The sequence below is a fragment of the Myodes glareolus genome, chromosome 26 (assembly GCF_982192425.1).
Source record: "Myodes glareolus chromosome 26, mMyoGla1.1, whole genome shotgun sequence".
Classification (NCBI taxonomy): Eukaryota; Metazoa; Chordata; class Mammalia; order Rodentia; family Cricetidae; genus Myodes; species Myodes glareolus.
This window is the reverse complement of record NC_142051.1, coordinates 4,611,794-4,683,882: the sequence shown is the minus strand read 5'-3', so window position 1 is coordinate 4,683,882 and position 72,089 is coordinate 4,611,794. Positions and strand designations below refer to the sequence as shown.

The following is a 72,089-nucleotide window of genomic DNA, read 5'->3' as shown; positions in this document are numbered from 1 at the left end:
CGCCTCGGACAGAGCCTACCATCCAGTAACTCTGGGTGTTTTTACACGTGAAATGGGCAAGAAAAATGTTGGAGACAAGCAATCTGAATTTTAAATGTGCATTTAAACTCCCTGCAGCAGCGGAGAAAGCCTGTGGGTATCCCAGGGAGGCTTACCAAGAAAGCAGGCACCGACCCCTCCACCCCATGGACTTATATTTTAAGAAGTTCAGCCATCCCAGTCCATGCAGAAAAATACTCTCAAAGGAATATTTACAATGTGGATCTTATATTAAACATTTGGTTTTATATACTTAAATATTTATAAAGACATATGTGGAATACATTTTAGCCTACAGACTGAAGTGAGCAAAACATATCAATTTCCTTATTTCTTTAAATCAATGTAATTTTCTGACTCCCAGCCTTCATCTTTTCTCAAAGATGGCAAAAATATTTACCTCCTGCTTGTGGACCCCCACTTTCCCAGAATGTAGAATGTTTAACTGTAATGAAGACAGACAACCGGAGAGGGGGGCGAAAATCTCCAGTCTCTGGGCCCATTGGTATCCCACTGTGAAGTTCACAGCTGTGCTCTGAATGCTGGTGGCATCATCTGAGGGCAGAGGACCTTTCCAGAGTGTGTCCTGGGCATGGCAAGCATCCTTCTTTTAGCAGAGAGCTCGCCTTTAATCCCAGCACTCCAGAGGCAGAGGCAGGTGGATCTCTGAGTTTGAAGCCAGCCCGGTCTCCAGAGAGAATCCACCTCTTCTGGGCAAGGCCAGCTGCCTGGACACATCCCTGGACACATCCCCGCGGAGTTTTGCTCCCTGCTAAGCATAACCCCAAGCTTGACCTAATGCTTTATTGTGGCTGGTTTGAAGCCAACAGAAGGCTTCATTTTGCTTCTGCCCTTGTAAACTGATTCTGTGTGGAGTCACCGCCTCTGCCTTTTCTGCTCAAGTCTTTCAGGGTTTTTAGTTTCCTGCCCCCATCCTATTAGTGAGAAGAGCCTTTATTTCCCACTGTCCACCCTTTAATACCTTCACTTGTCCTCCTTGGAATCTGGGGCATTTAACTATTTCTAGAATGGTCTTTGGGATTTTTGTAAGGAAAGAAGAACAGCAGGTGACTTGTGGGAAAGGGAGGTTGCTGTCTTCTCTCTTGAAATGCCTGTCTTTGCTGTCTTACTTTGGTAAGTCTGTGATCACTTGTTGATAGTTTTGTCACCTTAAATGAGAGGCGGGATTAGAACTCCAGGAAATACTGCTGCACCCGGAAAAAACAAGATCAGAGCCTGGCAGTTATGGTGCATGCCTTGAGTCTCAGTTCTCAGGAGGCAGAGGCAGGTGGATCTCTGAGTTCAAGCTCAGCCTGGTCTACAGAGCAAGTTCTAGGATAGCCAGAGCTACATAGAGAAACCCTGTCTGCAAAAACCAAGCAACCAAAACAAAAAAAAATAAACCAAAACAAAACACTCCTCCCCAAAATGCAAGGAAGATGATAAAGACAATCATATACACATTTGGTCATATGTATCTCAGCTCAAACGGGGACACCCTAAAGTGGAAAGAGGACCACAGAGCAGTAAGTAGGAACTGGGGTCCCCTGCTGACCGGGCTATATAATCACTTCATATGTAAATGCTGGAACAAGCATTGAGTTCTGGTCTCCGTGACTCTTGCTGTCTTCATACTAATTAGGAGAATCCATGACCAGGTCAGCCCCACAGCCATGATCACTTTCTGCTGTGGTCTTCTTCTTCTGTTGGAGAAAGAACGACAAAGTTCACAGTGAGAGAGAGAAGTGCATTCATGAGAAGCCCTGGAACCGCATTCCTCGGCTGCAATTGGCCAGCGCTCCAGGCATGAACGAGGGAAGTTTCATCTTCAATATTTACTGAAAACAGACGCTGAAGTTTGGGAAGCAAATGTAAAGTGCTCATTCCAAAGGCCTTTTATATACATGCTAAATCAGTTTGTGGGAAAGCGACCGCGGAGGCTGTTTAGACATTCGTACTAATGGCACTCCAGTCTCGAAATACGCGGTTCCTTGTAGTTCTCTGCGGAATTCATCACATGTGGAGGAAGAGTCATCTTTTGAAACCAGATTAAAAGGAAATAGTTCATAACTCCGCGATATCAACACACCCAGCACTGTGCCTGGGACCCTCTCCTTATCTTCCACTGTCTGAGGACCCGGTTTCCTCACCGGGGATGTCCTGAGTCAGCTATGGGCTCTGCGGGGAGAATCTCAGTGTGGGGCCAGGAGGGCAGAGAAACCACTTAAGTACAGCTAAGACCAGAGCAATTAGGAGTCTCTTCCTGACCCGGATTCTGAGTTCAGCTGAGTTCTCTAGTCTACTGTTAATGGAAAACAGGAAGAAGGTTCGTCTCTATCCTTGAACTTCATCGAAGAAGGCAGCAAGTCATTTGGGGCAGAAATTCCTCCCTCACCACCAGCATTCTGATAGCCATCTTTAACTAAATTACCCCAAATGCTTTGCAGGGGCTGTTGTCAACTGCAGGCGGTTAGACAGACAGCCAGGGAAATAGCCCCTTATCTATTGTACTCTTTGGGGAAATCTGCAGTGGTTACCTAGAGAGAGTCTGGGTCCTGGGCCAAGTCTCTCACCCCCCCCCCCCCAGAATATCATTATCTGTACCAAAGCTGTACAGAGTGTTGGTAGGTGACCCCACGGCTCCCACTCCCGGCAATAATCACATTCAAGACAGCTGTTTCTCTTTTAATGACCAGTCCTACTAATTCCCCCCTCACTTCTGCCTGCCTGCCTTCCTTCCTTTCTTTCTTCCTTCCTTCCTTCCTTCCTTCCTTCCTTCCTTCCTTCCTTCCTCCCTTCCTCCCTCCCTCCTTCCCTTCCTTCCTTCCCTTCTCATTCTTCTTAAGATATGAAGAGTTGAGAATATCCGCATTTGCTTTGAAGTGCCTGCCCTCCCTTAAATGTGAGATGGGCTGGGGAGGGGGGCGGTGGTTGGAGATTGAGACATGAGGCAATCCTGAAACTATGAATGAAAGAATATAAATATTTCCCCAGCCTTTGTAGTCTTCATTAAAATACACCAGAGGAAGAAGCTGGACTGCCCTTCTATATTTAATTTGGACTCTAACCTCTTCAGCAGTATGATTAATTTTAGCTTATCATATGGAATGTCTGCCTACCTATAAATAAGTCTATTCATCTCTGGGAGAGCATAAATATGCCTCCTGTTTTACAGCCATTAAAAAATCCCTTTCATATAATTGTAGTGAGATCTGTTTCTAGAACAATAGCTCAGGTCAGTTACGTTTCCATTATGCTTTGTTAATTTCATGGTTGGGAAACTTAAGCAAAAAGAAGCTTCTTTGAATGGCTCTGAACACAGGGTTAAACCGAGAGATGTGAATAATCAGAGACATGAGAATGTGAACCGACCCCAAAAGAATAAAGAGAAATAGAGAGGAAGGAGGAGGAGGAGGAGGAGGAGAGGAAGGGAAACAAGCACTCAGAAGTTCAAAATTAAGGTAGAAATATAGAAATTTCATGTCAAAATTGTTTTCTCTGTTGTGCCATATAATGCGGGAATGGGACCTTTCCACCCTTGTTCATTAGCAAAATGTCTGACTCTGAATTTCCTTCTGTCCTAGAGTCCCTAGGCTCATGTAAAGTCTGTATGTCCACATAGAAATGGATTGCGTCCACACAAGCATCCAGGAGGACTGAGTGGTCAGTCGTCTTGAGGTTGACAATATCAGAACTTATTTTCAGGGGATCTGGAAGTGTGGCTCAGTGGTAAAGGACTTGCGAGGCTTGCTCATGTCCTGGGCTCCATTCCTGGCACCACATCCAAAATATTTCTGAGTTATGCCTCACAGTCTTAGCAACATGTGCTCCAAATAGGTGATCAGGTTAGATGCGAGACGACGTATTTGCTTCCTGAAAATCATATTGTTGTAGAAAACTGTACCTAGTATTCCTGGGACTATAATTCACTTCTTCTCTGAACTCAGACCTTTAAATGAAAGTTCACACACGGGGCTCACACATAGGAAACACGTGACCAGCTTTTCCTCCCCCGGGCCTTCCCCTATTTAAAAAGAGGAGCTACTGCTGGAGACAAAGGACTTGCTTTGGTCCTTAGAAATCTCTCCCCATTAATGAATAGTGAGTAGATGCAGCGCGCTTGCGCAGTGCTTCCCCGGTCCTGTGGGGCTGTCTCAGCTCGAGCCATATGGTGCTCGTCTCTCTTACAGGCAAAGAAAACGGAATCTCAGCATGCATGCGTGTCCCCGGGAATAGTTTGCCAGGTGTACCTAGCCGGTTCCAGGTCAGCTTACAGAAGCCACGACTGCCATTCCCCCAGCATGGCTGCTTTCCGGGTTTGAGATGGTGAGCAGTCAATCCCACTGTCGTTTCTACCATTAGTCAATTATCTCAGCTATTCAGTGCAGAAGACCAGAAGACCAAGCTAGTGAGTGAAGAGTCAGCCACGGCTACTACCTTTCACGCTGTTTCTACTTGCAGGATCCAAGCATTCACAGGGAATTGGTGGCAACACATTCTGTCATTGTTTAACCGAGGGGCGAGAAGGGGGATGATGGACGCTTCTGGATAGTTAGAGCCAATGGAGCTGCATGGTAACATCAAGGTTCTCGAAACCCGGGTCTTAGAACCAAGTTACACGGGAGACCATGTTTGCACAATGTCCTTCAAAGAATCCAGTAACTAAACCTCACTGGACAGGGGCCAACACAAGCCTTTTTAATGCCAAATTCCACTACAGTGGATTATGTTATTGGATGGCTCTAGTGAATTGGGGACAGGAAAAAGGGCCCCCTTTCCTTTAATACTTTTTTTTTTCTTGGACTGAATTATCCAGACGATTGCTTCACTTTTCAACCGAGCTTGCAGGGAGCGTAGACGATCTACTGACTTGGTTTTTTGGTTTTTTGTTCTAATTAGATTATTACCTGTGGTTCCTAGAAGTAAGTGCCATAAAACATGCAACTTCTACATATTTCAAAATTCTTTTTCTGAACTTACAGGTCTGTTTTCTGTGATTCATTCAGAAAAGATTTACTGAACCAAACTAAAGATATGTGCCATGGCATTTGCTTAGAGGACTCTAATGAGCTGGAAAAAAAAATCTTGCTAGCATTAGGAAGCACTGGGAAGAGCACAGAAAAAAAGTTGGGAAAATTTTCTTGAAGTTCTCTTTCCTTAAAGACAAAAAGTCAAGCATTTTTAGGCAAACGCATCTGAAGCCCAGGGAGGGCTTTTGCTGGAAAAGATGGCAGAATTAGCACTTCATCTGTGCAACTCTGGTGCCTTTGAAGACGGGCAGTGTGGAAGCTTTCATGGTGTCTTCTTTTTCTCTCTCTGTGTGTAGACATGAACACAGGCCAGGTGTCTCTTATCTACGCCATTCATAGAAACTGTTTGGAAAGTCCTAAAGTGCCACAAAATCAGTCTCCATGGGAAAGTGGTGTTTTCATTCACCCAACCTCTCAGGTCTAATAGTCAATATCCATTTTCAAATCTCATTGTGTGTGTGTGTGTGTGTGTGTGTGTGTGTGTGTGTGTGTGTGTGTGTTTGGGACAATGGGACAGGGTTTCTCTGTGTAACCCTGACTGTCCTGGAACTTGCTCTGTAGACCAGGCTAGCCTTGAATTCACAGATTTGTCTGCCTCCGCCTCTCAAGTGCTGGGATTAAAGGTGTGTGCCGCCATTGGCCAGCTCATTTCCAAATCTTAGCAGTCCACTTGAAAAGAAAGCGATTCTTATTTGGACATGACCCATATGTCGTGGGTCTCTTTTCCTGGTATGATATTGACCTTTGCAATCTTGTGTCTTGCAAGTATGTAACACCAGATATTGGATGGATGGCCTTTGGCTAATATAAATCACATTACCCAAGGGTTAGGGAGAGAGGTTAAAGCTTGAGGGTGTTAAGTTTCAAAGATGGATCTGCTGATAAACTTTGAGTTCTTAAAAAAGATATATTAACATATAATTGCATCATTGCCCCCTTTCCCTTTCCTCCTTTCTTTTCTTCCTGTATAGTTCTCTTCCCTTTGCTCCCTCTCGTATTTGTGTCTCTAGCCTCTCTTTAATCATTGTAACACACACATACACATACACACACACACACACACACACACACACACATACTTAGAAATATAAAAACAATCTGCTCAGTACATATACTCTTACTTCTATGTATATGTATGTATAAATATAATTTCTTTCATTTTCTTTCTTCTTTTTTTTGTTGTTTTTTGAAACATGGTTTCTCTGTGTAACAGCCCTAGCTGTCCTGCAACTATCTCTATAGACCAGGCTGGCCTTGAACTCACAGAGATCCACCTGCTCCACCTCCCGAGTACTAGGATTAAAGGCGTGCACACCACTGCCCGGCTTGTGCCAAGCTGCCTGGTGTATGTATATAATTTCAAGACCGATCATTTGTCCTTGAATCGCTGACTGGGGGCCTCTTCCCTGAGGAAGGCTTTCCTTCCACTCAGCAGTCGTTAATGGCCTGCAGTTCTTTGTCTAGGGTCGGTGCCCGTGAGAGGCCTCCCTCCCGTGTTCACATGCTCCCCGGTATCACCTTTCTTCAGGTCTTATTTAGGCAGTCTTGTTGGTGAGATTTCGTGGGCCTTGCATCTCCTATATTGGGAGTCACAGAACATTGTGAGTCTCCATGTGGGTGCTGGGAGCTGGATCCCTTTACTGCTGAGCCATTTCTCCACCCCTGTAGAATTCATTTGAAACTGGCAGATTTCTATTTGTGAGCCACAGGAGAACAGGGGCCACATTAACCTCCCAGGAAGACAGCAGGTTTTCAGGACAGATGCTCTGGATGGAGGATTCTAAGGTTTACAGAGGGCTCCTCACCGGAGGAGGCGGGGGATGCTCAGCTGAGTGTTGACCAGGGCATAAATATACAGAACTATCAAGGATTAAGGACAAAGATCATAACTGAGCGATCAGAAAGGGCAAAACTTAGTGTCTGTTCCCAACAGCCAGGCTGGGGAAAAACCTTCCTCTCCCTAGGGGCACTGAGAAGCATCTTGCCTTAGAATTAGGGAAGAAATAACCAAGACCAAACGCTGCTCTGGTTCAGACTAACACATTTTAAAAGGTTTCGAAGAACTTAACTGCATCTAAGAACAAAGCTAAAGATTATTTATAGGTATACAAAAATATCCAGGACCCAACAAGGTAAAAGTCACAATGTCTGGCATCTAATAAAAAAGTGCCAGACAATCTAAGAAGCAGAAAAATATGACTCATTATGAGGAAAATAGTCAATCAATTGAAATCTGCCTAGAAATAACAGAACATTAAAATGAATAGATGTTGGGTTATTGCCATAATAATCTAAAAGCTGAAAAATAGATATAGAGAATGCATTAAGTAAATGCACAGTTAAATATTCAAACTAAAAACTGTGATGTCTGAGCTGCAAAGCGCACTAGATAGGATTGATAGAGATGGCAGTGGTTAAGCAGCTGCCGAGCAGGGGTGAAGATTGGAGTTGGATCCCCAGAACTCATGGAAAGGCTGAGCGGGAGTTGGCTGCTGTGGAGGCGGGATTCTCAGAGCAAGCTACTCATGAGACTGTCCGTAGTCGTGTGAGCTCTGTGTGTGAGGGGCCTTGCCTCACTGAATAAGGTGGAGGAGTGAGCAACATCAGGTCTCTACACGCATCCTCACACATCTATACACACACACACACACACACACACACACACACACACACTACATATACATATACGCACATAGGAAAAAAAAGAAAGAATAGTGCATTTGTAAGTAGTAATGGAACCTAATTGACACAGAGGGGGAATGTCTTTTGAAACTAGTAAAAACTTAGGTCCCTGATTCCTTCAGGCTGCTTTGGTCCCCAGGGCATCCTTGCTTCCTCTGCTTTCTGATTCTGTGGAAATGTTTCTTCCCTGGGTGCAGGTTCACCATCTCCTTTAACCAGAATCCCTCCGTGTTCATTGTGTAGGAATGTGTTTGTTAAATTATTGTCCTAATCAGTGTGAAGCGTGCCTTTCTGGAGTCCAGGTAAATGACTATAACTCTAAATGGAATGATCCTACTTTCCTCTTGGAAAACCCAAATTCTGTTAGGCTGAGGTTTCCCTGGAGATTCTCCCTCTACCCCAGGCTTTCTCCGCCTTCCTAACGCTGTGACCCTTTACTACAGTTCCTCATGTTGTGCTGAGTCCCAATCATAAAGTTACTTTCATTGCTACTTCATAACTATCATTTTGTTACTCTTATGAACTGTAATATGAATATCTGTGTTTGCTGATTGTCTTAGGTGACCCCTGTGAGAGGGTCATTTGGCCCAGAAAGGGGTCACGACCCACAGGTTGAGAAACACTGCTCTGCGCTGTTTGGATGGGAATCATCTTATAGCTTATGACACCATGAAGTTTTAAGTGTCACCAGTGTGGTCGGGTGCCCGCCACATTCTAGAAGAGTCTGTGGATGTCTCCGTCTTTCTTGTTGCATCCTGGCTGTGATGGTACTGTGTCTGGAGACCACATTCCTTTTCTAGTCACTAACAAGTCTCTTGAAGAGTTGATAACCTTCACTGTAATATAACGTTCAGACCTGTCCAACCTTTTGACACTGTGCCGCAATGTCTTCTTCCTGGCTTTTAACTGAATGCGGAGACTCTTGACTCAAGTCCGCGGGCTTGTGTGGCAAGCATCCTACCAGCTGCACCATCTCCCTGGCCCCACAGACACATCCTGTTGGGGCCATGCCCTGCACTTGCTATTGGAGATGTCCTTCAGTTGCAAGATTAAGAAGGCATAAGGTTTCTACCATGGAATATAAATAGCAAGCTTCAAACCAAGCTGTTTTTCCTCTGAAGTTTATGTCTCTGAATAATGACTATTTTTAGTTAGTATATTACTAAGAATTCCATGAGTTTATCAAATATTCTGTGTGTTTGTACGCACGCGCACACATGTGCACGCGTTTCATGCATGTGGTATGTGTGTGTATATGTACACATGTATGGAAACCAGAAGTCAGTTTTGAATGTCTTTTTGAGTTGTTCTCTGAATTACTTTTTGAGGCAAAGTCTCTCACTGAACCTGGAGATTATTGATTTAGCTAGGCTGGCTGACCAATGAGCTCCAGGGGGGTTCATCTGTAACTGCCCTGCCAGCGCGGGGGTCACAGGCACATCACTGTACCTTCTTTACCTGGGTGCTGGGAGTCGCAACTCAAGTCATCATGTGTTTCCAGCAGGCACTAAGTCATTGCACCAGCCCCTCATTAAGTGTTCTAGCTTTATAGAAACGGGTATTTCTTATGGTGGAGGATGTTTGAGTCTCAGAGGTAATCTGAACCAAGTACACATTCTCGCATGTATCTCAAAGTACTCATGACAATATACATGTTCTATGGTCTGATTATAAGCAATTGTTGAGTATACCATTCAAGTTTGAGAAGAAGTCTGCACTGTGGTCCTTTGGTTGTGTTTGGTTCATCCAGACAGCATTTTTGTGTCCTGAAAGATAGGCAGTATGGAAGCATTGTAGAGAGATGGCTTCAAACCAAGTCTGGTTCCCTCGTATGCCTGTAGCATAAATTTACTAGATCCTGTAGAGTCAGGGAACTATTCCACAAACATTCCCACCTTCCTACCAATCCGTCCTAGTAGCCATTCTGCCTGCTTGCGTGTGTTGTTGTAAGGGCTCTTTACTTGCCTCGTCTATTTTCACAAACAACGAATCGGGGCGGCCTCCAAACCTACAGCTGCAGCAATGCAGTAGGACTTCAGCGAGGCCATCTGTCGCCTCAGCTGTCTGTGGAGCTGAAGGGAGAGCTTCCCTTCGTGCTCTTGAGCACAGTAATAGGAACACATCCATCACCCAATGACACCTTGGTACAGCTGTCCCAGCGGACAGATGTCTGCAGTCCCGTATGTTCGGGAAACAGAGTGGATCACTCTGAGCATACAATGGCCTCGCAGAACCTCAGGCAATGAAGAAGAACCATTGCAAAGAGGCCAGACGTTTCCAGAACACAAAGCCATTTCCTAACTGTGTGTCTGCTGTAGTCCACATGCAAATTCAACTCTCAGGCCTTGGTGTTGCCAGTGGATGAGGCTGTCGCTCTGAGATACTAGATACATCTGGCTCTGAAATTTCAATTCGAAGAGTAGAATTATGAAAGTGGCTGTGTGCGCTCACCCCAGGCCCAGGAAGCTGGTTCTGTGAGTCCAGGGAAGCTGTGGGAGCAGTGGTCCGGCCCGCTGCAGGGTTTTTATGCAGCCGTTCTGGTATCGTTCTTCCCTCTAGACTTCGACAAATCGACTTGCCCTCAACGGCATCTCCTAACTTGCTCAGGAAATACATGTCCATCTTTGAGCTTTTTTATTCCCTTCACCATTGAACCAAGAAGTCTACTTCTTATATTTTCACTCCCTTCTAGCCTTTCTCTCTGGTTCTAAAAATTAAAAATGAATCACTGCTAGACCCTAGCTTTTGAAAAACACAAAGGGTTTTTTTTTTCTTTTTTTAAGGCAGCAGCATCTTTAGCCTCTGTGTTAGGTGACATCATGGCCCTCCGCCAGGAATCCTGAAGTGGAGACATCCCTAAATACAGGAGGAGGCTCCGATAGTGACCAGGACAGTGGAGTGCTAGCACAGACATGTGCTGGAGTCTGGTTTCATTCTCCAAGAAAGCTTTTCAGAAAGGAAGTCTCTACAGTGTATTCTTGATCTCTGAAATAGTCTTACTTTCTTCCTAGAATCCCCTGAAAGGTCAATGTGATGAGAATCTGAGAGCTCTTAAGCCAAAGGCCCAGCTATTTCCATGAAGGATTAAACACAGAAGCATAGGCAAAGAACAGAGTCCCGCCATTGTTATAAAACACACAGCCAAATAGCTCTTGCTTCTCTGTCACCGTGACCTCTCTGCAGTCTCCAAGAGGAGACGAATATGGTCATAAGGCTGATTCTATCCTTAGACTTCACGATAAGCTGAAGAACTTTCTAGATCCATTACTTTACAATAGTAGCCAGTTCATTTGGTGAATTGTAATCTTCCAGTCAAAGACATTTATTGCATCTCAGGTTGGAACCCAAAAGGCCACTGTGTCTTGAACAGCCATGTCTTAGAGCACTGTAGTAGAGACTTGCTCTTTGAAAAGGGGGTCCTGTGTGAAAGGGGCACTGTCTCTTCCTGAGTTACCTCCTCTAGAGTGGGGTGTTGCTGAGTGGGGTGAGGGGTCCCACCTAAACAAGACTCTGTACAGGCTCGAGTTGCACATGGCTGGCCAGTATGTCCGCATGCCAAGGTATTCCCAGAACAGGTCTTTTCAGAGTGTGGAAAGCTGGCTGAGAGCCAGGACACCGTCCCCCAAGAGGCACAGACACAGTCAGGTGCAAGATCAAACGCTCTTCTTTTTCTCCTTAGTCTGTTCTCACCCCTTGCAAGAAATACTTTAACATCAATTTTAATAGTCGACAATGGCAGGAACAGCCACCTGTCACTCCTTGTCACAGATCGGTAATCACCATATCCCAGAATCTCTGACAGAAGGGCCTAGTAGCCGAGGAAACAATTCTGCAAGCCTTGGGAAGGCAGCCGAGCAGCAGTGGGAGGCCTATTAAATCCACTGTTTCAGACTCTCGGGGTGGGCATGTTCTCCTGGCGTATTAAGTAACACACCTACTCGGGTTACTGTGAGGACTCAGTAGACAGTTGCCCTTTCAGTGAGAAATGTACACTTGACTATATTCTGTCCTCCACCCTCACCCCTCCCAAGTTCAATCCTGAACTCTTTGAAGAAACTAGGCTCAGAGAACAGTAGATAGGAAACACAACCAGAATGAAGACCCTGTGGCATCTCCCAGAGCTCTCCCATCCCGGAGAACTTCAAATGCTTGGGAGTTTGCCTCCAATCGTAACCAGACAGTGAATTTGTCTAAAGTAGAAAGAGAAAACGCCACCATACAGGGTCACGTCTCTCTTATGCTCACTCTTGGAGAAACACCCAGGGTGAGATGGGACAGGCGGGGCCAGAGAGCAGATCCCGGAATCCAGAAGAACAAGGACTCCAATAACTCAAGGTTAGCCTGAACTGAGGCAGGCCTTGCTTAGTCTCTCTAAGCTTCAGTCTTCTCCTTTGGGATAAAATGAATATAATGCCACATTGTCATGGTATTTCACGTGTGTGAAATACATGCGCTATTAAATATAAAGCAGGCAATACTGTGAAGCACACACTCAGGAACAAGTTACCTGGATGTTTTCCTGGATAGTGGCAGATCAGTTTGTTTTATGTATCCCTCAACCCCCCATAAAGCCAAAGAGAGGCCTTTTGAATTGAGGTGTTTAGTGGTATTTAGAGTCATGCGCTGTTCACATTTAATGTTTGGCCTCACAAGCTATTCCTATGTAACGGAAAACTTAAATAACAGCTACCTTCATGCCTCAAGCACCCCCTTGCCTCCGCAGAATCTTCCCCTGATGTGGATTTCAATAGGCTTAAACTAGGGATTCTACATAAGAGGGAAAAATAGCACCACAGAAGGGAACCCCCAACAGGAAGGTTGAGGAAAATACACAATCAAACCACACACAGGAAGACTCCTGTCTAGACTGGGTAATGCAGCATCAACAGGGGCAGGGCCTAGGAGAGGTGTTAATGCTTTGGAAGGGAGGGGACTACCTGGGGTGGAATTTACCTCTGCTTTAGTGGGCACTCCCTGCTCAGGGCTTAGCATCCGGGGCAGCTCTCAGCAGTGGGACCAGGGCATGAAATATTGATGCTCAGATGCTGGGGGACTCTAAGGCATGAGGGGTACTTAATTAGAATGACACTCGCCATGACTTACCGTGTTGCCTTCTGCCTGAGATTCTCTGCGCTGACAAGAGAAACGACAAGGCAGCGAGTCTGTTCCTGGCAGTGTAGGGGGCAAGTTTGACCATAAACCAGGAATAAGGCAAGAGCCTGTGTCAGTGATTCTTTGGCCTCCGTATTCTGATCTCTTCCAAAAGGCTGTTTGCCTTCCTGAGGAGGAAAGAGCAGAGCGAGCGCATCCTTCATTTTACCTCAGAAGGAAAATGCGCTACGGGAGTCTTTGACGACTTGTCTACGACTTGTCTTTGACGAAAGATACAGAAGTGAAGATGAAGGGAGCTGGTCAAGAAAGGAGGTTCTGCAGGTGCGGGACCCCCACACTCTTGCAGTGGACCATGACTCCACACTTCAACACATTCAGCAAGAGGGGCTGTGAATAAACAGCAGAAAGCAAAAAGCACCCCCAAAACCCTTTATGCTCCACATTTAAGAAAGATTTTGCTCTTGAAAGTTCTTGCTTTACACAGAAGAATCCCTTTCTTCACAGGGAATACCAAATAGTGAGGTTAATTTAGTACATATCACTGTTTCCATTGATATCCTATTCAGGGGCAAAATCAGATTTTTAGGGCATATCTTCAGTGACTGGAGTAGAGTTTTACAAAAGTTCTAGGCTCCTGGACACTTAAACTCAGTCAGCAACACATAGGTCACCTCGTCCGGGGTTGGCTGGCTGTGGGAACACATTACCTGTGTATGTTACTGGGAACACGTTACCTGTGTATGTTAGTCAGCATCACATAGGTCACCTCGTCCAGGGTTGGCTGGCTGTGGGAACACGTTACCTGTGTATGTTACTGGGAACAAGCTACCTGTGTATGTTACTCAGCATCTTGTCACTGTAACAAATACTCAAGGTGTCAGTTTGTAAAGGAATGGTTTACTGTGGCATGTAATTCTGCAAATTTCTTGATTCATGGGTCCTGTGGCTTGGGTCCTTTGGTAAGGACATTCATCACGGTGAGAGGGGGTGTCAGATAAAAACTACAGAAGAAAGGAATTGGGGTTCCAAAATCCCCTTTGGGGATAAACCTCCAGCTATCTAAGGGCTACCTGTTAGGTTGAGCCCACACCCCCTAATGACTCTACCCTGGGATCTATACCTGTAACACGTGAGCTTTATGGGGTCACTTAAGATTCAAACTGTAGCAGTGTAGAAGACCCTTACTGGACGTTGCCAGAGCCTCTCACGGACGTTCAGGCTCGTGGCACTGAATTACCCGGCACACACCGGTCCTCTGCCGTGAAGCCATCATGCAGAGCGGTCGTTACTGAGACAAGTCCACCCTTCCATGTTGACCCATTGGCTCCAATTCTGTTCCTTTTCGCTTCATGTTGTAACTCTTCAATTAACAACTCTCCTGAGTAATTGCCCTGAAAATATGTGAAAACAGCCTTCATTTCCCTCCCTGGCCTCTCCTTTTCCAGGACAAGAGCTGGCTTCTCTTTTGTCCCCATTCCCCAGTTGGTGTAATTTCCAGTTTCCCATGCCCAAGACTCAGTGGCAGTTTCTTTGCTTCTCTCTCTCTCTCTCTCTCTCTCTCTCTCTCTCTCTCTTCCCTGTCTTTATTTTTTTTTCCTTTCCTGTCTCTTTTAAAGAGCCGACTTTCCCTGAAGAGCAAACACACACTGTTCTTTTCCAAGATTCGGTTGAACCTAGCCATTCCATACACCCATGGTATGTGACAGTATACCATAAAATGGTTTATTGTTTTGCATTTGAATAGAAGATGGCTGTGTTTGTTAAGCAAGCTCTTTCCAAACAAGCCATAATAAAGGTTTCCAGCATCCCACTTCATCACATAACTTTTTAACGCTGCTCCATTTGTGGGGTTTGGGGGCCTTCTTTGTTGCCTCCTCCCCCAATCCCAAAGTATCAGGGCTAGTCTGGACATTCCCGTGGAGATTTTCCATTTGGAAACTTTGCCCTAAAACATCTTTCCTTGGAGATCCTCTCCTGGGTTTAGATTGTGAATCAGTCCGTGTGGAAATAATGATGCCATCTGTGTGGTAGGGCCCAGTGTGGCACACATGTGCAGTATAAAGTCCGTTTATATGTGGTTTGAAATTCTATCCCAGGGTTTGGAAAAATGAAGAAGCTTATGTGATGGATATCATGACCACACATGAGGTGTTGTGGGGATACACATATATTCTAAAATATACATATCTATAAGAATGTACATATCTGTGTACAAGTCTAATAGCAGGCTTTAAACTAGCAAAGCCTTCAGCAAATGCTTCATAGCTATCTAATTGCGAGTCTGTATAACATAACCGCTTGACTTCAGAAGTCAAGATTTGGCACTGCTGCCATGAAGTCAATACCCGTCACAATTAGTGTAGGGACTGCATGGTACTGGGAGCACATAATTAGGATGGTCTAATTTAAACATGTGTTCAAACATGTAAAGGGAATGCTAGCAAATTGCGAAAGCATCACCACTGATTCTGGTTATAAGCACCACTGATTCACTTTTGTACGCTAATGGCAAAGGTCTCGTCCTAGAAGAAGCCCTTCCCTGTGCCACATAGTCCACGGCGCAAGTGTTATCAATGGCTGTAAGTCGGCAGAGAAGGAGAAGCCATGCAGCCTTAGCTGAAGAAAACATTCTAACTGCTCGAAGGTATCAAATCGGGAACAGTTGGAAAAGCAAGCTTGATTAAAGACAGCCGACGTCATCTCAGGAAGGGGAGTAGCGCCGAAAGAATTTGTTGGAATTCTTTGAGAAAACCATGGCCCTGGTGAGCCGGCTGGGGGCAGGGAGGGGGTTGGGCATAGGGGGAAGAGATTAGAAACTGAGTTCTTCGGAAAGTGCTCTGCAGAATTCTCCACTGTGGCTTAAAATGTTTAAGGTCTGAAGTCATGGAAATACAGGACAATTGGCATATTGGGCTAAAATTTTGGCAAAGTGGGAGGAAAGAGAGGGTAACAATGGACACAAACATGTAAGCCTTGAAAACGGGACAGGTACAGCAAGGGAGGTCAGCGAAGAAGTTACATCCGGCGTGGGAGCCTGGGCTTGCAAAGGGGGAAGAAGGGTTTCTTCCTCTAAGGTCTAAGGAACAAGATGAGGCAGGGCTGGGGAGTCAGGAATAGTCAAGCACAGGTAGGCAAGGCCTTCCCACTTCCTCAGCAATGCTGCCCTGTCTGAGTACCTCACACATAAATCCACCAAGAATTGTACCTACTTCCTCCTGTGACACAGAATACATGATCGTATTCTGAAGTGAAACTAGAGTTTTTCTTTTCTGAGTCTGTAGAAAGACAAAGAGAACGCAAAACAGAACCTGTGAACTGCCCTGTGGTCATGCTTGCGGTCCCCAGCATCCAAAAGGCCGAGGCAGGACGATCCCTGGGAATTTAGGGGGAGCTGTGCCTCCAGTGTGAGATCCCGTCACAGGCAGAGGAAGCCACAACTCTCTTCCTTCCTCACTCTCAATGACATAAGGCATTGCCACCCAAGGACTGACATCCTGAGGATGATGTGACCCTGTCCACACTCACTTCCACCCTCACTCTGATCTGACTGGCACTTGCTCTGCGCTTGTCCCCAACAGGGTCCAGGGAAGGGAAAGCGAAGGTGAGAATCAGGTATTTGTTTACAGCATTGTGTACCTTCTACAAGACGAGAGGAGAGAACTGCTCACATTCGTCTGAGTGTTTTTCTCTCACAGGGAGAGCCGTTTGCTCACCTCTGCCCCTCGGAACCCCTCTAACAACTTCTGGACAAGGTGCGCGTTTTCTCTGAAAAAGACAAACTTTTGCTCAGAATTACGTGACCCAGTAATGGGTCAATGGGTGCAATGACAAGAAAACACTGTTGATGAGCAGTCCCAGGGGAGAATTTTCAAAGACTCCAATGCTAATGGGAAAAGGGTGAGCGCCCAGTGGGATTGCAAGGTCCCCTGGTGCCTCCAAGCCTGCACTTCCAAGGACAGTCACTTGGCGCTCTGGGATGGCCACTGTGCAGGCTGGACCTCACCCTAGGTCTGTCTCCAGGACTGCTGGATTACAGCAATGCTTTCTAAATTCTGAGAATGAAGACCATTTATAAATAGAAAAAATGTAAAAAGTGGAGTTTTCTATTGTAGTTATTTCCAATTGGTTAGTTAAGAACACTGCTCCCAAACAATTTTTTTGTGTGTGTTGGGACTTGAACCCCAGGCCTCATCCATTCTAGGTGAGCATTTGACAACCCAGTTACACCAGCAGCCTCCAACACAAGACATTTTCGTGCATTACTGTTATGTGAAACTGAATTTCGTGATACTCACTGAGCCTGGTATGAAAACTCTGATACCGAACATGGTACAGCCATTTCTCTAGTCTAGTGTGTGAGGTGACCAAAGGAAGACATTTCCAGCACAGAATTATGCTTCTTTACGCGTGCACGCACACACACACACACACACACACACACACACACACACACACACACACACGCTTATGGTGCTGGGAATCATCTGAGAAAGGCTTCTCACCTGATACCGCCGAGTTTTGAAATGGCATCCCCCAAACGCATCAGCTCAGCACATCTGTGTGACTACAGTGCTGGCAGGTGGAAGTCAGCCGGATGCTGGGCTTTGTAAGGAAGAGAGACCACATGTGTACACGTCCTGAGGTGAGAGAACAGGCTTCTCTCTGACACTGGAGTAGAACTGTACAGCTAGAACAGAGGGAGGAATAACTCACACAGAGAGCGAAGTGCAGTCAGCTGGCAGTCTAGGTGTTTTAGTCAAATGGTGAATTTAGGGAGCTCTCAGATGCAGTGGTATACACTCAGAATCCCAGCGAGGGGCAGAGACTGCAGGATCTCTGGACTTGCGGGCCAGCTAGTCTAGTCTCATTGGTGACCCAGGCCAATGGGAGACTCTATCTCAATAAAGGTGGATGGCATTATACAGGATGATACACAAGATTGTCCTCTGACATCTACGCGCACGCACACATACACACACACACACACACCACACAAATGCACGTGCATCTGCACACATGCGTACTTCCCCACAGACACACAGACAAATAAAAACAACAAATATTGGCTTAATTAATTGAGTACTTTTCTTTCTTGTGGTACTAGGAATTGAATCAAAGGCCTCACACACGCTGCGTCCCCCGCTCTAACACTTTTAGTTTTTGAGACTGTCTTACCAGGTTGCCCATAATGACCTTGAACTTTCTGCCTCCAGAATAGCTAGATTACGTGTGTACCTACGTGACTTGAAATGAAGGGCATGATAATGAAATAAATAAACCAAGGATTTCAAAGCTCCCTCATGTTGGGACACAAGCCCAAATGCGTAGCTCTGTGGTACTGGGATGTCCATCCACAACAAAGCATCGCTGAGGAGCGGCTTCCACGCGGAGCTGCGCTGGTTAGAGCTCAGGAGACTGGAAATCAGAAGCTGCAGGGTTGGCTTCCACTGTGATTTGTGAGAGAAAGGAAGCTCTGAGAATCATCTTCTTGGCCTGTCGATATTCGGCTCTGTTCCCTTGGTGCACTGAGCTCCCCTGTGTGTCTGCCGCCACGTTTTCCCTTACTTTAAGAGCACCAGTCATATTTGATTAGAGTCTGTCCTAATGACTTTATTTTACCAGTCACTTGGGCAGTGATGCTATCTCCAAAACACAGTGGTAGTTTGAGGGCCTGGGGTTAGGAATTCAATGTGAGCTTTTCAAGAAAACTTTGGTGTGTATTCCCCAGGCCAAGGGGATCCAAGTGCTGTAGCCTGTAGAGCGTTTGATTTACAAGAGGTTAGCATGTACCTGGAAGAACAGAGGGACAAGGAAGCCCAGCAAGAGAAGAGGAAGGGAGGGAGGAGGCTGTGAAGTCTAGACATGGCCTTTTTTTCTGCTCTGGCCTCAATTTGGCCCTACTCCATGCTTCTTGACAGACTGGCTGTACCAAAGCACAGGGAGGAACGGTTGCTCTCACAGATAAGGGAAAGGTTGAAGTCACTTCCTTTCTCTTTCTTTACACTGTCTGACAGCCATCTTCCTAACAAAGAAGATCTCCAAATAAATGCCTCCCGCTTGTCAGGGGAGAGCCCAAAACAGGCTTAATTTTGACCTTGGCTCTTTGGCGAGAGTCCCCTCATCAGGGTATTTCTCAAGAAAAATGTGCTTTCCACATCCTTGCCTCCCACAGCAAAGGGCCTTCCTCCTCAGGGCTCAGCCGCACTGATGCTGTCAGAACCGTGTAGTGTCAAAAGGACCATTTGAAACAGCCACACAGCTACTCAGCGCAGACAACAGGAAACCCACGGAGACAGCTGCAAAATGGGCAGATCCCCTGCTCTTTGCAGAGCCCCACGACGAGGGCACTTACCGCAGGTCAAACGGTCGGGGGGGGGGTAAATTTCGGTCTGAATTTCGGTCTCAAGACTTTGCATAAGCGGAACTGAGATTTCTCTCTGCCTCTGTGTGTGGTGTTTTATTAATTGTCTTAAGGGATTATCTGGAAAATGCCATCTGACTGGAGCCCTCACCATTGTTATTTAATTTCCAGATGTGTTCTGGTATTCTTTGGAAAACATCCTCCATAATCACTGTCTTCAGCAGGTCTCAATCCATCAAGATTCAGGGACTGTGTGGGATTTCTCATACTTGGGATTTCCTTGTCCCCCCTCCCCACCCCAACTTTTGATAATGGGTGAGATCTGTTTGTTTCGGCTAAGGGAGAAGGAAGTTGCTATTTTGCTTGTTTGTTTCAGGAAACAAATGATGGCTTCCTGTGAAGCAGGTGAGGTGGCTGGGTCCTCCTACCTTCTCTGCTAACTCCCATGAAAGTAAAGTGAGACAAGAAACGGTTAGGAGACAAAAACTGAGGCCGAGAGGCAGCCATCTGTTCTTCTAAAATAATGGGGGAAAGAAAAAAATGCTAAAGGAGGCTAATTTTCTCAGTGAAAAAAGAAAACATAAAGTGATTTCAGAAGTTCCTTCTCAAGGCTAAAACACTGCTTATTGCCCCTTGTTCCTTGGTAGAGGCCGAGAATTCACGTCTACGTCAACTAGTAAGGCATTTGGGCTCATGTGGCTCCATGTCTATCCACGCTGGAGACCACTGCATGGGGCCCAAGACTAGCGCTGCCCATTTGAGGAATGCGCACAGGGGTCAGCACTATAATGGCCAAGCGTCACCTCCGTCTTTTGCACTGAGAACTCTGGATGAATTGGGACATGATGTTTTAATTTGAACTCAAGGACTGGCCAGGCAGTGCCTAGGGCTCTGATTGTGAGTGGTGTTGTCAGCAGAGAGAGTTGTGCCGTTGTCTGTGTTCAGCTGAGCTGAGTGCATCTAGACATTGGGGCAATAGCTGGCACTGTGGTAGAGGGCTATATATTTTGACAGAAAATTGCTTCCTGCCTGGCTCTTGACATATAGTTCTCCATAAGTAGGATTTTCAGTGTCCCATTGCCAAACGCCGAGTTCTGCCCACAGGAAGTCATTTCCATTCTTAGAATGTCATGAGCCATTGAAACAGAGAAGACATCTACTTGAGAAAGAATGACAGTCAATAGCAGCACTGTGTCAACCAGTTTGTAATACTTAATTTTGATTGTGAACTTGACTAGATTAAAAAAGAGTAGGATGTTAACAAGTATGCCTTTGGGCGTGCCTGTCGAAGGTCTTTCTAGAGAGGCTTAAATGAAGGTGACAAACGCCATGGATGTGGGCGACGTTAACCCGTGGGCTGAGATCCTAGACTGGAAAAAAAGACAGACCAGAAAGAGGCAGAACAGCCCCAACATTCTACTTCCTCTTTGCTTCTTGATCAACCGAGGTGTAAACAAGCAACCTCTTGTTCCTGCTGCCAGGAAGGAGGTGTTCCCACCCTGTTATGCTGGGCTGTATCCTCAATGCATGAGCCCAAACAGACTTTTCCTTCCTTCAGCTGTTTCCTGACAGATTGTATTCACACTGACGAAGTCACACACACTCAGGACACCCTAAACACCGTTCTAGACTCTGTGCATATCACTTACTGCTCTTGGCAATCTTGAAGCATTGCCTTAGGAAGGCAAGAAGAATGGTGCGATCTCCCTCGTGCTGGGTAGAAGCTTTGAGGATCAATTCCCATGAGTCTAGCATTGAGCTGATTCTGTACTACATGTCATGTGGCCTGCTGCTTGTGGAATGTTTGGTTCTGGTCCCTGGAAACCATGAGCGACAGAGCCTTGGAGTGCACGTGGGGTTGAACACTAACACTCTCAGTAGTTTTGCTCTGTGGAGCCACTGCAAATGTTGAACCAATGAAGGCTGAACAGTTGCTTCTAGAGCAATGGTTCTCGACCTTTTTGGGGGTGGGGGGGTGCATTGAACAACCCTTTCACAGTGGTTGCATGTCAGATATCCTGAATATCATATATTCACATTACAATTCATAAAAGAAGCAAGATTACAGTTATGACGCAACAATAGGAATAACGTTTTGGTTGGGAGTACCCACAGTGTGAGGACCTGCATTAAAGGGTGGCAGCATGTGGGAGGTTGAGAACCTCTGCTCTAAAGGAAACAGGAGTTATTCCTAAAGCCTTTGATCACATTTTCCCATCCTCAATAGTGCAGAACCTTGCTCTAGATGAGTGTAAACTAGCTGACGTGAAGAGGCCTCACTTAATAGATACTGTTAACTCACAAATGATGAGCTCATGGCTAGCTGATGCCTAAAGGAAGCTTATCTAACACTCACTTCCTGCATACAGCATATCGCGTTCTTGCACTCGGTAACAACATACAGAACTGCTCTTGGGAACATTTTTAAGTAGCTCGGTCATGAACAAGATGCAGCAAAACACTAAATCCTATCAGCACATAAACTGCAAAAAACCGTATAATTTTCAGTATGGAACCTTGTCTCCAGGCGCAACTGGGAAGGTCTGAGTTAGGCAGCTTACATTTTCTCGATGTTCTGTGCATGTCCATGAATTTGTGCCAAGAATATTGATTTTGGCATGACAAATCTTGCCAAGCGGGAGAGGTTCTAACTGCAAATCTGTGATAACAAAGACTGACAGCTTCCCCACATAACCATTGAACTAGCCCAGTCAAAGAAATCCTAGCTTTCAGAGAGAACGTCTAAATACAAATGCCAGATAATCGCTAAATGTATCCCTTTTGTTTTTGCCCACTCAAATTCTCTGCCTCCAAAGTTACAATATTTGGTTTCACACAGACTTTTACTAAGCACATTTACCATCGCAGTCTTGAATTTTACATTTTCACCAACATTGTAGCTTTTGAGAAGAGCTCATCCAACAGTGGTACAAACAAATGCTTGATTCTGTTTTAAATTCTTTACTTCTTTTCTTCAAATTAAAATTATGTTAACATACAAAATAATGGGCTTCACTATGGCATCTTCATCCATATGTACCATCATGCCTTGTTCTCAATTGTCCTTCTTCCCTCCCCTCCCTGGCTGACTCTCTTCCCCACCCCAGCCTTCCTGTGCTTTTTAAAATCCCATCATCATGCTCTGGATGCCTCTGGATAACTGTTGTGCTTATTTCAATCAAGAACAACATCAGCCAACATTTCAGCCCTGCTGATGGTCTGGGGTAGAACAGGCTCTGTGAATATCTCATGGTCATCTGCAGGCCCCACCTTTCCTAATAACAGGGAGGCGAGAAGTACAGCTCCCCTCTCCCACCACTCACTGGGCACACACAGTTGCTTTCTATGGGACATGGATCATGGTGGAAATTTGCCTCCTCCGTATCTCTCCTTTATATTTAACGAGTGATAATTATTTGATTGCAGTCCCTGGAGCATCGGTGGAAAAGAGGATGCTTTTGGAAGACTGGCCTTTTTTTTGACATCTTATTTCTGCTCTAAGGCTAACATAAATCTTTGAACCTGACATCCAAGGTTTTTCACAATGCAAACCCAGTTTTATTCTGTGCCAGCCAAGGAGGAGTTTATTATAGATGAACAGTAAGGCATGGACCATACCTTGGAGGAGATAAGGAGCTATACAAATGTTGACACTAACATCCATGAAAGGAAAAGATGGAACAGACATGTGTAGATATGTCTCACTGATGTGGTGTAGATCAGAGGGAGTACATCTCCTTCCTTCCTTCCTGCCTTCCTTCCTCCTCTTCCTCCTTCAGCGGGAGGGAGGGAGGGAGGGAAGAAGAGAGAGAGAGAGAGAGAGAGGAAGAGAGAGAGAGAGAGAAAGAATGAACATGGGGTAGGTGGGGTGAGGGAGAAAACATAAAAAATACATAGAAGAGGGAAGCAGACGAAGAGGAGGAGGGAGAATACACCAGGGAAGGAAAACACTGTGAACTCAAATAAATAAATAGATCCACCCTTCCTTTGTTCCTCTCTCCCTCTCCCTTCCCTCTCTTCTCTTCTCCTTTCTTTCTTCCTTCCTTTCTTCTGTCTTCCTTTTCTTCTTTCCTTCTTTCTCCCTTTCTTCTTCCCCTTCCTTCCTCTTTCCTCTTTCCTCCCTTCCTTCCTTCTTTCTTTCATTCTATATTCCTCTTCTGTCTTTCCTTCATTCTCCCTTTCTTCTTCTCCTTCCTTCTGTCTTCCTCTTCCATCTTTCCTTCCTTCTCCCTTTCTTATTCCCCTTCCTTCCTCCTTCCTTTCTTCCTTCCTTTTTTTCCTCCTCCTCCTCCAGAGAGGAAGAGAGAGAAAGAGAGAGAGAGAGAGAGAGAGAGAGAGAGAGAGAGAGAGAGAGAATGAGAATGAACATGGGTAGGTAAAGGAGAAAACATGATCAAAACACATAACCTGAAAAAAATGTTTTTTAATAAAATAATAGTTCTTGGATAATGTGGGTGTGGGCCTCTCATAGCTCTGGGGAAAAGAAGAGTCAAAAAAAAAAAGTTTACGAAGGGAGGTGAGTGTCGGATTGGTGGCACCAGAAAGAAATGCATAGCAAATGGCAAGGTGGCTCATAGTGAAGAAGAGGGAAACAAACTTGGAGACACAAGAAAGAATTATATGTAGACAGGCCATTTAAAAATAGGCAGAAGCTCATTTGAAATTTGGTGGAGTAGTAAAGCTAGTGAAGGCTTCTGAGAAAGAAGGGTGCTGCAGATGAGAGAGAGATGTGTGCCGACTGAATTGTTTCCTATGTATGTGGGTGAGTGTTCCTAGTAAGCCTTCCTTGGTCATTCAAGAACTCTTTATAGGCATTCGCATTCACTCTGTGTATGGAAAAGGACATACCTATAGGAAGAGACGGGTTTGAAATCAAACGGGACTCAAGCGTCTTTTGTTTCCTGCTCTTCTGCTTTGATTCTATGTCTCAGATAGAAGACACTCTCTGGAGCCAGTCGGCGGTGGTTCTGATGCACAATGTGGCAAAAGAATGGGTGAGATTTCCTTACCTGAATGCGTCTGTTTTTCTCTTTAGGTCAAAGCCTGGGGAGAGAAAGAGTGGAACGCTTTATGTAAAGAGGGAAGAGAGGTCACATCGTTATTTTTATGTCTTTGATAACTTCTGTGAAGTGCAACTGTATCCAGATTTTCTTGTTGAGCTTATGATAGTGTGGTGATGAGGCAGCTCCCTTCGTTATGACGATGTGAAAAGGGACAGATTTGTGCCCCCGCTCCCTAGGCACTGTCTTAGCCCATATTCCATAAATCACAGCAGCTGAGTCCATCTTAATGGTATAAATATTTCCATAATTTAGGCCACTCAGTAAACTGTCAGATACTTATTAATAAGAACAAGATCTCTTCTTGAAATTCTGACTTTGAAGTTTGAATTAAAAAACAAAATAAAACACAACGTGGCCATGGAGCATGTTACTTTCAATTCGTTATCTAGAATTCTGCCTGCCAGCTTTGCAAAACAAATCTTGGAACGGGCCTAGAGAAAATTGGAATTTCCTAGAAATCCGCTTTTTAATTCATGCTTGTGTCAACATCAGTGAGTGATAGTGCTGGCCTGCGCATCTACCGCCGGTTTTCTCATCTATTAAAGCGATTAATTTACTTACTCTTGTTTTTAAACTGAATATATATGTATATACATATATGCATACTTTTTTTTTTTTTAAATTCGATCTTCAAAATCTGGTGACTACCCTAGGATTTAAAATATCCTTGTGGTCTATGCGAGAATGTGTCTGTGAAACTCTAGGTGGCGCTCCACATCCGGCTTGGGTAGCAGGGCAAGGAGCCGGTCCTCCAAGCTTGGCGTGGAATGAGACCCACAGGACACACACAGGCTGGACCTGGGAGAGAGATTTCCGTGAAGGATGGAGGGTGGGGTAGAGGAGGATGTGTGCTTGGGTTTCATTTGGGGAACAAAACAAAACAAAACACCATATTTTAATGCGATTTAGTTTTAGATTTTTGTTCCGAAGAAAATGGCATTAAAAATAGTCAACTGAACACAGCCCTTCTCGTCTTCTGGACTGAGTTGGTATCTCTTGTTTTTCTTCACTGTGATCGGTCATGATTGTAACAAAATATTTGTTCAATTTTTTTCCCTGTTTGGACTGAAGTTCTCTGGAGTAGAGACCTGGCTACACTCAGTTATTATGCTTGGTTTTCATTCACTTGCCCTCTGTTCACTTGTCCTTTGGTCGCATTCTGTCTACCAATCTTCCCATCATTTCCTCTTATCCCCACCCCTATGTCATTTCCTCTCAGTCCTCCTGCCCTCCCATCCTACACTGGCCCACCCCACCCCACCACCCCACACCCCACCCCACGGCACCCCACCGCACCGTTATTGCTCATGAGATTTTAAAGAAACACTAACGTGAGAAAATAAATGTCTAATGACTATCTATAAATAAACTTCAAATTCAGATTAAGGGTACTCAAAGGTAGGGCAGGGGCAAAAGACCCAGGATGGCCTCCTCTTCATTTCTTAGGGAGCCCTGGCTCTCCTGAGCAGGTGCTCTGCCTCCTGAAATTTGGCAACTGGAAGCTGGAGGCCAGCAGGGCCCTTGCAGCTGAACAGTCTGGAACAGGGACCGTTGGCTGGTGTCACAGTGGTGTCTTGGCTCACTTCATTAAGCTCCTGGACTCTAGAGATTCCAACACTTGAGGGCTTTCCCTGAGTTAGATCCTGCTCCATGCTGTGCATTTGCCAACCAGATCAGTTGTGTTTACCCTTTTTTTTTTTAAGTTCAAGAAGGAGGGAGGGAAGGAGGGAAGTAGGGAGAGAGGAAGGAGAGGAAAAGGGGAGGGGAAGGAAAGTGAAAGGAAGCTAAACTTTGGAACATCTCAATTGCTCTTCACAGAGGTCTAACTTACTCTTTGAACACAGTTCACGTTGATAGGAACTGAAAACAGCAGTGATCCTGGCAGTGTGGCTTCCCCTGAAGTGATAAAGTGGGAAGCCTGAGTTTTGGAAGATTGTATCCCCCAAATCCATGAGTTATTTCCAACCACAAAAATAAAACAGAGGGTCGGGAGGCGCTCACAGGCACAGATGCCAAACCTCTTTTGTTCAGATGGAGATAACAGAGCTGGGAGCCTGACGAATGACTTCCTCAGAGCCATAGGAAGTGGAGCCAAAACCCAATCTTCTAGCCAGCCCGGTGCCCTTGCCACTCACAGGCCACAGCTTTTTTGCTGGAGGTTAAAATTGCAGGCAGAAGATCATCATAAATTGTTTTTCTTGATTTTTGTCTTTGTTGTTGCTTTTTGAGATAGGGTTTCTTAGTGTAACCTTGACTATCCTGAAACTCACTCTGTAGACCAGGCTGGCCTAAAACTCACAGAGATCCTTCTGCCTCTGCCTCCTAAGTGCTGGGATTAAAGGTGTGCGCCACCACAGCTTGGCTAGCTCTCATTCATTTATTTAAAAATCTCACTGGAGACCCAGTTTATAATGACGAAGGAAAATTGGTATGTATTTTCTTAAGAACCTGCCCGAAAGGAAGGAAAGGTTGAAAGCATATAAATGTTGTATCTCCTTGTGAGCGGGAACTCATTAGTATTGTAGGGGTAATTAAATATTAAATATAATAGGGGTAATTAGTATTGTAGGGGGAATTAAAAGGGGGTTAGATGGCTTCTTGTTCCTTCCACAAGTTGTACGTGATTTTGAAATGATTCCAAAATATTTTTCAAGTGTTCTCACACACAACACATGCATCTTTCATGTAAGCTGAAATGACAGAACCTTGGGAAATTAGGTGGGCAAACCTGCCGATGGCATAAATGGTCTGTTTGTCTACTGTCTTAAAACGATTTGTCTTACCTACATTAAAGTCATTAAAATAGCTGGGTCCTACCTATCACCTACGAAATCTAAAGTCCTCTGTTAATTATGTCTCTGACACCAGGGAAACAATTCTTATGGAGGAGACTAGAATTGCTTCAATCCCTTAAGATAAAACCCAAAGAATGCCTTTTAAATACATTAATAAAAATTTAATTAATATATTTGATATTTTTAGTCAGTCTTTAACCTATTAAAATATTCCAAAGCCAGTGAATGAATGAATTATCTGGAATTTGGCGGGCATTGTCCCATCAAAATAATTTAATCCATAGTACTTTGTTCCAAGACTGTCCTTCCATTCCATTTAATTTTCAGTATAGCAAGCAACTCTGTACCTTAGAATTATTGTTTTAATTGTAAGATTAGGAATTAATTGACTCCAAATGAATTGATAGTTTTAGAGAACATTAGAAATGCTCACGTCAGATGAAATGCTCAAGGCTCAGTTAGAGATACTCAAAATGGCAGCTGGGGACCAGCATGCCTTTTCTGCAGGAGACTGTGAGGTATTTTGCAAACTAGGGAGCAATACCAAGTCTCAGGTATATTTAATTTTCTCTAAACAGTATGACTAAGGTCCCTGGTCCTGATGCTGCTTCTGCTACCGTCAGGGGGATGGGACAGGAGAGAAGATAGAAGCTGAGGTCCTCGCACATCTGTGCACACAGAAATTGCCTAAGCTGCAAGCAGAGATGAGGGGAGTAAGGTATGAGAGAGGAGGTAGGAGGGGCACTAGTTCAAGAGTTCTGTGTGCACACAGAAGAGTGCAGTTGGTTTCCAAAAGTTCAGAAGGGCAGAGGAAGCATGAGAGCAGTGGTTCTCAACCTTTATAATGCTTTGATCTTTTACCACAGTTCCTCACGCTGTGCTGACCCCCAACTATAACATTAATTTTGTTGCTACTATATAATTGTAATTTTTTACTTTTAGAAATTGCAATGTAAATATCTGATATCAGGAGAGGGTTCTTCAACCCTCAAAGGGGTCTCAACCCTCAGGTTGGGAATCTCTGCATTAGAACATAAGCTGTTTATAAATGAGCATATTTAGTATTGTCAATAAATGTGTGTTTATGCCTCCGGAATAAGGATTTAACAGGACCTCGACTTATGCTTAAATTCATACATATCTATGGCTGCCTACGGTGGGGTCTCTAGAGTGGGGACAATGGGGGTGAAAGGTCAAGCAATCATGCTTTACCTTGTGGGAATGGTAGCTCACACACGACGTGTTTTCCTCCTTTAATCTTCACAGTGATCCACAGGATGGGTATTTTTTATTATTATCATTAATTTTACAATTAAGGAAACTGATTGTAATGGAGATGATAGTCAGTTTGCCCTGGTCATGCTGTTAGTAGGCAGTCACCTGTATTCGAACCTAGGTCTTCTGAACACGGAATATAGCCCATAATTCCCATCTTACACCCTAGCTTCACATTGCTCTGGTTGACTTTCTTGCCGTTTGCTGTCCATCTTTCTTCTCTGATCCCGTCTGGGACTTGGAGTGCCTTCTGGGGAGTGGTTGTGCCTGAGAGTGGACGCAGAAGCAGGAGCCCAGGACCTGCTGTCGGCTTGCATCAGAGTCTACAGCTACTGAGAAGAAAATGCATTCCCGCAGAGAAGTTGTCAAATTGAAAGAAAATTATGACAAAAGGTCTCCTCGAAGGCCTCGGGGACTTGGATCTTATCTCATTCCACAAGCCAAAGGCCACTTTCTTAAATCAAAGACTGACACAGAGTGCATCTTTATCAAGTGCCGTGAGACATCGCTCCTCTTTGTTCAACCGGACCGTCACTCCCCTTGCCCCTTTAAATAATTTTTAAACAGTCTTGAACTTTGGCTTGTGGGTTGTCCTTTGAAATGACTTTCCCTCCCTGGATAGAGTAGCTCATAGTTTTTTGTTTTTATTTCAACCTGGCAAAAATTCCCTCATAAAACTTTACCTTCTCTCCTCTTAGCCATCACTTAAACTTTCCCTCTTCATTATAATATATTATATATATATATACATATATATATATATATATATATATATATATATATATATCCCCTTCTCAAGCCATACTGCGTACCCTGTCAACTCTCCATGGAGGTTAATCTGCTAGTGAGAATTTAAGTGCTCACCAGGGTAGAGTAGGAAGTGGAGGATCTTGGATGCTTCAGTCTGTCAGTTTGGGTTCAAATCCCATCTCTTCCATTAAGTAACTGTATCATAAACAGACAAAGGATTTAACTTTTCTCAAACATTGTTTTCTTGCCTACAACATGAAAACACTATTAATAGGACCAGCAGAATACCCACTCTGAGGACTGAATTAGATGTGGAAAGTAAAAAACTTACTTCAAAGTTAACACAAAGTTCAGTAAGTGTTGATCACCGTTCTCAGACATCTCTCGGAGTATACATTGTCAGATATATGTAGAAAATGGGCACAGAGAGGTGTTCAACACATTAATTTTTTTCATGAGAGTAGAAATCTAGAAACAGTCATGCCCAACCATTGTTGACTGTGTAGCCATTCATAATAATATTATAAAGCATTTTAGACTATATTGTGAGTTTTATAAAATGAGCTACAAAACCAACAAAGTGGGATACTTGGGGGAAATACATTCCAAAAAAAAAAAAAGTTGAGATTATCTATAAAAACAGTAGATGATAATCATCTAAACAGTGAAGAATTCTGTGTAATGTGGATGGGAATTGGGATTGGGGTGATTTTCATTTTGTTTTGCATTTCTCTGCCTTTCCTATTGTTTGTGATTTTTGCAATTAGGAAAATTATCATCTGTTGGAAAATGCTGTATATAGATTTCTCTTCTCAGTTCTCCTCCTGGTTCTAATTAATTCAGATACGCAACCCATGCTCCCTTCAGCCTTCCCACTGCCCGCAGCTCTGTGCTGCCTGTGCAGAGCAACAGCTGCCAGAGTCGACGGTGGATGCTGAGCCATATTTGTGTGGGCTCTCTCTCATCAGACTGCATTTCCACGAAAGTATCTTCCAGTTTTCTCTGAAATTGTTCACGGTGACTTTAGAAGTCTATTGTCCTAAATGTTAGCAAAGGCCATGGTCAGAGGAGGAAACAAGTCCACACCAATGGCTTCCTTGTGAGCATTAGCATCTACCGAGGACCACATCTCAGATGTTAGAAGTGGAGGGGCTCGTACACTATTTGAGCCTCTTGTCTTATCTTTAAGATGCTTATGTATTATGTGTTTATGTCCTTGTGGGACTCAGCAATACACTTTCCCAAGGCCCCTTGCCTTGAGAAGGGGTTACATAGATGCTCTAACCAATGAAATGAGATTGCTCACACTTGCAGCATTAATTTTGTAGGGTCCTCCATGAATACTTCTTTTCCCTGGTTCTACTTATCTTTATAGTACCAAGATGACTTGAAGCCACAGTATAGCAGATCCAAGCTATGAGGAAAGCCTGGATCCCTGAATTTCTGTTCAGATGGAAACTACCCAAGAAACTTACCTGAAGAGCAACATCTTAAGATGGAGCATATGCGTGAGGGAAATGAACCATTTACTACATAAAGCATTGAAATGTAAGCATGGAATGTAGTAATCTAGATCCCAACTAATAGCATGAAGTTTTATATAAATACATATTTATATATACACACACATATATCATATATATGTGATATATATCATAACAAGATTCTGGGTAAGATATCCTATGTATATACAATAGATAAAAGAATAGTATACACACTGTGCAGATATACTATGACATGTACAAAGCATAGAATATTAATATATAATTTTAAAAACTGTCAAGTGTGTTTACCTTCACCTCTTTTGCTGTTTTTCTTTACTCAATCCTGCCAGGAACTTTACAGTTTTGTGTGATGATTTAAGAAATTCAAATGCAAAGCCGTTGCCTCGCTTGACCTAAGCTGGAACCAAGAGTTTGGAGCTGTACATCCTGGTTCTCTTTCCCTGTTGGATGCCAACTCTACCTTTATACACAAGCACTGCAAGAGCCCAGAGCCATGGCTGATAATTCAATTGCTTACAGAGAAGATGGATTGCATAAATTATTTAAGCAGTATTTCTCAAAGACTGGTTCCACAAGAAGTTAATAAATATCTCATGAAGTTGAGTTCCAAAGGCAATTGACTTTGGGAAATATCAAGTCAAGCAAATCAGACCAACAGCTTTCTGTTTGTTGTTATTGCTTGGGTCTTTGTCTTGGGATTGGGATGCTCATTCATTGGATGCGGTATGTAGCCCACCTGACTACAGAACCCGTTCTTGATGGAGCCATCCTGAGAAGAGCTGCGGAAGCACACTGAGGAAAGGTATCCCTGGTAACAGCTCTGTGTCCCTGCTGCACACCGGATCTCCTTAGTTTAGTGTTAACTACATCCGCTTGGGAAATTTCCCAGTTAGTGTTGCAGCAGCAACAGTCTCAAACCATTAAGTAAGAGTCAAAGGGAACTCTCAGAGTAAGACAGAAATCCACAATTCTCGTGTGCTTCAGCTTGTTCCGAACAAGAACGGGGCACATTTTACTGCAGCTGAATGAGAGGAAATATAAACAAGGATGAGGGGGCGATGCACACTGGCCAGCGTCTTTTGAACCAACTGACACAGTCAGCTCGGAGCGTTTGGGACTTGCATCTGCAGATGGATTGGACATTTATGAGCATGACTGGCATGTAAATTTATGTGTACTAGAACAAAAAGACACCAGGAAATAAAGTCTCAAGTTCCAGGATATAAATTGATCACATGTGGAGGGAGGGGCCAGATGGAATTCCCACCTCGCTCCGGCATGGCTATTACACAATGGCCAGGTGCAGCAGGCTGGGTGTTCTCTCTTTATTTTCCTTCTCTTTTCTTTGGCATATCTGATTCTGCCTAAACACGAAGTGTGGTATTAGGCCGTACAAACAGAGATCTGATCCTGCCAGGCAACTCCTATTGAAAGCCAAGATAATGCAAATATTTTCAATTCTTTAAGTTGAACCCAGACAAAGGATTGTGCTTTGTGGATGATCTCTCTGTTCTTGTGTTAAGAGAAGATCATTTTATGGGAGTCAAGGATATTTGCATGCCTAACGTGAAAAGGATTTAAAATTCCCAACCTTCACACTGTTCATGCAAATAAGAGGAATTAGAGACTTTCTGCAAGGTGGGATAAATCCATCTTAGTTAGTGGAGACTCTTGAGCTAGAGTGATTCCAATCTGGAAGGACCAGTTATTTGAAAGAAAGAAAGAAAGAAAGAAAGAAAGAAAGAAAGAAAGAAAGAAAGAAAGAAAGAAAAAAGAAACAAAACCCCCACTCATTCCTCACATTTTAAGCAGAAAAGGAAAATGTGCTTTTGAGCTGCAGCCCTCTGAGCTGGCAAAGTTGATTGAAGGTCCTGGAGGAGCGGATGGCAGAGTTTATGGGGCTGGGGGCTGGGCGGGCTTTCTCAACCTCCATCTTTCCATGGGAAAATTTGTGAAAATATTCAACTCTAATGGTTCGGTGAAAAACATTTGGGCCCCAGGGAATGAACGAGAGCTAAGTTTTATTGAGGGAGTCCCATCTGGGACCAGAGGAATTAAGAAACAGAACCATGGGAGACAGGCGGCAAGAAGAATAGCAAAATGAGCTTCATGGTACAACGAGTTCTTCTTTCAGCTCATTGCTAATGGTGGGGATTTCTGCAGTGTGAGGACATGAAGTTAGAGAATCAATCAGGTCAGGGACTGTGGGCCTTTTTTTTTTTTTTTTTTAACTGTAGGACTTCACTTGACCCTTTCTCCAAACTGAATTACATGGCTGTGTGATGGCTCCATATTCTGAATATATATCATTTGCTTCAGGGAAGAGTTTTCCTCTGGTACCCAGAAATGTTTCTGAACTCTTGGCAACAGCAGACATTGATGTTCATACAGGCTCAGTCTCTGACTTCTCTTCCCAAGCATAGCTGCTTCCCGTGATGAAAACTTAAACGTCGAAACTCACTGTCATACTTTCCAACTTATTTTGCCCCTGGCGTTGGCTACGTGACTTCTCTCTCTTGGGTATCCTAAGACAGATTTTTTAAGGGGGGGATAGAAAGAGACAGATTCAGGATAGGAGATTTTCCTGGGACTTGTACTGCGACCCTTCCTTCTTGCCTTGATGCCGTATGATGCTTACAATGGTGATAGTCAATTTGTGGCCCTGAGATAATAAGTCTGAGGGACAAGGTCACCATGATAAGGTTTACCAGAAGGACAAACAGAAAAGCTTTGAGCTTGTATGGTATCACCGACTCTGAATTACAGTCATGAGGCCATGTGTCTGCTGATTTCCTGTGAAGCCAGTATATATAACACAGCTATTGCGATGGACCCCAATGCCTTCTAACAGTTCATTTATCCTGTGACAAGGTGATGACGTGCGTTAGTGAGTACAGAGCTCTGAAGAAATACATGGCCTGTGACTTCTGTCAGCCCGAATCACTGATAGCCACAGATACAGACTAGCATGGTCTGTGGGCAAAACAGAAAACCGAGAGTCTGGGAATTCACTGGTTAGTGTTTGCAGAGGCCAAGGTCACGAGTACTTTCATTAGTCCTGAAGGGAAAACTACCAAAACAGCGTGAAAGTGAACAGGAGGCTTTTTCTCCATAGTTCAAAACCTCTTTCCTTTCCCCCTCCCTCATCCCTTCTTTTCTTTATTCCTCCCTCCCTCCCTCCCTCCCTCCTTCCTTCCTTCTTCCCGATTTATTTATCTGGTGTGTTCATGCATGTAAATCAGACATCAGTTTGGGACATTTTCCTGGGTCACTTTCCATCTCATTCATTCATTCATTCAATCATTCATTCATTCATTTATAGACAGGGCATTTCACTAAACCTAGAACTTTCTGTTTTGACTAAACTGGCTGGCCAAAGAGTTCCTAAGCTCATGGGATTCAGTTGTCTTCCTGTCTCCCCAGTGCTGGGATTCTAGGCACATGTCATCATACCTGGATTTTCCTATGGATGCTAGCCAATAAACACAGGGCCTCATACTTATGTAGCCAGTCACCTTCTCACACCTTAGACTGTGTATTTTGTTGTTGTTTTTACTTTAGTTTCAGAAAACAACTTCTACTTTTCTACTTTGTCAATGCTGATGTGATTCAATTCTTCAAATGGTAAAGCAATAAAAAAATAAAGATGGCTGACTAAGTCAAAACAGTGCCAAAATGTATATATGGAATGCAGAACATGCTTTATTTGGTAAATAAAAATTTATGTCTTCTCCAAAGATTCCACCCCTCTTCCCAACACTGTTCAAATGTCACATTCTCTAGTAGCCAAGGGTCTCCCAGAACATCTATGTGACAAATGAAAAAACTCAAAAGAAATTCTTATTCCTGGGAACATACCCAGTTTTTATTAACAAAAAATTCACACAATGTATTTTGATCATTTTCCCCTCTCCCAGTTCCTTCCCACCTCCCTACCCACCCAACTTCATGTTCTCTCTCTCTTTCTCTCTCTCTCTATCTCAACAAAAGACAAAAATAAAACAAAGATCCAAAGAAACAATAAGACAAAAAAATACCAAACCAAAATAAAATAAAACAAAAAGCCCCCCTGCTCTGAACAAAAACCCAAAGCATGGAGTCTTTCTTGTGTTGACTCCTGGGCACGGGGCCTGTCCTGGAGTGTGGTTGGTATGTGCAGGGACACACCTAGGGGAAGAGTGTGGTTGGTGTGTGCAGGGACACACCTAGGGGAAAACTGACTTTCCCTCTCCCAGCAAGCATCAGTTACAAACAGTTCTGTGATAGGGGTGGAAGTCTGTGTCTATCTCCCTTCCCAGCGCAGGGACGTTGGTTTGTTTCCGTGTAGGTCCTGTGTATTCTGCCACAGTGTCTGTGAATTTATGTTTATGGGTCCTGTCATGCCTGGAAGACCCTAGTCCCTTCTAAATAGCAGCCTGATCCTTGAGAAGAAGGGTGGGATAAAAATCTCGTTTAGGACCAAGTGCTCCAAAGTCTCTCCCTCTTTGATGCCCATTGTCCAGTTGTTGGTCTCTGTGTTAACTACCATTTACTGCAAGAAAAAGCTTTTCTGATGAGGGCCGAGCAACACACCAAGTACAGCCATATGCCCCTGGCAGTCCCTTCATTGCTTTGTCCTTTAGCAGAATAATAGTTTTAGGTTTTCCCTTAGGGACAATGATTTATCTTGTCTCAAGGTCTTAGGCCACATCAGATCTGGATTCTATCTCACTGAATTAGCCTTAAATAGTCAACTAAAAAACCAAAACTTTTGTTGTTCCCATAGCATTTGTTTCACTACTGCATCTGATTGCTATTGGTTCCTTTCTATTGTTTTGCTCTTTGGGAGCTCTCCAGCCAGCTCTCAAATCACACACGGAGTCGTACTCTTTCTTATGAATGCCCGGCCTTACTTGACTTATTTCTAGCTTTCCTTAACCTAAATTATCCCGTCTACACGTTCCCTCTGGGCTTTTTCCTCCTTCTGTGTGTCTTTCTTTCACTCTTATTCCACGGCTGTCTGGGTGGCTGGCCCGAGCCTTCTCTTTTCCTGTTCTCTGGTCCCTCAAAAAACCAGGTGTCTTTCTACCTAGCCCCCACTGAAGAACCCAGCTACAGGTAGCTCCTCCCTACCACGTCCTGTCAGTTAGTTGCCGACTCAGCCTCCTGACCCCAAGTTAATTTCATTTAATCAAACAAATGTAGGACATCTTTGCATTGTTAAACAAATATTCCATAGCACAAACAAGTGTGATGAATCTTAAATGAATGTTTCAGCACACCAGATTATCCTGCAGTCACGTGACTGTTGTTGGATGCAGGGTTTGTAGCTGAGGGTGATATAGATACAGAATACCTTCCAGTACTATGAATGCTTATCAGTAGGGGTAAACCTTGTAGCTGGGTACCAGTTTGACTTTTCCATGGTCCACAATGTATGGAAATAGTGTCTTCAGCAGCAAGACCCTACCATCAGGTTGTGGAGAGAAACCAGTAACCTTGGCAATAACCTGTGACGTTCAATGTGTGTGTGTGTAAGTGGGGAGGGTCGATGAACATACCCATTACAATTTTTTTTCATTATTATTTTAAAATTTCCTGTCTGGAGATAGGAAAACTATCTTTTTATCAATTGATAAGGAACATGACATGTAAACATGAGGATCTGAGTTCAGTACCCAGCCTAGACACACAAAGCCAGGCGTGACCGCTCATGTTTGTAATTTCAAGGCTGGGAGGTAAAGAGAGAGATATGGCTCAGGAAGAAAGGGGGAAGGTCCCGGGGAATGACTGGGGGTTGATGACAGGAGCCCCTGTGCACAGGGGCACACAAGCATTCCCCGCCACACCTGCACACACGCAAACACACGAAAGGGGAAGCTTCTATCTCCATTTCCTTTTGGAAAGGTTTGATTTTATTTTATATGGGTGGGGTGCTGTGTTTTGTGATTTTTAACTTAGTTCATATGGAAATCATTTCTTTTTTTCTGTTACATTTATCAAGTTTTTTGGTAAACAGCCAGAACGCGCTGGGCTTAGAGCACAGAATCAAACTCAGTACTGAAAAAGATCTCCCGATTCAGCTTTCTGGAGGACATGCATGTAGCTTTTATATCTAAAGTGTGTACAAAGAAACAAGAGCCTTCCAGAGAAACGCTGCCTGCAGTAGTCTGAGGGACTTCTGCAGGTGCTTAGAGGGGCTTTATATGTGATGGACTCGGGTCATCAGTCTTGGAATTGTGGGTTGTTTTTTATTTATGTTGTCTGCAATGGCTTCTTTCGTGTTTGTTTTCCAGATGAATAAAGGGAATCTTGGCCGAAGTTAAGCCAGAATGACCCTGGCCAGCATGCCTTGTTTCAGGCAGCCAAGCCTGCCTACTGTTCTTTCATGCAAATGCTAATTTCCCAAATGTCACCTTCCTTCAGTATCACACGGACAAAGCTGGGCATCACCTCTCCTCAGAGTGGTAAAACATCTTGGCTCCCATAAAAACAGGCAGAGTGACCCCTAAAATTCAGCAACAAGGCATGAGTTTGACTTCATGGCTAAGAAGCCTAACTATGGTTCAATACCCTCCTGACGAGATCGCAGACAAAGCTGCGTGCTTCTTGTGCCTCTGTTTTCTTGCAGAAGCAGGAACAATGCTGCTTTCATATCACCATGGAAGAGATGATATTTTAAAAGATTATGAAAAGGTGCATGACCTCATAAATTGTCACGGAGCTGCATCTTTAAGCAGCAGTAGGATTCCACTGCACACCCAATAGAACTGCCTGCATTCAAAACTCAGATGGTTTTTAATGCTAGTGGGGCTGTGAAGCAGTAGGAAGTCTCATGAGTTCCCTGTCAGGATGTAGCATGGGACTGCAGCACAGGGGACAGCTCTGGGGCAATTTCTTACCAAAGTAAATGTGATTTTTACCACCCGGCAGTCATGTTTGCTGATATTTTCTTAAATAAGTTAGAATGTTAGGTCCACACAAAAGGTAGCTTTATTTATAATTGCCCAAGCTAACAACCAACATATCCAACAGAATAGAGTGGGGCAGGCCCAAATACTAGATAGGAATGAGTTAAAAGTGTAGGGAGGAAGCTTAGAGGCATCAGAGTCTACAAGTGAAAGAAGTTACACTCAGAAACACTATAGACTATGCAGTTTCAAGGATGTGCACATTAAGAATAAGGTAAGACTATGGCTTAGGAAGGTCTGTGATTGCCTAAAGCTCAGAGAAAGGGAAGGAGAGATAAGTAGGTAGGGCACAGGGACTTGTAGGACAGTCAGTTGTTCTGTGTGGTACTACGAGGGTGAATATGTCTCATTACACATCTGTCAAAACTCACAGAATTATAACGCAAGAGTGAGTCATAATGAAGTCCTAGACTTGGGTTATAATGAAGTGTCAATGTTGTTTTATCAAGTGTAGCTAAACATGGAGTGAGCCATTGATGGTGGATGGAGGGCGCTAAGTGAGAATTGGGTACTTTCTGCTCCATTTTACCATCAGTCTGAAATTGTACTCTAAAATGAAATTGACTAATTGAAAATAAACAAATTCCTTAAATAAATAAAAATCATAAAATAGAGTAAGTACTATCACCAAATAGGTTAATTGATACACATTATGATTAAATTACATTTTAGGATTAGATTCAGTTATATATCATGGGGAAAATATTTCAAAAATCATTGGATTAGGCAAGAGAAAGTACCATTTATCTCTCACATATAACAAGCCCATGGGCATCCCTGGATGGCAATGTTGATTCCACTCCACCTGTGAATTTCAGAGATTTTACAGACGAAATTTCTAAATTTGCTGAGATCCCCATCTTAGCATTTGGATACCATCCCGTGATCTCACATGTTATCCCATTGGTGTGGGAGAATTGTCTGTATTCTCTCAATCATATTTTAATAAAACACTGATTGGCCAGGCAGGGAGTATAGGCGGGTCAACCAGACAGGAAGTAGAGGCGGGGCAATGAGAATAGGAGAAGGCTAGGGAGGAGGAAGCTCCCTCTGCCATTCCTACCCAGACCACTGAAGACAATATGTGAGCCGACAGCTGGAAAAGGTACTGAGCCACTTTGCTAACATAGACAAGAATTATGGGTTACCATAAGATGTAAGAATTAGTTAACAAGAAGCCTGAGCTAATGGACCAATCAGTTTATAATCTTATGGAGTCCTCTGTGTGATTTTCATTGGGGTTTGCTGGTTGTGGGGTACTGGGCGAGACAGAAACCCCAACAAGCCGTCCCTCCTCATGTTACATCCCATGATCTCACATGTGTACTCAGCATTGTATCTATGTTCCAAGCAGATCTGAATGAGGAAAGAAAAATACTGGCATGCCTCCTTCCTTTCATGGAGACATGCATGATCTATGCATCTATTATTTTTCTCTTTCTATCTCATTGGGTGTCTCCCTAGTCAAATGAACATATCTATGTATCAATTTACTGCTGATAAATTCTTAGATAAAGACCTAGCTAAAAATCAGGGTTTTGTTTAGATAAAAAGGAGGAATCTAGGGAGATTGTTCAGCACCTGCTACCAAACCCCACAACCTGAGTTCAATTCCTGGGCTACACATGACTCAAAGAGAGAACCAACTCTGACAAGTTGTCTTTTGGCCTCTCCAAGTGCACCATGATGTGTGTACCCCCCCCACACACACAAGTAACTAGTTAATGTAAATAAAATGGAGGAAGCGATATTGGAATAGGCAACTAGCAGGCAGACACTGAGCAGATGTGGTGATGAAAGAAAGCTCATTGGCGGAGCCAGAGGACATGAAGATGAACGGGGGAGATGAAAATGTGAGAGCAGCCATCATGCGCATTGCATTGGTTGGCTTATGTCAACTTGATTCAATACAGAGTTGTTTGGGAAGAGGGACACTCAACTGAGACAATGCCTTTATACCATTCACTTGTAGGCGAGTCTGTCAGACATTTTCTTGATTGATGATTGATGTGGAAGAGTCCCATTCATTGGGGGAACCATAGCTCCCCTGGGCAGATGGTCCTGGATGGTATCAGAAAGCAGCCCGAGGAAGCATGGGGAGCAAGCCAGTAACCAGTGCTTCTCCATGGGATTGGCTTCAGTTTCTGCCTCCGGGTTCCTGCTCTGAGTTCCTTTCTTGACTTCTTTTGATGCTATTCTGTCATGAAGAAGGGTAAGAGAAAATAAACCTGGCTTGCTTTCGGTCCATGGTTGCTTTATCATAACAACAGAAGCCTAAGACACACGGCAGCAACTTGGAAATTGGCTGAAGATTTCACATAGAGCTATGAGTAGGCCTGGCTGGAGTCCCAAAGATACCCTTCTAGAATCAGGATGCTGTACAAGGAGCCAGGAGAATTTAAAAATAAAAGTATAGTAAGAAGTGGTGGAGTAGACGGCGAACTGGGTGGAGAGGACGAGCGTGGGGTGTAGGGACTGGCATACGGAAAGGCCAGTGGCTAGGTGGCAATGGGGGCTGTGCCTGTCACTCGTCCAGTTTGAGGGTCTGCACAGGTGCAGAGTGCTTAGGCAGGAAGAAATGGATGTGCGGTTGAGAATCTATCCCAGGAGGCGACCTTCTTCCCTGTAGTCTGTTCACCGTCCCCACGGGGGAGGAGGCGGGGGAGAATTCCACTCCACACACACATACTTTGAGTCTTCCAGCCTAGTGAGGATTTTTTCTTTTGTATTTATGATAAAACCTCCAAATATGTATCCAAGTGGGATTACCAGGCTGGGCCGGATCCAAGAGACTTTGGTTACTAGAACTATTTCTCATCATAAATCCCCAAACTAGTTGAGTTTTTCACTTCCTCTCCTAATCTACCATGGAGCACAGCCGAGTGGCTTGAAGTCATCTACTTCTTGGCAGTGGCTCTCATCCTGAGATGATGGAGCGATTCTTTTCCATATACATCATTATTATTTCTAGTATAAATATTTATCAGGCACTCACTGTGTAATAGAGAAGAGCCCCTGCTTGGTGGTCTTCCCAGCTGAACAAAACAAACCTAAGAAGGGAAGAGGTGGGAAGGGACCCGTAGCTGGTGGGAAATTATAAGAATAGATTCCCCTTCCCAGACCCTTGATCCGTGGCAGACAGCTTGAGATTTGATTGTCATATTTCAGATGCTGTGCATGCTGTTTGCTGGGAGCTGCGCGCTGATCTAATCCCTCCCCTGGAGCTGCGTGCTGATCTAATCCCTCCCCCGGTGTTAGCCTACCAAGTGTTCGCACTCATCCCGTGAAACAGATGCTATTGTTATTGTCACGTCCAGATGAGGAAATTGAGGCAGAAAGCAGTTTGCCCAAAGTTAACAGGCATGGTGGCTCTTGAGTAGCAGCCCAACAGAAGCTCCTGATGTCAGAAATGCCCCACAGCTGCCCCGCCCTCAGGCTTGTCAGGGGATGCTGGGAGCTGAAGCAACAAATGGCTGCCATAACAGTGCTGCTGGGAAAGCCCACACTGCACTCTGGCTTCTTTTTCTCGGCTCGGGCCAGAAAACCACTTTGATGATGCCATTTTTTGTTTGTTCCCTGGCTATTAAATAAGGCCACAGAAAAGACCTACCTGGAAAGAAAGAGAGGTTATGTGTGGTTAGGTTGCACATAGCTGGGAGCACATTAACATATTTGAAGTAAAAGACAACGTGGTTATAGATTAGGAAGGTGAAGGCTCAGCAACCTGCCCCACGCTGCCCTACCCTACCCTGCCAGGGCTCAGAAACCTGCCCACGCTGCCCTACCCTACCCTGCCAAGGCTCAACAACCTGCCCCACACACCCTACCCTGCCAAGGCTCAGCAACCTGCCCCACGCTGCCCTACCCCCACACCAAGGATAGCATTTCTTTTTTTTCTCCCTGTCTTCTCTCAGACATCTCTCTATTTTACTTAATTTTCATGCCAAGCTCTCTTGGTTAATTTCCTTATCTCTCTATTAGAAAAGAATCCCTCAGTAGAAAACGTCTTCTCAGGTAAGAAATTCCATCACGGCGACAGAAATACAAGTCTTAAGGCTGTTGTTTTATTTTCACCTACTGAAGACCAGATTCCCTCTGTGCTAATCCCCCCATAAAACTGTGTGCAGTTCCTTGTCCACATTCCACGGGTTGTTTTAACCTCTGTTTTTGTTTCTCAGGGGGAACTCCAGAATGTTGTTTTATTACAGGATTGATGATCTCTCGTCAGCCTTTAGGTCATCCATCATGCGCCTCACAGTACTCAGAAACTGGTGGGCAACATTTTCCCGAATGCATGGTTATGGGCAGAGACTTGTAGCATTTGTCCTATGCTTCTGCACCAACATCATTCTGTAAGCAGATGAAACATGAGGTTATATTAACAAGCACTATTTTATGGTAACACAGGAGGCAGGAGGAGCAGAACTGTCTGAAAAATGAGAGGATTTCCTCATTTGCTCCACCCCAGAGAATGCAGCTTGTCTGAAGAGAATTGGAATGTAGGAAACTTCAGAAAGAAAAGAACCAAATATACAAGACACTACAATTTCCTACAAGTCTCTGAGTTTTAGGAAGCACATATGGAGGACCGAGGAGACGGCTCAGTAGTTAAGAACGTTCATTGCTCTTGATGGGAACCTGGCTTCAGCTCCTAGGAGCCACACCTGACTGTTCACAATCTAACTCTGGCTCCAGGGGATCCAATGCCGTCTTCTGGCCTTCAGGGAATCTGCAGACCTGTGGCACACAAGACACTCAGGAGTACATGTGCATGTACATACACACTCACACTCACATTTACACACTTAAATATTTTCAAGAAGGAAGCATATGCAAAGGATTTATGGTGTCAGGTATAGTGGAAGCCCAGGCAGGGAGGGGCTCAAATAAAGACCAGAGTAAGATCTTTTGAGCAGTCTTTGATTTGGTTTCATTAGTTAAGCAAGAGGCAGACAGACAGACAGGGAGGCAGGCAGGTAGAAGACAGACAGACAAACACACACAGCATGTAGGAAGGAGAAGCAGAGAGGACTGGGAATGGTAAAATGTAAAACACTGTAACAGGAGTCACTATAGCTTTGCCCTAAGATTGGAGAAGTTTGTTATACTAGGAAGCGGTCATATAAGTGAAAAGATGGCTTTTCACGTCTTTTATGGCTTTTTTGGAAATGATTAATTAAATACTCTGAGTGTTTCATTAAAAGTATACATTCCTTTCAAATTAAACCTTGCACAGACTTGTTATAAATGAATTCATTGGATGAGTGACAGAAGCATTTACTTTCAAATGAATACTCTGGCAAATTTCATTCCTGACATCGATGAAATGGCCCAAATATATTTTAGCAGTGCTCTGAATAAATGACAGGGATAATTGGTTTCTTCCTTACCATGTTTGCCTTGTTTAATGCAACTATAAGAGATCCAACAATGTTAAGTGCTTTATTCCATTAAAAAAAAAAAGCCCCTTGCTAATCTGGGCAACAAAAGAACAAATGAGATGAGATTCCTGTCTCACTTCTTCTGGGTCTTTAGAACTCATGAGGCACTCTTAAGTCCCACTATGTACATAGCATCCGGCTTGATGCCACACCCAGCAGGAAAGAAAACAAACCACGTCTCTACCCTCCAGAAGCTCAGAGTGCCATGGGAGAGACACATGCACGAAATAACTTTAATGGAAGACAGACCCTGGTAAGTAAGTGCAAAAATAACAAAGGTAGAAAGTGCTCAGGGAGTAGATGGCGAGGGATTAGGTCTGATGGGAGAGGGATCCAGAGAGAGTTCTTGGAGGAGGAAGAATTTGAGCTTGGCCTTGAGAGATGGCTGAGGATTCGAGAGGAGGCCCTGGGGAAGAGAGGAAGGGAAGGGCCTTTGTGGTCTCTGGCCTGCTGGGTTGTGCCGTCGAGAGGGCTGAGTGCTTCCCTGGGTAATTTTGAACTGTCACGTGAAAGAGACATGTCACACAGAAAATACACAGATCGACTGGAAATTGATCTGAAAACACAACTATGTGACTTCATAGAGAGAAAGAGAGAGACTGTGTCAGCCTGGAGTGAGGACCCTGAAAGTGACAGGTATAATTAAACATTGAGCAGATCAACATTTTTTTTAATTAATATGACTGGTGGCCTTAAAAGGAACTTAGGGGTGATATTTACTCCTCCTGACCATGGTGGGTTTTTGCATTGTTTGTTCCCTTCCTCTCAACCCCAAAACATAAGCTCTTTAAATGCTAAGACTGCAAGCTCCCAGGGCTCTCTGAGACCAGCACTAAGTAACGGAAACCAAACAGTGGTATCCTCTGGAGCTCTAGCCCCATCCCTTTGTTGGGAAACCAAGGCAGCGGTTTGGTGGATCTTTGGGTGATTTTTTCCATCTGTCCTCATCGTAAGATTCTTCTCCTTGGGGTGACAGTGGTACCTACTGACATGATGTGAGAAAATTCAGTCCTGTTGGGCTACTTGTTAGATGTCCAAAGACAGAGAATGTTAAAGCTGGGAGAGATGCTGGGAATATCTAATCCAAACATCACTGTAAACTTTCAAACTGAAAGTGAGATTTGTACAGGCAGCCAGGTGGTGGCGGCACATACCTTTAATCCCAGCACTTGGGAGGCAGAGGCAGGAGGATCTTTGTGAGTTTGAAGCCAGACTGGTTTACAGAGATAGTTCCAGGGCAGCCAGGGCTGTTACACAGAGAAACCGTGTCTAAAAGCAAACAAACAAACAAAGAAAATAAAAAAAGAAAGGGAGTTGTTCAGGCAACTTACCCGAGACAGAATTAGGACTCAGTCTCAAGGGTTCCTGACTTTTAGGTCCGTTCTTTCCTGAGCCATGTTTTATTATCAGCAGTGTGTGTGTGTGAGAGAGAAAGAGTTTTTGTGTGTGTAAGTGTGTATATGTGAGTGTTTGTGTGTGAGTATGTTTGTGTATGTGTGCGTATATGTGAGAATGTTTGTGTGTGCGAGTGTATTTGTGTATATGTATGTTTGTGTATGTGTGTGTGCGTTTCTGGGGTTCTGGCTTAAAGTGTTCAACAGATCATAAGGAATCATGTATGCTAAGCCAGAGAAATAAAATGCATAGCATCAAAACCCTCCCACTTGGAAAAACATTAGAATCCTGGGAATTTCTGGAAATATAAGAGAGCCCAGCCCCAGGACCTGCAGTGTAAACACTGTGGCTAATTTGTTGAAGTGAGATGCCATTGATGATTCTCCCTGCCTTGAGAGATGACAGGGCTCCTGGGCGGAACAAAGCAGCTGCTTGTGGCAGATTGCTGGCTGCAGGCGGACTGCAGAGAGAGATCAGGAAAACACCAGACATGGCGCTGAGACAGATCGTCTTTCTTAAAGAGGAGTTTGAAAACTAAAAAGGAAGAAAAGGAGAACTCCAGAGGAATTCCCTCCCCTGGAGCTTGCCTCGAAGAGGGCAATCATTTCTCTGGCTCCACTCCTGCCCACAGACTCTTGGACACATCCGGGGAGCAGAGCTTGGCATGGCTCATCCATCACTCTTACAGAAGCAGCTCCGAGACCAGTGGACAAGGCTAATGCAGAGAGCAAGCCAAGGGTTTGCTACGCACTTGAGCTATCGCGTTAGACGTGATTAACTCTCAACAGCCTTGCCTTCTAGCCACTGGTGATTTCAAAAAGCTTATTCATATAGCCAAAAATGGTAGTCTTCAGCACTTTTTCTTTTATTCAAAGAAAAGTGTCCATAAGCTGTTCTGTGGAATGGGCTCCCTGGCCTACGGAACTTTATCGTTTCTGCTAGGTTTGATCTGGCATTTATACTTTTTCTTGCCATTGATTTAAAGACTATTTATAAAATCGGGATAATTTATTTGCATAGAGTATTTTTAAAAGATGCTTTTAAGCTCTTATTTCCATTTCATTACTAGAATACTTCTACCCTATTTTTATTCTGGTCCTAAAGAAAAGCGGAAAATCTAACGCTAGATCCGAAAGTAGCTAACTCTGCCTGTCCTTCCTGGTGCTCGGCTACCACCGAAACATTCCGGATTACCAGGCTGCGGTGGCTCGCCCTAGGGCGGAGGCGCCGTGGCTCAGGCAGGACTCACTTCCTCTCTCGCTCATTTTCAGGGCATGACTATTTTGTCTTCATAAGAACGGCATCTTAAATGATATTTCCTTTAGGAAGCAAGACTCACTTTGGGTTTTTTCGACTACTTACCTTCAAGGCCAAAAAAAAAAAAATTAGAACCACAAAATACCTTCATGCTGGTTTTAATGGAAAATAGAAGTTTGGTGTTTTTTTTTTTTTTTTCTACTTTGAATTCCAATTAGGAGAGCAACCACTATGGGGAATTTTATTTAAAATGCTATTAGTTAATTTTTTTAAAGTATTCTAATTCTAGGTAGTGAACAGTGGTGAGTCTTGGTGGTTTGCAACTGCAAAGTCTCAGTTTTCAGGGGATCTGCACACGAGCAGTGAGAGATCATCTTGCTCAACGAACGTGTTCAAGTTGGCTTTGTCTGTCTCATTCTGGGATGAGGAACTGACTAGGACTTGCCCCAAGGGACAAGCTTAACCCGAGAAGCTCATTGTCCAGAGCAAGTCACGTGGTGCGGTAACTGCTTTGCCTGCCCCATGAAAAGATACTGCAGACTTAAATGCTAAGGGGTGAGGAGTACGGACTGAAAACCCTCCCCTGCTCCATGACTGGGAGCAAGGCCAGTGTCTCACACACACTGGGCAAGGCCAGGATTAAGCTCGGGGCTTCACACACGGTAGGCAAGAACTCTGTGTTCCATATCCAGTTTTCCAAAAGTTTTTCTTTTTTCCCATAAAATTTGTTTTTTTTTATTTTAATTAGAATACAAAGACATCACTCTCACACCGTTCCCTCATCCACTCTCTGAAATTGATGGCCTCTTTTTCTTCCGATTATTACTTTTACACATACATGTTATGTTGTTATATACATCTGCATGTAATAATACACATCACACACACATATTTGTATGACTACACTGTACTGAGTCTGTTTCATGTTTTGGGGTATGTACGATTGCAGGGCTGACCATTTGGTGTTGGACAGTAAAGAATTGAGACGGCTTTCAAATCTACTTCTGTGAGGATTTAAAATGGAAGGAAAACACTGCTTTCTCTATATTATATATGCTGTATATTACTACACAACACAGATCTTCAACCAAGAATAAGGCAAAGACTTGTTAAAAATAGAGCTTTAAAGAAAGTTCTCGTTTTCTTGGTATTTTCCCATAAAGATTATAGTGTCTAGATAGTAAATGAAGAGAATAAAGAAGAAAGCCATCTCATTTGTGATATTAGCTTATTCCTTCATTAGTGGGATAGTTCTTGTTTCTATGTGGGTTATACCACAGTGAGCTATACCAGTGAACAAGAAGAAAAATGGCTGCCTTTGTGGAGTCAACCCTGTAACAAACAGTCAACTTTCCAGTACAGAGAGGAGCCGTGAGCACCCCTGTCTAGCTGATGAGCTCTTGACAGCTGGTAGCTTCGGGGAGACAGAGTCAGCGTTCTTTAAGGGTATCCCCTAGTAGGTTCACCACGCTCCAGGCTCTGGTGGCTGACACTACACCTATGAGTTTACGGCAGCACAAAGTGGTCTCAGTGAATTAAAGGGTGCAGCTTAGCTCTTTCCAGCCCAGCCCTCACAGTCTTCCCCTCTAGCCCGGTTCCATTCTTTGGGTCAGCCAGTGATCTCCAGAAACATTCTCTACCAGGGACTCACTCTCAAAGGCCACACCGGGCTGGGACTCAGGTAGGCGATTGTCACTAGCCTTCCTGTCCTTCACTGTAATCTCTCCAGACTCCCTCTCAGTCCTATAGCAGCCTGCTTGCAGGAGACCCTCCTCCTGCCCACCTCCACTCCCTGGGAAATCCACTTCTCGGGACAGCCCCCAGCCCCCGAGCTCCTTCTCATGACCCACCCCAGCCTTTCTTCTCACCAATCTCCATTTCTTTCTGTCACTCACTGGCCTGCAGATGTCCTCTGCTTTCTGTCGGGGAGCCTACAGCCATCACCCTTGCCTCAGCTCCAGAGAGGGCCACAGAAAAAAGAACAACAAAAAACAAACAAACAAAACAACAGAACATTCACTCACCAAAGACAAGACAAATATCAGCACCAACATAATTCCAGATGCCATAATTCCTAGACCGCAGTGGAAATGAGTACACTTGGTTACATGAGTAACCAAGTCAATATACCTTCTCCAGAAGCCGGCGACCCTGGTGCAGTAAGCCCTAAGAAATGCAATATAGTTTAAGCACAAGACGAGGACTTTGAAATAGCAACTATGAGTATGTTCAAGGACCTTAAGGAGGATATGGAAAAATTCTGTGTAAACACAAATGATTGAATGCAATAATAAAAACAATTCAAGGCATAAGGGTAGAATTTAACCCAGAAGTAGAATACCATACACGCACACGTGTGCACACACACAAATAAATAAAAACTGAAATAAGACTGGAAATGAAAAATTGAGGATGACAAATTAAAACCTCACAGGTAAACCTCACCAACAGAGTACAGGACACAGAACAGAAAATCTCAGGTGTTGAAGACAAGGTAGAAGAAAACATACCTCAGTCAAATTTTTAAAATCCAGAAACAAAGCATCCAGAAAATCAGGGACACCATGGGGAGACCAAGCTGATCAATAATAAGGGTAGAGGCAGAAATAATAATAATAATAGAACCAGGAATAACAATAATAGAGGCAGGAAAAATAATAATAGAGACAGGAAAAATAATAAGAAATCCAGGCCAAAGGCACAGAAAATGTTTTTTAAAAAACTGGATAAGAAAATTTTCCCGAATCTAAAGAAGGCAGTTCCAGTCAAGGTACAAGAAGCATAAAGAATACCAAAAATACAGGACCAGAAAAGAAATTCCCCACAACCTATAATAATAAAAATCACTAAGTGTACAGAACAAATAAAGGATATTAAAAGTTTCAAGGGGAAAAGACCAGATAGCATAAAAAGACAAGCCCAGAGCAACACCCGGCTTCTCAATGGAGATTCGAAAGCCAGAGGGGTTGGACTGATGTTCTACCAATTCTAAGAGATCATAGATGTCAACCTGACACTTGTTCCCTGACAAAGTGGCCAAGGACCTGAAACTAGATACATACAACCATTGTTCTGCTAAAGAGCGAGCCATCAAATGACTCCTAATGACATCCTGTTATACCTGTAGATCAGGGCCCCTCTCAGTTCCCATCGGTGGAGCTTCTTGAAATGGATGGGAATTAACACAGAGACCCACAACTGAACAGTGCAGAGAGTGAGAGACTTTGAAGCCCTCAGTCCTAAATGGGATGTCTCCAAATCCCTCCCCCGAAGGCTCAGGAAGCTATCCAGAAGTGGAGGTGGACAGAGAGTAAGAACCAGAGGGGAAGGATGACACAAAGAAACTGTCCTCCAGCCAGAACAGGAGTGACAATGCTAAGAAGTCACAGAGGCTGTGACATCATGCAGAAGACGGCACAGGTTCAAGCCAGAGGGGGCCCAGCACTGTGAGTAGTGCGTGGACACAGGCTCCAGCCCCTGATCAACAAGTTGTCTCAATTGATAACTCCTGGCAAAGGAAAAATCAGTTTCCTCCAGTGGAATCTCACTGGGCATATTATTCATACTTGAGGGCAGGCCCCATGCCCAGGAGTAGTTGGCCAACACAGAATGACCTCAGTGGTATTTTTGTAGACTTTTTGTCTCATTTTGCTTTGCTGCAGTATTTTTTTATTACTGGTCTTTTGGTTGTTTATTTTGATTTCCATTTTTGTGGTATGTCTTGCTTCCTGTTGAGAGAGAGAGAGAGAGAGAGAGAGAGAGCGAGTGCACAAAGTTGAGTGGGAAGGAAGGTGTGGAGGATAGGAGGAATTATGATCAAATGTATTGTACAAATTTTTTTCAATAAAAAAATGACATAAATTTGAGGGGTGAAAGGATCTGGGAAGAGGAAAGGGCAAGAGTGGAGGCATGTAGATGATCTAAGTACGTTGCATGTACACAGAACATTCTTGAAGAATTATTACAAATACTATATTAATAACATATCAGATGGTAAACTCATTAGAGATCTCACTGAAGAGCTTAAGTGTTGTGGAAGTTTATGATTTGTCAATTAAGTTATCAATGATGGTTAAACTTTATTAGTCAGATGCACATAGGCTTCATCTATAACCCCTTTCTCTTCACTTATTAAAATTTTCCTTTGAATATTTCATGTATTCCCACAGTCACAAGTACCATCTGTGTCAACCCATTTCTAATAGCTATGCTAAGATACCAGAGGCAGGTTGACTTTATAGGGGAAGAAGGTTTGTAGCTTGGAGTTCCAGGGAATCAATGTCCAAGATGCATAATACAGAGCAGAGAGTGGAGCCTGTACAGGGAGAACCCCACTCCAAAGCAGGAAGCCAGAGACAGTGACTCCAAGTGCTCTTCAAGTTTAAAATAACTTGTTCTTCCTCCTGGTGTCCTCTATTTCTTTCTGAGCACAGTACCATTAGAACACTAGGGTTCGCCCATCCATGGTGGCTTCAGTGAGTAATGCACCTCCATAGGTTCAGGTTGGGAGGCTGGCAAACCTCTAGGAAGTGGAACCTCTGCTGGAGGAAGTTCATAACTGGGGTGGCCCCTGGGGTTTTATAGCCTTACCTGGCTTCCTTTTCTCACCTTCTGCTTCCCATGCTGGACTTTATCCCTCTGGTACTGTCAGTCAAAACAAAACCAAACTTTCCTTCCCGAAGCTGCTTTTGGTTATGGTATTTTATTACAGCAATGGGGAAAGAGACTAAAGCCACCTCCACCACCACACCAAGGACCAAGCTTACAATCAGTACATGACCTTTGTGGGATATTATTTTAACTAGGCAAAGATGTGTTACTTTTGTTTCACCTTGCCTGCCTAGGGTACCTGATTGGTTTAATAAAGAGCTGAATGGCCAATAGCCAGGCAGAGAAAGGATAGGCGGGGCTGGAGGGCAGAGAGAACTGTAGGCTTGAGAGGGATGGGAGGAGGAGAAAATGAGGAACACCTGGGCCCTGATTCCTCTGGACTCCAGACTGCTTTACAGGGGGGTCCGGAGGACAATTTTCTCCCTGGCATGTCTGAAAAGGATCTTTGATGTCTTCCTCTCCTATCCCACCTCCATCTCAGTTTTCCTCTCGTTAGGATGTGACAGAGCCGCATGCATCCTTTTCCAGCACCTGCAGCTGCACAGTCAAACACACCTGTGTCCCCTCCACACCTGTGTCCCCTCCACACCTTGTGTCCCCTCCACACCTGTGTCCCCTCCACACCTGTGTCCCCTCCACACCTTGTGTCCCCTCCACACCTTGTATCCCCTCCACACCTGTGTCCCCTCCATACCTGTGTCCCCTCCACATGTCCCCTCCACACCTGTGTCCCCTCCACACCTTGTGTCCCCTCCACACCTTGTGTCCCCTCCACACCTGTGTCCCCTCCACACCTTGTGTCCCCTCCATACCTTGTGTCCCCTCCACACCTGTGTCCCCTCCACACCTGTGTCCCCTCCACACCTTGTGTCCCCTCCACACCTGTGTCCCCTCCACACCTGTGTCCCCTCCACACCTTGTGTCCCCTCCACACCTGTGTCCCCTCCACACCTGTGTCCCCTCCACACCTTGTGTCCCCTCACCTCTGTCTGTCACTATGCTCACCCGAGTCTCATCATCTCCTGTAAGAATGACTGATACGGTTGCCATCTTGTTTCTTTGTTCCATAATCAATTATCCATACTTTGATCAATTTTCTTAACAAAACAAATTATGTAGTGGTGTTGTCTTCCCAGCCCTTGCCCAGTAATGAAGATGAATCCAAACTTCTTAGCTTAGTTAAGTCTAGAAGCCCCCAGCATGTCTTGCCCCTGTATAGGGCCTTGGCCTCTTGTATCTCTCTCTCTCTCTCTCTCTCTCTCTCTCTCTCTCTCTCTCTCTCACACACACACACACACACACACACACACACACACACACAGGTGTGTTATGTTACATCATGCTTGTCCCTAAGTCGGAGATTTTTCCATTGCTGTTCTGTTTGCCTAGATAACGTTTCTTCCCCATAGTTTCACATGGTTGGTTCCCTGAATGATCCATGTCTTAACTCAAATGTCTGCCCTTCAGGCAGGTCTTCCCTAACCACTGAGCTATCTCTACTGAGTCACCCCTCCCCCCTGTTTCTTACTGTTGTGTCCAGTAGCTTTGACAATCCTACTTGTTTGCTTATGTGACGTTTTCCTTTTGGAATGGAAGCCCCATTAAAACAGAAGCTTTGCCATTTCAGCTGCACTCCGTCATACAACAGGTGTTCACAATGTATTCAATAAAGAAATGATGGCTGGGGTCGGGGTGAAGGGGGCACCATGATGCTGGGTATTTGTGGCGTCATGGTAAAATGAAAATTAACCAAGAGATGGGAACTGAGAGAATCAGGCTTTCCTGTTGAACACACTTGTTTTTGTCAAATCTCCACCACCGCAAAAAAATATTTGAAATAAATCCACTTGTGGGAAGACAAATTTGTTTGGGTTCGTAGATTTAGAGGTTTGGTTCGTAGTTGCTCAGTCTCACTGCTTTGGGCCAGCAGCAGCACAGACTACCACAGTATGGGCATATGGTAGATGACGCCTGCTCATGTCATGGTGGGAAGGGCGAAGAAGGAGAAAAGAAAGGCAAGGGTCTCACTCACTGTCCGCTGCAGAGACACATCCTCAGTGACCTCTCCCTGGGTCTAATGTCCTAAAGGTTCTGCCACTTGCCAATAATAAAAGCTGGGATGACACCTTTTTAGCACATGTGCTTTGGGGAAACATCACAGATCCTCAACAGAGCAAATAATGACTGAGTGTGGTTACAAAATTTCCTCTCCAGCCAGCTCAGGTCCATTTCTCCTTCCACTGGCTCTGTGGGTATTTGATTGAATACACAAGAAACCTGTATTGGAAGATCTCAGAAGGAAAGAGAAAGAAAACTCAAAGACTGCCTCCCAGAATAGAAATGGCGTAAGAAGCAGGTCTCAGTGCAGGTGTGTGAGCAGCTCTGAGAACCTGGTGTCAGCTGGGTCCTCTTCAGGTTACTGAGGTTGGGATCAAGGCATATGGATGATTTTCATTTTACCAACAGGTTTTTTTTTTGAGGGGGGGTGTGGTCCTTTCCTGGGGTGACACAGCTTGAGTCCTGAGCCTGCCCTAGACACCAGTGTGGAGTGAGCTGTGCCCCACCATGGGACTGCTATCAGAATAAAGGGGGATACGTCCCGGACAGGCAAACATAACAGCTGTCCACCCCACTTCGTGAAGGTATTAGAGGCGAGGTGTTTCATTTTAGAGGGTTATAATCTAGTTTGTAAGGAAATAGAAGAGGTCACTTATCACAATGGAGGAAATTTACCCTGGCTGGGAAAAGAAGAAGTTCCCCCACCCCCCAAACTCCCCTCTGTCAGCAAGAAGGCTGACATTTACTCGGGACTCCCCTTGTCTCTCCCGAGGTCCATTTTAAGACGTGTCTGCCATCTTCAGCACACTGTCAGCTGGGGCAGAAGCCTCTGGCTTCACCGGGACACTGCTTAGCCCTGACTTCAGATTTTCTTGTTCTCACCACATTGCTAAATTTCACCACAACTTGGCCAAGAAGTCTTACATGGCAACAAGAATAACCTTAGTCAGAATCCCTGGCAATTCACAGCTAGTTCTTCCATTTTGGGTGAGTTTAACTCTCTCTCTCTCTCTCTCTCTCTCTCTCCCTCTCTCTCTCTCTCTGTATGTGTGTGTGTGTGTGTGTGTGTGTGTGTGTGTGTGTGTGTGTGTGTTTAGGTAAGAGGAACAAGGAAAGGGGGACGAGAAGGGAAAGAACAGAAAGGAAAGTTTGGGAGTAAAGGATTCAGCAACAGAAGGACAAAGAGGACATCAGTACAGTGAAATCCAGTTCCCTCCCCAGAACACAAGGGAGTCAGGACAGTTTCCTCACTGGAATCTGAGGATTTTGAATGTTAGTGATGAATCACGTGAATGAAGTTTCAGTTACATGGCAGTAACTAATTGATTTACGTGCCCATTATTCTGGCTGTTTGCCTGCTCTTGTGATTAGCTGGACAGGAAGACAGGTGTTTGTTTCCTGGCCTTATGAAGTTGCCAGTGGTGGTCCACGACAAAAGGAGATGGTGAGACTTGGAGGGAGCTTCTCTGACATGGGCTGAGTGGGGCATTGTCATGAGTTATTGCCAAAGAAGAAGGACACGAAGGTTCTGGAAGTAAAGTGGGGAGCAGTGAGATCGCTCACTGGGTATAGGCGCTTGGCACCAATCTTGCTAACTTGTGTTCAGTCCCCGAAACCCATGTAGTGCAAGGAGAAAACTGAGCCCTTGAATCTCCTCTGATCTCCATGTCCACATCCTGGTACATGTGCACCCCACACCTCCACATCCAAACCCTGATACATGTGCACCCCACACCTCCGCATTCATATCCTGGTACATGTGTACCCCATACCTCCACATCCACACCCGGGAACATGTGAACCCCACATCTCCACATCCACACCCGGGAACATGTGAACCCCACACCTCCACATCCATACCCTGGTACATGTGCACCCCACACCTCCGCATTCATATCCTGGTACATGTGTACCCCATACCTCCACATCCACACCCGGGAACATATGAACCCCACATCTCCACATCCACACCCTGGTACATGTGTACCCCACACCTCCACATCCATACCCTGGAACATGTGAACCCCACACCTCCACATCCATACCCTGGAACATGTGTACCCCACACCTCTAAATTCATACCCTGGTACATGTGTACCCCACACCTCCACATCCATACCCTGGTACATGTGTACCCCACACCTCCACATCCATACCCTGGTACATGTGTACCCCATACCTTCAAATCCATATCCTGGTACATGTGTATCCCACACCTCCACATCCATTCCCTAGTACATGTGTACCCCGCATCTCCACATCCATACTCTGGCACATATGTACTCCCCCTCCACACACACAGCTTAGACTGTTATAAAAAGCAATGATTTAGTCCTCATTGTTCTAGAGGCTTTGAGGTGCCAGAAGAAGACTTTAGAATATTTGGTGTTTGTAGTGGGAATACAGCTCAGTGGTAGAGCTCCTTTATTTAACTTACTATTTGTGTTAATTCTTTGAGAATTTCGTGCACACATGTGACACATCTTGATCATTTTCACAAATGTTACTCCCCCAACTCCTCCAGATCCTCCCCAGCCCCTTCCCAACTTCTCCTTAAAAACTAGCCACCAAGTCCAGCATGTGCTTCCCATGTACTCCTGGGTGTGGTAGAGCCCTTGGTGGAAAGGGAGGGACACAGGGGGTGCTGTTTGGAAAGGCTCGTAGATGCCATCAGGGCCGTTTATAGGCACCAATGCCAGGTGAGAGCAGAGCCCTGTGGGCCAGTATCTCTTGCAGGCCCTGTGTTTTAACTGTAACAAAGTGACAACTGAGTTTTTCCATGAGATTTGCTGTGATGGACTCAACTATAGCAGTAGCCAAACAGACAGACAGACAGACACACAAAAGACAGAATAACAAGAGGAAGGTACAATCCAGAGCACTGAAATCTGTTACATAGGTTTGATACCCACAAGGAAAGGAAATGAATGAGATTTTGGGTTGCTTTTTAAGATTTTCACCAGTTCCGAAATTGGCTAGAAGTCGTACATTGTATTAGTTAGTTAGTCTGTTCAACAAATATTCCTGAGTAACCCCAGAGGCTTACAGCAATGAACAGGTCTTGGACGACAGCTTCCATCCTCGGCACATGAATGCTCCCACAGATCTACCCGTGTGGATTCACTGTACTCGTTCAACAGGCTCAGGAGTGAATTACAGTCTTTACTTCCATTCCCCACTGTCACTAATTCACCTAGGAGGCCGGGCAGCTCCTGTGTTGGAGTTTGCACCCTGAAGATGCAGTTCCTGAGTCCTTGTTGATCTTTGTCTCCCTTTTCACCCCGTTTTCCCTTCAGCAATTCTCAGTGATTGGGGATGAAGGTTTGGTCCTAGTGCCAACATTCATTAGAAGGAATTCTCAAACATTTGTCCAAAATGGGGCACTGTGCTAAGCACTTAGCACTAACTGATAGGAGATTGTCCCTGACTCCCTGTGTGTACACTGTAATGGGAGCAGTAGACTTAAAATCTTTGGACTGCTAAGTAAGGACATAGCTGAAAATTACAGCAAATGTTGAGCAAGAGCCCAACAGGACTCTCTACCATATGCCTCCAGGAGGGACCTACTTGGGCTCGGTAGGCACTGGAATCCAGCTCTTACATCAACTAATACCTAAACAGGAGGAAAAACCCTAAGATGAAACCAGATGCACTCTGTCTAAACATGCGAGAAATGAGGCATTCCTTAGTCCTTGTCTTTACCCAAATCCTTCTAAAATTGAGGACAGGAAGAGTTAACTATACAGAAATAGAGAGAGAGAGAATGGGTGGAAAGAAGGGAGAAAACGGAAAGAAGAAAGGAGAGAGGAAAAGTGAGTGGCAAGGAGGGGAGGAGAGGGCAGAGGGGAGGGAGAGAGGGCCAAGGGGCAGGGGAAGAGGAAAGGAGGGGAGAAGAGAAAAAAATGAGAGGAGAGGGGCAGGGAGAAAAGAGAAGGAGAGGAAAAGAGGGCAGAAGAGAAGAAGAAAGGGAAGAGGAACAGAGAGGAGAGGGGAGGAGAGGAGAGAAGAGGATTGTAGACTCAAAGAGTGAACACATTTTTGCAAAATAAAACGTGGAAGGCTGGGCTAGCACAATCAAAAACACTGAACTCAGTACTGTAGCCAAGGCACAGTAGTCAGTCCCACTCATTCCCCATCCCCTGAAATTTCTCAGCAATTGAAGGCCCTTCTTCTCTGAAAGCCAGGGCTGGAAGTGTGGGGAGAAGTTAAGAGGTGGAATCTGAAAGTCACTATAGAGCAAGGTAGAAGCCTGGATTCTCCTTGCTAGTCCTGCCAGGACTCCTGGGTGGTACTGTTTTCCACTTCCAGGCTGCCTGGCTCAGAAGGGCAGGAGGAAACAAGGATTGAAACACAGCCATCCTGAAAAACAAGTTCAGAGAAGGGGAAAGAAGCCACTGGGTGAATAGGTGAAGGCCGAGGGAGGTGGGGGAGCTCAGGCAGCTACGCGCACACCATCAGGACAGTTGGCGCTTTCTTTGAAACGCTGCCATGAAAGGGTTTTAAGCCATGGGAAACGTTATCTTATTTGGGTTTAAAAAGTTACTCTGGTTGTATGAAGAACAGATTGTCACACGTTTAGCTGGGTCTTCCAATGAAAAATCGTGTATCCCAGGCCGTCTGAGCAGAAAGAGCCTTCAAGAGCATTTGACCCAAGTCTTCCTTTTTCAAAGATAAGCAAACGAAGACGTAGAAAATTTATGATTTGTACAAGGTCATATAGCTAATAACTGTGTGGGGCTTTTAAACGCGGAGGTTGCGGGTGATAGATGGCACTTTTAAGAAATCTTTCAAGTCTCGGCTTCGTTTGGCCAGAAGCGATGTCCCTCGTCCCCATCTTTCCTCTCACCTTATTCTTCTCTGGTATACTGTTTCTTCATGTGTTGCCTCAGCCAGACTCCCTTGTGCTCCTGTCTTATCTCTTGTGAGAGACATAAAAGCATTCCCCGGAGTGCAGGAAGCTTGGCTTCTAATGTGTCTGTGACAGGCTAAGCGTTCCACTCGTGTTGCTAAACGGATGGGTGGGTGGATTCTCCTTAGACTAAAAATTAAGCATTCAGAACCTGAATATGCACGTTTGGATTTAACTGCAATAATTAAGTACCTCAGAAGTACTGTCCAGAAAATTAGCCAGACTGGCTGTGTGGGTAATTATTACATTTCTGGACGCGTCGCAAGCACATTTGGCACCCGCGCACAGACACTCGGGCCCTGTTGAGAACCTTGCCGGAGATGAGGTTATGCACTGTGTTTTGGCTCCTGGTGAAGAAACAAGCTTCAGGCCACGGGTCAGCGGTGATCTAAAACCAGCACAAGGCATTCAGCACTCAGAAGATAAACATGACTCACTGCGTATGGGATCTCCCTCGATTGCTCACAGACCGCGGTCTGCGGGCTGACGAGGTCTGGAAGAGATTCTGGGGTAGTGCCTGATTCAGAAGGGTACAGATTGTTTTCGCTGTGAAGTGACACACGTCAGTGTTGTGAAACAGTGGAAAATGGGCAGGAAAAGACCCGAGCCGCCCCGCTGCCTCGGCTCAGATGTCTCGCTCCTGCTTTTTGTTTGGGGCTCCATCATAACAAGGAAGCCACTGTTCGACTGTCCCAACTGCCACACTGTAACAGTCATCTAGTGCCGCCAAGTCACTCCTGGTGTTATTTGTTCACGATTCTGTGATCTGGGTGAGACCCTGCAGGGTGGTGCTCTGATGGCCTTGTCTTTATCCAAAGCATCCTCTAAGGCTGACTTTAACTAAGACACAGTGACTTCACTTAGTGGAGCAGCACCGCAGCAGGAACAGCTGGCACTATTGTGTCTGGCCATCCTCCCCCACCCTTCTCTTGGTTTCTTCAGCAGGGCACTTGGGCACATCACATTTCTATTCCCAAGAACAGAAAAACAAAAGGGCTAGGCTTCTTAAGCTCCTTTCTAGAAATTGCACAATGTCACATGGCTGTATTTGATCAGCGACAGTAAATACATACCTTTCCAGATGTAGGATGACAGGAAATCAATTCTATCTCCTCACGTAAGGAATGGCAAAGAGTTTCTAGCCTTCTCCAACCCCCCTCAATTACCAGTGACACTCCTGAGTCCTCACTGAATGTTCCACTACCTCAGGAAAGCTACTGACCTGGGGTCTGTGCCCGCTGCCTCAACCTCTCTGACACTAACAGTCAGCTTCTCTCCACGAACTTCTTTTTTTTTTCTTCAACTTCGTGGTTGTTTGTGAGCACCACAGCTCCACGGTTTAACTACTATGTGACTTCTACTGGCGCAGAAGTTAGTAATTTGGAGAAGAGAGTTAACAGTCAGACAGGAGGGAGGAAGGTTTCTCTCAAGGAACCTACTATTGTTGCAACACCTACTTGCAAAGTTGGTATCTAGGAAAATTGGGTCTGGGGTGGGGGGAAATCAAGGTTTCCAGAGAAACAGCCAATAGGATGAACATATTTGCAGAACGATGTCTTAGATGTAGCCAAAGAACAGGGCTACAAGCCGCTGGGAGTGATCGAAAATCTACAGAATGGCTAGGTAAGCTGGAGCCGCAGAAGGGCGGATGTGCAGCCCCAGGCAACAGAACTGTTGGGAGAAAACACAGGGGAGCTGATGTGAAGTCAGAAGCCGTCTGGTAAGGATTTCCCTCTCGCTCAGGAGGCAGGCTGGGTTTTTCTCCTATGTTATTTACAGTCACAGGAACCCACGGATGTAAATTTTCATCTCTTCCTACCCCCACTCCAAGTTAACACAAAGAAGCATCAGCCACTGGAGTGGCCCCCACATTTCCAAAGTAGGAATAGCACCGTGGTGTGTTGAAGCTACACAAGGATTGGTTCAGACTGAGCATCCGTTGTCATAGTATCCAAAGGATCACAAACAGGGATCGATCATCAGCCTGGAATTTTATTATATGCTAAGTAGAGCCTGTGTGAAAGGCACCCAGTGAATCCCCTGGGCCAACATTTCTGATCAGCATCCCTGCTACCCCCTCCCCTGTGTATTTACAGTTCTCACTTATTGCTGGAGAAACAGGCCACTTTGGGGCTACACCTGGGAGAGGATTCCTGCAGGTCTGACCTTGTTTCCTGCAGATTTAGCCCCAAACACTGCTTCCCTTTGCTGACTTTGTTTTCTTGCCTTTGTGGTGTAAAGAGTCTTAGCCACAGCTAGAGTGATCCACAGGGACGATCCCACATGCAGAGAGTGGGAAACTGTCCCCACTTGTTTGTTGATAGAAGTTTCTGTCCCACCTGGTCCCATAGCCGTTCAGTCCCAAAGAAATACACAGAGATCTACATTAATTATAAATTGGTTGGCCTATTAGCTCAGGATTCTTATTAACTCTTATAACTTCCATTAACCCATAATTCTTGTCTGCGTTAGCCACGTGGCTTGGTACATTTTATAAGTGAGGTGTTCTCATCTTGCTTCCTCTGTGTCTGGATGATGACTGCAGACTGAGCCTTTCCTCTTCCCAGAATTCTCTTGTTCTGGTTGCCCCGCCTATACTTCCTGCCTGGCTACTGGCCAATTAGCATTTTGTTAAACAAGCACAAGAGACAAATCTTCACAGAGCACAAGACCATTTCCCCATAGCACCTGTTATAGCAATCGACACAAGAATATCATATCTCATAGATTTGGCATCTTGCATGTCTTAAGTGGGTAGCTCTGTACTGTCAGTCAGGGTCGATGCACCACATTCAAAGGGTATTCCCAGAAGACAAGTGAGGACTACATTTGAGAGGGTGGGAGATTTGAAGATGGAGATGGAAAGCAGAGGCACTGGAGCCTAGTGGCTTAGACTCTGGAGGCATGGTTGTGTTTGAATTCTGATTGTTCTGGCTATAACTCCACATGAACTTCAACTTCCAAGTATATAAGATAGTCAAATAACACTCCTAAATAATGTCTGTTCATTGCTCACCCTATCCCAGGGAATTCTTGTATCAACTCACTTAAAACTCACAATAGTCCCATCAGGTAAGCATTATTGTGCTGTCTGTGGTGTACATTCAAAAACACAAGTCTTCGGGATGGAGGGACTCTTGCTAATACCCACAGCATCAGAGTATTGGGGGGATTTGAAGACTGCACACGCCATAGTGTTGGGACCTCCCAGAGTATCAGAAATATTTGAAAACATAAACTGTTATGTTTGCAGACAAAAGCAGAGAGGTGCCGTGTTCTCCAGCAGACAGCGCTGTGGCAGAGCCAACCCGCCGATCTCTCCCTGGGGCTGAGCGGGATGGTGATGACCCAGACCTCCCGCTGGCCTCCAGGGAGAAACACACACTGAACTGGGAGTCTGTCAAAGCAGTATCTCACTTTATTGCAGCAGGACAGGAACTTATATAGGGCTGAGGTAGTGGGTGGGAGTCTTGGGGTAGGGTGAGGTGGAGTGAGGAATAAGGGCCAATAATATCCTGCCATGTCAGCAGTGACTGGTCAGAGGTTGGGTTAGGTCAGAATGTACTGAGTCACTCTTCCTCAAACTCAAGTTGGCTCAGGAAGTTACACTGGGCCTCATGAGGCCCAACAGAGAGGAAGAAATAGAAGCAACATTACTGCATGCATGAAGCCCAGGGGTGGTCCAGGGTTACTGTATACATGATACCCAGGAATGGTCCAGGGCTACCACATGCATGATACCCATGGATGGTCCAGGACTACTTCATGCATGATACCCAGGGATGGTTCAGGGCTACTGCATGTACAAAGTCCAGGGAAGGTCCAGGGTTACTGCATGCATGAAGCCCAGGAAGGATCCAAGGCTACCCCATGCACGATGCCCAGGGATGGTCCAGGGCCACCCCATGCATGATGCCCAGGGATGGTCCAGAGCAATGTGCATTCTATGAACAATATGTAAATGGCTGGATGTCAGCCAAATTCTCCTTCATGCTTGATATTGGGCTGGGAACTTTGATTCACTACATAGGGAAAGGAGGTTGAAGACTAGCGGGAATTGTCAGCTGGGGACAGAGTTCAAAGGTTCTGAACTATCACTTTAACTCTTCTGATCTGGGGCTGTAATTCACGAGTTCGTACATTACAGACTCTTAAGAGCCCTGGTTAGAATTGCTCAGGACAATACAAAGCAACCCCAGTGGCCCTAATAGCTGACTGGGATGAAAGGGTGAGAGAAAAAAAAATAAGAAAGGGGGATTTGATTTAAACATTAGTTTAAGAAGTAAACACTGTTTTTTCTGTGAACGGGAAAAAGAACCTAATGGCTCGATGGTTAGAAGCTGGGGAGTTACTGCGCCAGGCGATGGAGAAGAGATGGATAGTGGGAAAACTAAATCTTGTTTGCACTAGCAACGGTTACAAAAATTCACACAGACCGGGAATGTAGGAAGAAACTCCTTTGTCTCGCTATAAGTGGCCAAGGCACTCATAACCAAATTAGGAGTACCATTCAGAGCCAATAGTATCCTTGGCTTTGGATACCAACCCAATATGCAAATCTGGACTAAGTTTCTTAATATGTAAAAAGAAATAGAAAAGGACTGATTTTCCTTCTTTTTGTGTGAATTAAATGAGCTCGCATTTTGTTCTCACACGTGGTTTATCAACTAGTATAAATTCTCCATTTCTGTGCGTTATCCAGAAAAGCCTTAAAACTCTTAGTTGAAGAAAATAGCTAGTTTTTTTGTTGTTGTTGTTTAAATCAGTGGAAGCTGATGGGAAAGCCCTATTGCTGTGTTCAAATTTGAAAATGAAGATCCACTTGGTCACTTAAAATACAAGCTTAGAAATTGATGAATTGATTTGGTACTCCCTGGGATATGGCAGTCCTGTATAGGGACCATATAACGAAAACACCACTGGGTTAATGACAGTTAAATAACTGGCCTCAAAAATGTAAATTCATGAGCCAGGAGATGGTAGTGCTCGCCTTTAATCCCAGCACTGGGGAGGCAGAGGCAGGTGGATCTCTATGAGGTTAAAACCAGTCTGGTCGACAGAATGAGTTCCAAGATAGGCTACAAAGATACACAAAGAAACCCTGTCTTGAAAAACCAAAAAAGTAAATTCATAGCTGAACTTGTGGAGACCCTGTGTTCCATGAACTCCTTGTGAAGGACCCAGAGCTCATCTCCGGCTCAACACCTGATGGAACTTTGTCATGGCCTTTTTCTCCCTGACCATAAGCTCTGTCTGTCCCTTCATTGTTCTCCTAGAATCTAACGCGATACCAGCACCTCAAAGATACATAAGAAACGTTTGTGGGGGCATAAGAGAGGAAAGGGGGAGGAAAGGACCCGATGCAACGCTTGACTTGAGGCCAGCATTTTTTAGAAAGGCTTAAAGGATGTGGTGAATCCCAGCTCCTGTCTTTCTCTTAGTCATACACTTTTCAGGCCAGAATGAAAAATCTTGTCACAAGCAAGAGTCCAGAGAGTGGATGAATATTAATAAAAACAATACTAATGTAAATTTTAAGTTTGTTGTATTGCGTGGGTGGGCACCTGTAGAAGCCAGAGGTCAATGTCTGGTGTCTCTTCAATCATGCGCCCATCTGTGTGTGTAAAACAAGGTCATTGGCTGGGCCTTGAGTTCAGCAATTAGACTGGACTGACTGGCCGCGAGCAAGGGAGTCTTTCTGTCTCTGCCTCTCCGGCACTGAGGTTAACTGAGATTACAGGCACATGCCATAGTATCTGACTTTTTTGTTCATTTGTTGTTTTTGTTTTTCAAGTCAGGGTTTCTCTGTGTAGCCCTGGCGGTCCTGGAACTCACTCTGTAGACCAGGCTGGTCTCAAACTCACAGAGATCTGTCTGCCTCTGCCTCTGCTCCCAAGTGCTGGGATTAAAGACGTGTACCACCACTGCTAGACTCTAGTATTTGGCTTTTAAAAATAGTTCTTATTTATGTGGTCTGTGTGTATGTGTGTGTGTGTGTGTGTGTTTGTGTGTGGTATGTGGTATGTGTGTGTATGTGTGTGTGTGGTGTGTTTGTATGTGTGTGTGGTATGTGTGTGTGGTGTGTGTGTGTGTGTGTGGTAGGTGTGTGTAGTGTGTGTGTGTGTGTGTCTGTGTGTGTGTGTGTAAATGCTTGAAGTTAACATTGGATGTCTTCTTCAGTGGCTCTCCCTTCATTTTGTTGAGGCAGGTTCTCTAAATGAACCCTGATCTCACCAATCCTGGTTAGTTTAGTTAGCCAGCTTGTCCCAGAGACCCTCTGTTTCCCTATACATCTGCCTGGTTTTGCTAGAAATCCCAGAGATCAAAACTCCAGGCCTTATACCTGTGTGGCAAACAGTTAATCCATGCAGTCATTCTCCCAGCCTCAGCATTGGCTTTTTCTGTGGGTGATCAAACTTGGGTTCTCATGCTTGTATAGCAAGTACCTTGCACTCTGAGTCTTTGTCTCAACTCACATATTAGTTAAGATTTTATTAAGTGCTATCTAGGTGCACTGACTGGTTTTGTGTGTCAATTTGACACAAGCTAGAGACCTCAGAGAGGAAGGAGCCTCAGTTGAGGAAATGCTTCCATGAGATCCACTGTAAGGAATTTTCTTAATTGGTGATTGATGGGTAGGGTCCAGCCCATGGTGGGTGGTACTATCTTTGGGCTGGTGGTTCTGAGTTCTATAAAAAATCAGGCTGGTCAGGCAGGGGAAGCAAACCAGTAAGCAGCACCTCTCCACAGCCTCTGCACCAGCTCCTGCTCCAGGTTCCTGCCCTGTTTGAGTTCCTCTTGCCTTCGAGTCAAGGACTCTCAGCTACTTCTCTGGCACCACACCTGCCTGTGTGCCACCACGCCTGCCTGTGTGCCACCACGTCTGCCTGTGTGCCACCACGTCTGCCCATGTGTCACCACGTCTGCCTGGGTGCCACCACATCTGCCTGTGTGCCACCACATCTGCCCGTGTGTCACCACGTCTACCTGTGTGTCCCATGCCTGCCTGTGTGCCACCATGTCTCCCTGTGTGTGCCACCATGTAACACCATGAGCTAAACCTCTGACTGTAAGCACCTCCCACCCTGAATTAAAAGTTTTTCTTTTGTAAGAGTTGCCATGGTCATGGTGTTGCTTCACAGCAATAGAAACCCTAACCAAGACACTAGGTGTCAAGTATTGTGTTCATTGATTTCTATGCATTAATTCATTTGGCTGTCAAAACAATGTTGTAAGGGAAATTTTGTTTAGCAGATGAAAAAAGTGAGGATCAATTACTCTTGTGAAGTTTTATGAAACAGCTCGTGGATATTGGAAGTAGGAGTTAAGGAATGCCTTAGCTACTATAAGCATTTATTATATAATATATAATATATTATAAAATAATGTGTATATAATATGTTATTATATATTGCTATATACATATAAGTTTTCACTCTGTGAAACAAGAACTTTCCAGGGCTCTTTCTGCAACTCCAGCGGTGATCAGGGTGGAAGAAACGCTTGTGGTCAAGCTCAGGATGGCCACATCTGTTTGAGCCAGAGCCCGGCATCTGGGCAAGTCCTCTAGGCCCACACATAGCAAGTGTTGTCCATGAGTCTGATTACAGTGCAGTGCAGAACAAAGCAGTCGATGGTAAACCTGAATGGCCACCGGCATAGAAGGAAGTTTGTCCTCACCCGAGAGGAAAAAAAATGCAAATTTGACAAAGCAATTAACCTTAATCCAAGGGTCAAAGAAGGACTGATGCAATGAAGGGAGATGTGGGAGATGCTGCTAGGAGTCTCAGGAAGTGAAGGGAAGGCATCTTGTGTCAGAAAATAAACACACACACACACACACACACACACACACACACACAAGCACATAAGAACCATTTTACACCATCCAACGTATTTCTACAATCACAGCTGTCCTACTCTGTCTGTTCCCCACAGTCAAACGTACTTGCTCAAGGACACACACAAGTCCATGAATATACACATGCACACACACCTCTTGACACACACATACAAAAACATATACATAGAGTTATTGTTACACAGACACATATATACACAAATACACTTACTCACCTACACACACATAAATGTACACACAGACACAAATACACACACATGTATACTCATATACACACTCACATATATACATAGAGATATACACACACACAGCTGCTCAAATCTTCTTATATGCCCCATCTTGTTGGCTCCTGATTTTCATACAAGCATCTTGGGAGAACAAGGTTGAAACGTCTGGATGTGGCCCTGAGCTGACAGTGTTTATGTTTCTGTCTCCCTCATCTTGAGAGCAAGAACACGTATTCCATTTCTTTTTTTATCCCTGTCCCAGCACCTATTACCAGATACCATCTGCTCGGCATGTACTTGGCACTCCATAAATGCTTGCCGAATGGCCCGCTCTTCCCCATCCCCCACACTTACCTCCCCACCCTACAGTATTACTTTAAAGATCTGCTGCAGAACTGAGGGCCGAAGTTTAAGATCCATTTTGACAAATAACCCTTATGGGTGTTTAAAGCCAAAAGACCGAATATTTCGGGCAGAAATATGAACTGTGACTTCATGGGTGTTCTGTGAAGAGATGCATAAAGCTGTACAAACAGATAGCCTTTCCGACAGGACGCAACAGATCCCATTCTGTTCCTTTGCAAACACAGAGAGGAGACCGAACTTTGCTTTGAACCATACATTTCCTCCTGAAATCATTTTATGTGCAAGCATGGCGATGGTTAAATCTACTGTAGATTTAAAGGGAGCTCTTCCCAATACTTTTGGCTTTAAAAGCTGAAGTCACCGGTTCCTAATATAAGGGGTGACATTAAACCTACCCCACTCCTTATTACTACCATTCAGACTAGAAAATACAGGCAAAACCAACACTGGATTCCATGGGTGTGGTGGGAACAAATTGAAGACTATACAAGACTTCTTGTAGACTCCAGGACATGAGCCCCAGGTGCTGGAAAGTCTTAGACACCAGAAAGCTGGAGGAACCTGGCAGAAGAGTAATTATACAGGGTCCTGATGGGTGACTTGATGGTACAGAAGGGTTTAGAGCGGTCCCAAGAGGAATTCCTGGAAGGGAAGGGTCCTAAGAGATTCTCTGAGCATGTCTCTCATCTCTGGAGTCTATTTTCCCCAGAAGATGTCCTGACGCCATCTTGCTTCTACCAAACTCCAGTTTAGGTCACTTCATGTTCTCCTTGAGCAGCAAGCAAGAGAAGGGGCCTGCCTGTGTTTTTGGTTCCTTGTGTGAGTTTCCCCAAAGGAGCTTGCCCTGCTGCTGGCTCTTTGTCTTCTCCGTTAAGTACCACTCTTTTGCATGGAGTTGGCCCAGTCTGTGGATGAAGAGGTTTCCTGAAACCGAGCATTTGTAGATATCTAGGTTCAGTTATACTGAACAACCTCACAACACGAATGAAATTGACACAAGGAGCCCTGGGTATATTGTTAGCATCTGCATGTTCGAAATCAGAAGCACGCCACTTTTCTATTTAGTCTTCACTTTTTGAATTTTGTGTAAATACAAAGCAGATCAGTAACTCTGACTTTGGTAGAAATTATACTTACCTAAGGAAATTGATAAGAAAATCAAAGTTCAGATAAGAACAAGGACTTGTGGGTTTTGTTTTCACAAGGTTTTAAAGACCAACACAGGAATTGTTACTGTTGATGTTTTACTGGAATAAATGAGAATGCAGAGCTGCTTATCTGACCATTCACTCACATAGCTGCTGTTCTCTAGGCCCCAGCTTTATAGTAGACACCAGAAATGCAAAGTCATGATCTGCTGCAGTTTATTGTCTACTACATTAAAAAATGACTTTTTAAAAAGCACAGGCAGTTACACGCCATGAATGAATTGCTGGACACAGGTAACACATAGATACACCCATGGTAAAAAGGAGAGCATTACCCGACTCTTGAGCTTCTTAGGGGAGAGATGTTGAATAATGTAACATTATGGTATGCCTAAAATGATCAAATTAGCGTATGAATTACCTCACACACTTTATTTCTATGGTGAGGATAGTTAAAATCTTTTTTTAAAAAACAGTGAACTATACAGTATTGTCACAGAACATAGCCACTACGTTATCGGTCAGATTTCTTCCCGCCAGAGGCCTTGTACCCTTTGACTTTCTCCTCCCTGTCCCCCTGAGGCCCTGATCACACCATTCCTGTCTCTGTGTCTATGAGATAGACTTTCTGTCATTGCACATGTAAGCTACTTATGTATGCCCTGTCCTTCTACGTTAGGCCTGTTTCTCACAGCGCACTCTTCGCTACGTTCATCCCTAGCTTCACAAATGATGGGATTTCCTTCACTTTTGAAGCAGAACAGAGTTCGCGTGCACATGAGGAGTCCCTTTGTCCATCTGTCTGTTGGTGGACACATGGGGCATCTCCAGAGTTCTCACTTATTATGAATAGTGAAAGTGAGCAGGAGTGTGGCATCTCTGCAGATGCTGATTCCGGCTTCTTTGGATATATACCCAGGACTGGGAACACTGGAACATATGGAGAATCTGTTCTCCGTTTTAAGAGGAATGTCCACATTGTTTTCTTTTTCTTTTCTTTCTTTCTTTTTTTTTTTTTCCAAGAAAGGGTTTCTCTGTGTAGCCCTTGCTATCCTGGAACTAGCTCTGTAGACCAGGCTGGCTTCAAACTCAGAGATCTGCCTGCCTCTGTCTCCCAATGCTGAGATTACCATAACAGACTGTACTATTTACATTCCCACAAGCAGAGCCCATCCCTTCCCCCGTTTCCTGCCACAAGGACCAGGAGGCTCTTGCATCCGTGACAAACATCTTCTACCATGAATCTAGATCATCACATCTTAGATCCCAAACTGCAAAGTCCAAGAAGAGCAAGGAAACATTTGTGGGCTGGGGGAAACAACTCAAGGTGTTTATTGATTTTTCTTTCTATACTCAAGCAGGCACATATCTGGGGCCCTTTGCCTCATGAGAGCTCTGGGATAGGGCTTGACTACTGAAATCCACAGCACAGACAGAAGGATAAAAGTTTGAAGGAAGAGAAAGTTTTCTGCACCTTAGCGAGACATTTTCTTCTGGCCACCAAGAGGTCTGTCCTGTCCCTTTAAGAAACAAGCCCCGCCCACAACCCCCACCATGGAGGCAGGCAGATCTTCCTTCTGCTTCCAGGCTTCCAGTCTGAGCTCCTTTCTTTCCGTCTCTCTCCCAAAGAGGAGCTTCTGTCTCGCCCTCTTCTCCCCACTTCTCCCCTTCCCCGACCCTGTTTCTCTTTCTCTCTGCCCCTCTCTGTTCTTTCCCTTTCTACCCTTTCCCCTTTCCTTCCATAACCCACCATATCCAATAAATATCCAACCTCACTCTGTGTGGCGCGCCTAGTGACTGTGGCTCCTCATGGGACTGATTGCTCTGTCTTTTCTCAGTCTCTCACCCGCCCTGCGGCTCCCTTCCGGGGGCTTGCTGCTTCTCAGCCGCCCACTGCCACCACTTGGGAAACTGCACCCACCATGCGGCTCCCTGCCTGGGACCTGCTGCCCCTCGTTGCCTGCTGCAGCCACTTGGGAACCTGCGGCAATTTACTTTCACCATTACAGACTGTAGGAGAAGAAAGGACCAGTTTTGGGTGCTGGGTGCTGAGTTCGAGTAGTGGTGCCTAGCCCAGGAAGACTGAACTGACCAGGGAGGGAAGGCAGAACACTTGATAATCTCAGCATTCTCAAGATCCCGAGACTACAGCTTAGCCGAATCAGCCAGTCACCTACCTTTTAAAAAGTGGCAAGATGTTGCAAATATTTGAAATATATAAATTAAACAGCATACTATAATACTGAAAATAAAGTTTAATGCCTATGAGAATTAAAGAAAAGCTAGAAGTTCATACCTACTACCCAATCCTGAGTGGAAACTTGTTGGATGATGAGGGTTTTCTAGCGTCTTAGGCATAGGGAAGCCAGAGACTGCCCAAGGCCTGCTCTTGGCGCTACCCGCTCCCCTTCCTGGATTCTGATCCTACACAGAAACAAATGCAGTCTGTGTGGTCAGTTCGGACCTATGGATAGCCATGTTCATTATTTGTGTGAAGGTCTCAAGTGGTCCAGGCAGCCTCAGAGGATTCAGCATCGTTCAGCTGTACGTTCAAGTCAAATGTGTATTGTTCTTGGTACACCTAGGTACTATTCAAGGTTTCTCCTGCTCTGATAGAAATGTTCTGATCTCCACCTTACAATGCTCATGCAAAATCCTCATGTCTGTTGAATTTCAGGGCTGTTGAGAGTGTGTAGAACATGAAGAATTGGCAAAACCAGCTTGATTCTGTTATTTAAGTAATATCCCCCACCCTGGTGTGATCTACGCTTGGAAAACTTACATCACTATAGTTCATTGTATTTTCTTTCTTAAGACAATATGTCAAGTCTTAAGTTGGCTATCAGTCAGATGTTTGAATGAAAAATCTGCCCTGAAATGGAGAGGATTATATTTAGTAAGGTTGGGAGTAAATGACAATATTTTAAAATTTTGGAGGAAAATCTTTGGTTTTTTTTTCATCTATTTTGCCTAATACAAGCTCCTCTTTCCCTATTTTCATACTATTTATCATTTTCTTATTGCCTGAAAGCACTTTATTCTGTTTTTAAAATACTACAATTCAAAAATAAAGCTAGGAGAATTCAACTAAAACAAAGAATAATCAAAGTCATTCATGGTCCATGTACCCAGACTAAGCTGTATTTATGGAACAGATTTTTTTTTCTAGGATGTGTAAATTAAGTTGCACAACGGCAAGTCAAATGGCTCCCTGGTCATTTGTAGTATGTGATGTTTTCTGTGACTTTCTACCCTCTCATTCAATACAACAATACGTCCTTGTATAGCAGCCAGATGGAGTGGTGATTCACACTCATCCAGAAGATGCCAAGTGCAGTCCCTCCCGCAGGAAGCACACTCACCATGTGTAATGAGACCCCTCTGGATTTCCTGAAGTGATTCAGCTTGGAACCGAGTGCAGCAATGACCTGGCTGTTCATGTGATTGCAGATCGGATGTACTCCAGTACCCCCTGCCCCCTTGCAATGCCCACACATTGTAAGCTCCAAGGTCCCTCCTTGGAAGGTTTAAGTGGAACACAGTCACTCCCAGAAACAGAGGACCAACACTGGCCTGTCTCTTGTGAATAGAAAATAGCCAAGCCTGTTGGAAATAGCTGGCTGCAGTTTTGATAGAGATCCCCTATGGATCTCTTCTCCTAAATGATGGAGTGCTGTGGATTTGATAGAGATCACCTATAGATCTCTTCTCCTAAATGATGAGTGCTGTGGATCGGATATAAAGTGTCTCCCAAGAGCACATGTGTCTGAATATTAGGTGCTCAGCTAGTGGTGACTTAAGGGACCTTTGGGTTATAAGCTAAGCTATCAGAAGTAGGCTATTGATACCTTATAGGTAGCATCCATTTCTGGTTCTTGCCTAAATTCTTTGCTTCCTGATCCTCAAGATGTGAGGATCTCTTGCCTCATGCTCTGCTGCTACAGGTAGAGCTGCCCAGCCGCAGGCAACCCTGCCACCATGGACCATTCCCTTTGAAGCACGAGTCACAGGAAGACCTGAGTTACCCTCAGCAGGTCCTTAGTCACAGCAGTGAGGAAAGTAGCTGAATGTCCTTCTTTGATAGTTGGCTTCACAATGCTGGGATCCAGCCCAGGGTTTGGATCATACTGTTCTCATCGTCTACCACCATGAGCTACGCTCCCAGCACAACAGTGCAATTTTAGCAAAGAAGGGAACACTGAACCAGGTGAGTCAACAAAGTATTTGGAAATGTAGGTCCTGGTTTGTCTATGTAAAGTAGTTTATAAAGATCCATACCGTGCCAGGAATGGTGGCACAGACCTGAAATCACAGCACTTGGGAGGGAGAGCTAGGGGTGTTCCCAATGTAAGACCAACCTCGGCTACGCGAGGAGACACGTTTTTAAAACTTTAAATTCTGAGGTATGTACTAGATATCAGACCACCAGAAACCAATGCTTTTGAGTTTAGTTGAAGAAATACAGAATTGATGTGGGTAGCACTGGGAGCCACTGGGCATTCTTGAGAAGGCAGGGTTTCAATTGCAAATTCAAGAGCGCTCCTAAACTGTCTAAACACCACCACCGAGAGAAGCACAGCTACTTTAGTCTTTGAAAACTGTAGCCAAAGACATGGTTCTTGAGATATAACTAAAATTCTAGGTACAGGGCAGCATGGGGGAGAGAGAAATAGCTACCAGAGTTGTAGGGAGCCTGGCCACTGAAGATAAAAAAGCAGAACATACACCCTGAACCAAGCCCGTCAAAAACTAAGCTAGGAGAACAAGCCTAAGGAGGAAACAACACCAAGAACAGGAATTCACTAATCCACCACACCTAGGATCTTATAATCAGTCAGTTTTTTAATTAGTCATTGGGGTCATAAATGGTGTTTGGAAGACTGAGATTTGAACCTAAGTTATGAATGCATCAATAGTAAGATTAGAGTTCACCTACACTAGAATTTGGGGAGTGACAGCGCATGCTTCCGTGCTTGCTTTAATCAGAGTTCCAGGCCACTGAGAGCCAAAGTATACGAAGTGTACATTTAAAGCATGCTCTGCCCACCCCCACATGCACACACAAGCACAGGCATACACATATGCGCATACTCAAGGATTTGAAAAGTATATGTATTGATAAGCTCAATTTGAAAACCTCTGTCAAAATTCCAGTGCTAGAATAACGTTTTTAATTGTCTTTTGTTTAGAATAAATAGCACAAGTATTTTTTTTGTAACTATGAATAAAAGACTTTGTATTTAGAAGATTCATC

General features: G+C 44.6%; 1 long non-coding RNA gene across 1 annotated transcript; it reads left to right on the top strand.

Moving 5' to 3' along the window:
* The first annotated feature begins 43,162 nt into the window (after positions 1–43,162).
* Positions 43,163–64,346, top strand: LOC146889836 (uncharacterized). The gene is made up of 2 exons (XR_014999791.1): positions 43,163–43,256; positions 63,984–64,346. It is a non-coding gene; the product is annotated as an uncharacterized LOC146889836 (long non-coding RNA).
* The last annotated feature ends 7,743 nt before the right edge of the window (positions 64,347–72,089 follow it).